General features: G+C 40.0%; 2 protein-coding genes across 2 annotated transcripts; both read left to right on the top strand.

Annotated features, from left to right (window-relative positions):
* The first annotated feature begins 11254 nt into the window (after positions 1-11254).
* On the top strand, positions 11255-12049 carry LOC129719819 (cuticle protein 8-like). Its single transcript, XM_055671229.1, has 2 exons — positions 11255-11737; positions 11829-12049. The coding sequence occupies exons 1-2, from the start codon at positions 11446-11448 to the stop codon at positions 12047-12049; spliced, it is 513 nt and encodes a 170-aa protein (XP_055527204.1). The 5' UTR covers positions 11255-11445.
* A 2703-nt stretch (positions 12050-14752) lies between these two features.
* On the top strand, positions 14753-59551 carry LOC129721123 (cuticle protein 7). Its single transcript, XM_055673302.1, has 4 exons — positions 14753-15171; positions 56124-56225; positions 58821-59013; positions 59080-59551. Exons 2-4 carry the CDS (start codon positions 56124-56126, stop codon positions 59184-59186), a joined length of 402 nt encoding a protein of 133 aa, XP_055529277.1. The 5' UTR covers positions 14753-15171; the 3' UTR covers positions 59187-59551.
* The last annotated feature ends 11272 nt before the right edge of the window (positions 59552-70823 follow it).

The following is a 70823-nucleotide window of genomic DNA, read 5'->3' as shown; positions in this document are numbered from 1 at the left end:
TTTTTGGTAGTCTAATTTTGTTTCAAAAACAGATTTTACTAGCGTAGTACAACCGAAAACCTTCTCTCAGTCAAACTTGTCCAGTTGGTACAACACAACGCAAAAAAAAAACCTTTTCACCACATCACACAAGAAGAGCCTATAATTGATCTGGACTGCCCTAATTATTTTTGTTCGTAACGTTATTTTTCCTGGTAACCCTTTAGATAGGATTAACGGTTGAGCATAGGGTTTGAAAATTTGAAACATATCGAGATTTCGCTCAATATTTCTCTATTTTACGCTTCATCTTCGAACACTTTCGAGAGTGTATTTTAAGATCACGTAGACGGCCACACGTCTCTAGAATGTGTTTATGTTTACATAATAATGCTATATCTACATTGGATGTTTTCTCAAAAAATTGGGTTACTCAAAAGGGTTTATCTGCAGTGTCAATTTTCAGCAAAGTAGCAAAAAAACTGGAAACTGAAAACGCACTGATCAAATTGGAAGTAAAAGACTCAGTTTTGTTTAAACCTTATTTCTTATTTTTTCCTGTATCAACTTGGTCACTGCGACCAGTATCGTTGAACTATTGTGAGATATGTCCGGGTGTCTACTGTATCCTGCACTTCTATTATTAGGAATACCGCTATTGACAAATGAGCCGTTGAGAGCAAACCTGGTACATGTGCCATTTTTCACTTTTTGGATTTTTTGTATAAATTAATGCAGAACGCAATAATATAGCTTAATATCAGAGAGAAGCCGAGAGCTGATAACTTATACTAGAGTTATAGCCAAAACAATTTTTAGTTTTTCTCCTCTACGGTATTTCAGGATCCGGAAGGCAACCGGTAGTCTACCGAAAATTGAACCTGGGTCCATCGTGTAGTTATTATTATGGTATTAAAGATACCAGGGTGTTTTCCTTTGAATTGGCCCCAGTCAATCTAGATTATGTAAAACTTCTTCTGTTACCAAACACATATACACTAGCGCCACGAAGTTCTATGTGCTAAGATTAGCGAACTATAATTCGACACAGAAAAATTAAAAAGATACAACTTCAGTTTCACTCTCACTCTCTTCAAACTGATATTGAGTGTCACCCGAGTCAATTATCAGCTTAATCATCATGAGCCAATGCATTGCATGAATTCAAGGAAGTAGGTAGACACCTTCATCCTACACCGCATAAACATCACTAGAGCAACATAGCGTGTGCGAAATCACAGTAATGCTGCCAGCCAATGTTTGGAGCTGAAAGCAATTATCACTTTCAGCTCGTTCGTGTTGATACTGATATTCGAAGTTTTCAGTTTCAACCGAGAATCTATCACTGACAATGAAAATTTGCAACCCTGGACTAGACATTGTACTGGGACACGATTATATGGGAACATAGCGATGGTGTTATTTTTTCGCTCCCATGCACTTTTCGTATTCCTTATGGGCCCTATAACAACTGTGTAACTTTTCAGATCGATCGGTGAAACGCCCGATTTGCGCCCGATTTTTAAAGCTTCCATACGATTTTATATGGGAAAAAAACACTTTTTCTATAGAGATGTCCAGTTGGCTTCTAAAAATATATGAATAAATGATATTTATAGGAAATTTTCCTGGGAGAAACTCTTCTGAAGACCGCAAGGCGCTACCTTGCTTGTGAAAAAAGATATTCACCCCAGACTGATTGAATATCTGACGAACGGCTCACCATTGAATTTTACTAGCAATACTGCTGCACAATGGTTTAAAATAGGAATGTCGCGAACTTAATTATATAGTGCCTAAGTGCTTTACTTTAGGACTATAATGTCTTCGAAGCAACTGTTTGTATTGAAATTGCCCACAGGATGGTGCTATGCAACAATAGCCATAGCCTACTATGCAAAAAATAAATTTTTTAACTTTTTTGTTTCCACATGAAACTAAAAGTTTTCTTCGGCAAAGTTGTAGATAATTTTATTACTAACAACTTTACTTACGAGACTTTTGCTCTATATATTGTAGATTTTGAAAGAACTTAAGTTCCGTATGTCTATGTCAGTAAAATCAGTTTTTTGCTTCTAACATTTTTGTTTGATTTTTTCTTATGAACACACTGTTCTAGAGAATTTCGGGCCTTATCATGTTTTAAAAATTCCGTGAAGACACTATGCTGAAATTCCTTCTGGTTCAAAAGATAAAAGCAGTATTAATAATAATTTACCCTATTTTCAACTGTGAAAATAACACAGTGCAACATTTTTTTTACCTTGGCTTCTATGTATGATTTTTTGATGAAGTTTGATGCAAAACCAAATTTCCCCGAGTTTGAACATATTTCAACTCAAGGGGCAACAATGGCGCCATTTTGAATTTTTGTGAAATCAGAAATTTTTGATGTTTTTTCGACGCCATTTTGTTTTAAAACCAAATATCAAAATTCTAAGAATTTGTCCACCTATTGGCATCTTCTTATCCATCTTGAAAAAAAAAAATCAGATCTTAAATCGGACAAAAACTGAGCTCAAAACGGTGATTCTACGAAAACGGTTTTGGCATGGTTTCAGTATATTCAACAAAGCAAAATAATATCGAGTAGGTCTGAGCATTGATGGTAATGCGCTAATATCTGAAAGTGGTAGTCAAATTAAATCTTATAATGAGTGAAAATGCTCGGAAATCGATTGGTAGGTGTCTGATCTACGTAAAATGTCAGCGACATGACGTTTTTGCCCCAATTTCCCTACAATACTAAAATAGGTTTATTTCGGCGTTAAATTACCTTATGTATTTGAAATCTGTTTAATGTTATATCAAGAGTGTAAGTGATACTCAAAGATACAATAACAATTTGTCTTCACATAATCCTTTCCTTTTTGCGGGGAGGGGGTCACATTTGACTTTATCGAAGAGGCGATGATTCTGTCTCATAGCTGTAGCGAAATTTTTATGTTTTAATCAGTCCTGGCCAAATATGCAACCCCCTTCCCGCAAAAAAAGGAGGATCATGTAAACACAAATTGTTATTGTATCTCTGAGTATCGCTTACACTCTTGATATTACATTAAACAGATTTCAAATAAGCTAATCTATCGTTGAGATAAACCTATTTTAGTATTGTAGGGGAATTGGGGCAAAATCGACATGTTGCTGACATTTTACGTGGATCAGACACCTACCAATCGATTCCTGAGACTTTTTTAGTCAATATAAGACATAATTTGTTTACCACTCTTAGATATTATCCCATTACCATTAATGCTCAGACATATTCGATATTATTTTGCTTTGTGAAATATACTAAAACCATGCCAAAACCGTTTTCGTAGAATCACCGTTATGAGCTCAGTTTTTGTCCGATTTGGGAGAATTTTGATATTTGGCATTAAAAAAATGGCGTCGAAAAACCATCAAAAATTTCCGGTTTCTCAAAAATTCAAAATAACGCCATTGTTGCCCCTTAACTTGAAATATGGTCACACTACCAACAGCTCAAATGGCATGCTTATTATTTATCTGTTATAGTGTGTATTGATTGTTACCCTTCTTTTTACACACTTACTGGAAGGGCCGTCATTCGCACACTCATTGCGCTCAGTGTGTTAATTCACGTCAAGGCACAACGAGAACGGTACCTACACATTTTGACAACCAATAGGCACAAAGAGAAAGAGTGAAAACGAAATGAATATGAAAGATATCACCAAGAGAGAAATATTTTAAGAAAGGGAGAAAGGAACTACACTTTGTGCTGCTTTTTGTGACACATTGCGTGAGAACAAAGAGCTTCAGTTTGAGCAGTTTGCGTTGCGTTGCGGGTAGAAAAAATAGCAGAGAAAAGGAACCAAGAAAGGACCATATACATTTTTGAGAATTCAGTTAAACAAAAAGTAAAAGTAAAGTAAGGCATCAGAATTTTTTGATTTTCACAATTATGAACTACCTGTCCTTTGTTTTCATTAGACACAAAATAATGCTTCCGAGTTCCCGAAGGCAGATTAAGCAGAAGTTTAGTATGGGAACTGTTTTAGAAGACGAAACTATTGAGCTCTACTTCTAAACGAAATTCGAAAAGTCAATTTCTATTGCCACTCTACTGTTCATGTACGAGAAATATTGCGGCTATCTCCGGGAAAAAACCATTTTCAGTTTTGAAACAAAACCCATTGAGCAGCACTGAAAATTAGCTCCTAAATTATTTCAATAGGAGTCGAATGAAGTGCAAAAAAAAAAAAAAAAATAATACTATAATCGTTCGTTTGTCAAATCCGATAATCATTGCCCCAAGCAACACACAAAGAAAGTCACAATGTGTGGTGTCGCACATTTTGGCAAATGCACAAAGTGTAGGCTCAGTCGCATTTTTTCGGTGCAAAAGAAATATAAAAGCGCGAATGGGGAGAAGAGAAAACAAACGAAATATCGGGAGTGGCACGCACGGTTTGATGACAAATGTGTTGTGTACAAATTTGTGTGGTTCTGTCTGCACTGAGGTGTATTCCAGCCCTGCTCACTGCTCTACTATACCGCGGTACATTCCTCCAGCTAAGTATCGCCACTGTTGAATTGGGAAGCCTGATAATAAGCCCATGCTTAAGTTTTTTGTTTTTTTTTTTTGACATCGACTGGCGTGATTCATCTAAGATTCGAACCCACGACCATCCGCTTGGCTAAACGGACTTACTACACATATGAACAGAACCCAAGTACGAAATTTAAATTTATTCAGGATATTTAGTCCAAATTTATTTAGGGCGGTCTAAATAGGGTATCAGCTCTATTATCGTCAGGTTTTACCTATTATCGTCAGGAATGTAAATGATGTCCAAGATTGTTAGTTTTTTGCATGATGGTTTCTTAGATGCAGAGTCCCTCTCTGCAAAATATTAGTTCTCTATGACACAGTGTAGCACACAAAAATATGTACACATGCAGTAAGTACAGTTTATAGAGGAAAGTTACAGATCTGTTTCAAGCGAACAATATCTTTTTACATATAACCAAAGTGGGACGCCATTTGTAATACACACCAGACAACCGATGTTGGCAGGGCCGGATTTACGATTGTGGGGGCCCGGGGCCCAGTTATAGTGGGGGCCCCGAAATAAAACAAAACCTTTTTTTTATCGTACGAGTTAAAAACATTTATTTGCTATTGAAAAGTTATCAAAAATTTGTTAAATTTTTTTCTTACGTGTTGTTTTGCAGAAAACCTATTAATTAAATAATCAACATTCAACTCCTTCAGTATACTCGTACTCGAAACTTAATAATGCTAAGACTGCCTTTCATTCTCCACAGTCGTACGCAACCTATTTTTAATTAGTTTCATCTTCGATTTTTTTTTTCTTGACGCCTGTAAAAAAAACCTGATTTGAAAAAATTGCGATCCACAGGCAAAAATTTGCACACAATTTGAGAAAGACTGCGCAAATATAAGACGACTCTGACAATAATCTACAGAAACTAGGAAAAAACTACACACATCTGCAGGTCAATAAAATCTGCACACGAACTCAGAAAATCTGCATTTTGCAAAGCACATCTGGTGTTCCTGATTCGGACAAGTTAGCAAAAGCAATGCATTAAAAAAACTTGTGGGTTATTTTCTTTCTCTGCTTTATCTCCCATGCGCGCTGGTTCGATTCAAATTGTGTGTTAATGTGTGTCATTACAGGAGAATCCAAGGCAGGGATGCCACATATACAGATTTTTCTGTATTTTACAGATTTTTGAACTAAAAAAGCAATACAGAATCTGTATTACAGAATTACAGAATATTTTCAAAAATACAGATTTTACAGAATCTTTTGCTATTCGAAATGAAATCAATTTTTTGGAAGGTTAAATTCAATTCAACGACTTTCAAACTTTTGTGAAAAAACCTGATGCTGTTTATGTTAGTATCATTGCAGAAGAAGAGGAATGAGGCTTGGACGAAGGCGGAAAATAACGTTTCGAAACATTTGACGGGATTTCTATTTAAAATTTGTGAAACAAATTGCAAAGCTGTTCGATTTTATCGATTCTGTTGTAAAAACGGTAGCTTTATTCAATTCTAAACATTCGTGAAATTGGAAAATTTAAATGATTTGATTTCCAAAATTCGTAACAGTAACTGATCGACAAGACATGAATAACGAGTTTTACTCGCTAAGAATAAACTTTTTGACCGGAAGATTTGATGAAACAGATGACTTAACTTGGTCTGAGTAGTTGGACGCCACAATGCCAATGTTAAATTCATGTTTCCGTTACTGAGATCATTTGTGCGAATTTTTTCAATAATTCCACATTCTTCGGCCTTTTTAGAACGCATATTTTCAATATATAACTGCAGCAAGTCTAAAGCCAGAAATCTCATGGCCCCTAAGCTTATGAGCCCAATTTTAAAAGCTAAAAGCTACGTTGCTAACCAAGCAGGAGCTACTAAAATTAAATCAACAAAAACATGCATGAACATCACGTAAAGATAAATAAGCAATATCGTGTTCAGTTACTACATTTGATTAACTCGCCTAATTATAAGTTTGGGACCAATAAAAAATTAGGCCAAAGCAAAAAATGGTGATTAGTTTCAATATATTCTTTAAGGAAGAAGATTTTCATGCAACATTTTTAGTTTGCTAGATACAGATTTTTTATATAGATTTTTTAGCCCGTGAAACAGATAATACAGACATTTTCGAGCAAAAATACAGAAATAAATGTGGCAACCCTGATCCAAGGTGAGCTCTTATGGATGTAGTTGTGATATTGGCGCTAGCGAAAAAATAACACTGAAAGAAAGTGTCAGATTCAAATGGTCTGATCAAATTTTCTTACTGTAAATCGAACTTTTGATTGAATCTCATTTTTTAAAGAGAAAAAATCTTTTTCTCAATTTGTAGGGGCCCCAAAAATGAGGGGGCCCGGGGCCCGGGCCCCCTGGGCCCCCCCATAAATCCGGCTCTGGATGTTGGACACCAACACACTTAACAATAGAACGATTATCCTTTCTGTAAGTAAGCAAACACAAACATAAAACATAAACCAGTAACGAAAGAGGAAAACTACACACAATGTATATTTTCAGACTCCTTGAAAAAGGTGAAATAAAGTCACCGAAACTGTCGGAATAAGAAAAAACAAATCGTTTTTGCTAGTATACACGGACTGATTAAGCCGATAAACCCATTAAACTAACCGTTTCAGTCGTCATATAAACAAATTCAGAACCATGGCCACCGTTTAAAAAGTCCCTTTCTATCAGAACGTTGAACAAAAGTGCGGCATACACGCGAAAAACATGCTAAAAGAATACGCGAATACAGTATACAAAATGGGCAGCATGTTAAGCCGAAAGTCTTTCCTCATACGATGTCGAAAAACAGGCGTAATCCCGGCACACATTACAACGAATTTCCGTTTCGTTTTCCCGTTACTGGAAGAAAACAGCCCATTCACGAAAGATCTGGAAAAATGCATCAACAGGTTCAAGAAATCAGTTTTAAATATCGAAATCAAACACACGTTTCACAAATTGAAAATACTAAAACAAATACAACATACACTCACGGAAAGGATAAAAAACTCAAACGTACCAAATGAAGTAGTCGAATCCTTTTTCAACAGTCAGACCTCCTTCGAAAACAAATTAATGCAAGAAAAATCAAAAAACACTAAGAACAAATTTGACCGCATCCTTGATCGTACTCGGTCATCGAACGCAACACCTGTATGCAAAAGCAATGCTATACATAACAGCACTCAAAAATCCTTACCAATAGAAGCAGAAATATTACTCAGCCTAGGCCAAAAATTTGCACTTCCAACCATCATCGCCCAGGTACCGTTTTATCATCTCCTAGCCGACGTTGAAAGTATACTAAAAACTAATCCAGACACTTCTTCCAAGAAACTCCGCTACATGGGGGTCTAAATTAAATATCTAGATACGAAACAGGGGAAAAACGGGTCCAATTTAAATTTTCATAAGTCAGTTAGTTTTCAATGGATTTCCTTCGTTCTTGCAACAGTCGCTTGGAACCTTGTTGAAACGCAAATTTCGACCTCTGGTTTGTCGCTTAGTGCTTGTTTTCCCTAACATGGTCGACAGAATATTATACCTTATCAACCGGGAGTGCACTCTTCGGGCTATATAAATCAAAAATTTCATTAGTGGATAGTGGGAAGGGCTATCCCAACTTAGTAGCAGTTGGTAGCAGCAACAAGAAGCAACAGCAGTAACGATAACACTAGTGGGCTTGAATAGATTTTTTCCTCACCGTAATATTTGATGCAAATGTGTTCTTTGATTTAACGTATCTAACAATCATTCTCACTCGCATGCAAGTCTTTCACATTCATAGTCTTTGTTGCTGATTTTTTTTCACTTCTGATTGTTCCAAAAACTATAGAAGCAGACTGAAAGATTTAAACACGATAATATCTTTTATATCCATAGCATGTGATAGTTCCGTCATCATGGTGAAAGCACGATTTGGAGTAGACAAATCCTGAATGCCTATAATTTTGAATCGTTAAGTTTTTGGCGTCTAACTTTCTACATCCTTCCGTTTTTGAGATATTTCAAAATTACCTTTGAAAAATCTCAGTTTTTTATGAGTGTTTCTCCAGCAACAACTATAGTTTCATTGAAATATTCGATCGATATCAAACAATTCGTTCTTTAAAATCAACGAGATAGGAATAATAATTTATAAAATATGGTTATGTTCACATTAACGAAGCTTTTATTCCATGGGTTGAATAATACAAAAGACTATTGGAATTTAATTATTCTCAAAAATATTGAAACTGAAAAAGAAATCAGCTTAACTTCTAAGCAAAAATTATTATTATACTTCTCCATTCTGAACATGTTATTAAAAAAATTGGAATAATGAGCAGTTCCACAAAAAATGTACAAGCTTTAATATTTTTAAAATTGTCTTTTTTGATTTGACTGAAACATTGCGTAAAAGTTTCTATAGGCAAATGATACCATTTTGTGCTATTGGTTTAATTTTTTAGAACACGACTTATTTTTGAGAAGCAATTCTCAACGTGAAATTTAACTAATTTATGCTGTTTCAGGTCGTTTCTGTTTCGCTCAACCTGTTAATCATCGGATCACGGCGCTCCGATTCTTCCAGTTTTTGCCGATAATTTTCGTGGTTGTGGTAGATGCGTTAATGTGTGGATGATCTGTTTAGATGACCTTATGCGATGAGTAGTCGTAGAAAAGAGCGACATGTCTGTGCAATGTTTTCGTAATAACCTATCTCAATTCATGTTTTCAGCCGCTGAAAGGAGCACAACAACAACAATTGATATGTCATGAATTAGTCTCAAAAAAGTTTATAACTTTTTTGGCAAAACCCCAGGGTCTCTACGAAAGGCGGAAAATGAAAAGGCGGAATCACGAAAGGCAGAAACACGAAAAGCAGAATTACGAAAGGCAGAATATTTCGTAAGGCAGAATGCCAGAATCACAAAATGGCAGATTCAATTCTGGTTTTGTAATTTACTAACATTGTGTCATCTATTTTCCCTTTTCGAACACACACTCGCGGCGTCCAAGTGTATGTTGTCCTTACTCACTACGTTCGTTCGGACTTAACTAAGGGAAAGAAAACTTATTTGAATAATCCTAGAAAAACAGTGGATCAGTCGTTTGTATGCGAGGGGCCGCCGCTTCCGACGGCGACGGGTCGGCGGCCGGCTTAGGCTGCGGAAACCACGGCGGCTTTGTGCCGCCTCGGTTCCTTGCCCTCGATTATGCGTCTTCGCCGCATGAATTGTTTTGAGTCAGCTATACCCAACAAGCCGTTAACACTAAGTGTAAGCTATACCTGACATTGGAAAATTACTCTCCGCGACGCCGTGAGAGTCTTGAGGATCTAAGCCAAACCAGTTTGCGCATTTCGGATCTAATGATATGGCTTGATTTGCACCTCCCGCCAAAACTGTGATACTGCCTTTCGTGCCCTTCGAAATTCGGCCTTTCATATTTCCGCCTTTTGAAATATTCTGCTGTGTGTTCATGATTCTGCCTTTCGTGCTTCTGCCTTTTGTGATTCTGCCTTCTGTGGCGAACCCGCACCCCAGTATAGAAAACAAGGACGTAGTCCCACGTCAAAACTGAGCGTTTCGTGAGGTAAGTACACTAAGGTCGCCTTTTACGCGGATTCCGGAATTTACGTGCTTTTTTTACGTGGATTCCGGAATTTACGCGGTATATTTTTTTTGCTCGGATTGCAGAACTAACGCAGTTTTTTTTATGCGGATTCCGGAATTTACGCGGTTTTTTTACGCGGATTCCGGAATTTACGCGGTTTTTTTACTTACAAATGCAAATGATTTTGAACCAACCGAATTGAATTATTAAAACTCACTTCAAATTTAGCATAGGTATTCTAATATCGTTAGTAGTGATCCATACGCGATTTGCAACCAGCGATGCCAATAATGCGGTTTTTTAAATAAAATTTTTACCTTTACTAGTTGAATGTACGCAACAATACTAATCATAAATGTTCAAAATTAAGAATCATGATTTATATTTCTTTACTATCTTGTCTACATGTCGATAGTATATACTCGGGTGAATTCGTTAAGCTTGCAAGATTATTTTCAAAATGCAACAAATCGAGTTGAAAACTAAATAACAGTTTTGTTAGTATATGATGCTCTGTTTAACATGATAAGCTTTTTAAACCATTTGGCGACACTTTGTATCATATTATTTTTCAGATGGGTTAAGAATATGTGCAACCGAATATGTGGAACCTCTCCATTATCCATCTCAACAGCTAGGTGCACCTATATTCATCTTATTTCTCTCATTTGTCCAATTTACCGTCAAACTGCTACATATGTTTGAAAGTAAATCTATTTGCTTCTCGATTTTGTCAAATGGTTGAAAATTTTACGATGAAAATATGGTAAAATTTGACGATAAATTGATCAAAAAAGCGTGATGAGATGAATATAGGTACTGTGATGAATATAGGAGCGATTACCCTATTGATACTAAATTTCGGAGCCAGAATTTCCATTCTAGGTTTGCCGCTATTGTACATGAGATCCTGCTAACGTGATTTTCTATTGGCATCAGTTTCCTCCGATTTTGTTGCCAACTTATTGAACTGCCCATTTTCTACTGAGCAGTCAATCAAACATCGTAGAGTGCATATTCACATCCGATTCGGAAAATCGATTTCACATTCAGTAGGCCAAGAGTACAGCGTTTTCATAATCATTAATGGGTTCTAGTTCACGCCTCGGTTTGAGCAGATGTAAACTGGCAGTTCAAGCACGAATCATCAGAGCGTGGTTTTACTAACAAGCAGAGCGCTACTGGTGCTACTATCTTCAAACATGAATCATTCCGAAGAACTTACACGATAAATAGATATATAAACTGTTCTTATCATTATACCTTACCAGTTATCTTCTGCCGTGGTTCTCAGCTATACTACCAACGAAATGTACCGATCAATGTTGCTTCTTTTCGCGCTAGTGGCAGGTGCCGTAGAGTCTTCGCCTGTAGAATGGATTTACCAAAGTGATGTTGACCACTTTCCTGTGAGGCAGCAGAAAATCGTTCAACCTAAAGAACAACCACCACACAATCTAGGTGAAATTGAGAGTGAACTAGAGGTTGATCAGAAAGACTTTCATACGTACCCAAAGTACAAGTACGAATATGGCGTCAAAGACCCGCTGACTGGTGATCATAAAAGTCAGTGGGAGATGCGCGATGGAGATATCGTGAAAGGTGTGTTTTTGTGCTATAAGTGTATAAAAATGATAACGAAAGAATATTTAAAAAGACGAAACTGATTGTGATGTGATATATTTTCCACTAGGATCGTATACACTTGACGAACCTGATGGTTCCCAGCGGATCGTGGAATATCGAGCAGATGATCGTAATGGATTCGAGGCTGTTGTTAAAACCATCAAACGTCCCCACCTGAATACCCAGATTTTGCTGGATGCATCCGACAAGCAGACGCAATCGAATAGCAAGAGTGACAAACTGAGTAGCGTAGGCCGAAGTTATACCAAACTCACTAGATACGACTAATTCAGATCGCACGAACAGCTTCTGGAGCCCAGTGGATTTGTATGTGCGTGAAAATGTGCATTGTGATGGAATTGTGCCTTAACACTATCGTTAGCTAACGAATAAATGTTCATAACCTTCGAATATTGCTCTTATTTTGGTATTGAAAATCCTATAGCTGGGTTGCATTCACCTAGTGGTCGCACATCTTCTTGCCTTTCTCCTAGATAATTAATTAAAATGAAAATCTGCGTTCAAAATGGGGTTTGTATATATTTACCATTCTACTTGGACAGGAACAAAGGTATTTCTACTATCTTTGACACGGTCAGAGCCGGATTAATGATTATGGGGACCTGGGAGTCAAGTACCATGTGGGGTCTTTTTCGAGCAGTCAAATTCAAATTTCAATAAACGAATATGTCATACAAAAATATGAGTTAAAGGAAAGTTATAGAAAGAATGTGTTATTTCATTTATATTTCAGCTATTTTTTGATTTGATTTTGATTTGATTTTGATTTGATTTTGGGAAGCAAACATTTGTGAGGACCCCCAAAGTGTGGACCACCCCCCGTATTCGGCTATGGAAACAGTCAGCATTTTTGCATAGCATATATTGAATAGAACAGCAATTTAATAATCACCTAAATAGAATTTTAACTGTACAAGCAACAGTTGAATAATTAACACACGAAAGATTGAAATTCAGATGTTATCTTTATTAAAACTTTTTGGAAGGGGTAGCATCAGAAATCGGATGCACGATGTGGAGTTGTTTATTTGTTATGTGCTCGAAAAACAAAAACAATCTAGCGTGCTTGATGAGGGTACCCAAGTGCAGTGTAGCACATCATTTTATGGTACTGGAACAACACACAAAGATTATCTTGCTTGTGTTTTTGCTTGATATATTCACTTAATGTGTTCAAGTGTGATATTACTAGCTAATTGATTCAGATTTCCAACAAGTAATTTGGGATTTTTTATGAGTCGTCTTCAAATAGCAATTTAAAAGTGTAAATTTTTTACAAATAATTTTAAACTTGATAAAGTACGTCATCTGAAGATGTTTAATTATTTGTCGTAAAACTTACAACTCAATGCGTAGGAATATATTTTATAACCGCAGCTCGCTATTTTACACGGTGTAAACCAAACTCAATTTAAGGAGATGAAGCATGTTATTGAATGTTCGCTGACTTAAGTACCCCTATTATATTTAATGGATTAACCCCACTGCCGCGCACAGTCTCGCTCTAATAGAAGGGATGCAAAATTCGGCTTCAAAGCCGTGTCCGTGAACGTTTGATTTAAACAAAATAGCCGCCTTTTCAACGATAGGAAGGTAGCTTCTACCTATCTGTTTCGTAGACTCATCCAATACTGGAATGTTCCGCAAGGTCTAGTAATTGAACAACTCTTTTGGTCCATTATAGCAACCGATACGGTACCGAGAGCGAACATCTTCGAACAGGACGTGCAGCCTCTTCAGCCGAACGCATTTAAATTGGTTAAATGATAGAAAGGAAGCCCGCACACGACCCGCTGCGGTTAGTTCGGTCAGCTTGACATCGTATGTTCTGAGCAACTCGGTCCAACTCTGGTACGGCCTTCAAGAATGCAGCCTTGCGTCTGGCAGGTATGGCAGCAGCCAGGCGGCCGTTCTCCCATTAAAAGGTAGTGAATCAATTTTCCTTTCATTGAAGCTAAAATCCCTCTCCGCCACGCTAGTGAATGTGACCTCCGGCCGCTAAAGGAACTCCGTTGCTCATCTCCTCAGCCCCATGTGTGTATGTGTGCATGCTAGAACTGATAGGTATCTCATATTTTAACAAACGAGACTTTACATGGCGTGCTAGTTAGTGCAGTACGATTACAAATAAAGGTGGCGTCATTGGGATGACAAACGGGGGTGCTTCTGGATAATTTGTTGTAATCGTTAATCATAAACTGTTATTATTCAATTGCAATTGAACATTACAATCGATCATCGAGACATTAATATGAATACGGCTGTGAGTAAAGGTGAAAAAATAATTGAAAGCAAATTAAACAACATAAAACTTGAAAACACAAAAATATATCTAGCATGAGCAACGTCGTGCTCGAGCTATAATAATAACACTCATAAAGAGCCATAAAATAGAGATTCGCTGAATAAACCACGATAAATTGCGGGATTTAGGTTTGAAAAGAAATAGAAACCAATTCACATTTGAAAACTCAAAAAGAAGCAAGAAATTCTTAAGCAGTTGCAATGCAGCCTTGTTTTAGGTCGCCATCTTGAACTTCATCATAGCTTTCTGATTATGTTCGCAACAACTGATTTTTAATCTATTGGAATACTAGAAACAAATATGATAAGCACTAAAGTTACCACCAACACACAAAAACCACACCAAAAACGAATAAATAGATGAATATTCTGTATCGGTGCTTCCTGTTTTGCAAGCAACCTCCCCTTACCGACGTCACCGATAGCCAATACAAGTCTGAAAGCGAACTAGCAAGAATCTGCCGCCCGCACTCTTGTAGGATCTGCACCCTGTTGCGGCATCTCGGTACTCGTGGCACTCGGCACCCATCGAGGTCACCCTGTGCGCCCCCTCATGTTTCCCGCCGCAACTGAAGCTGCACCCTAATCCTAATTTCTGTCTCGATCACCAAGTCATGTTTCAACATCTATCGTTTGGTAATTCCGCACCAGACATCGGCATCGGATGCCACCGTTGTTGCAGGCTGTCTTGTCAGCCGATCCATCTATTGGATTCTATCAGAGCTCCAGCCCAGTTCTTTACTAGTGCCCCGGAGAGAAAGAACCCCGAACAGCTTTCGAAGAGTGCGCCAATTCAGTTTTGCGGATCACTATCGGAATATCGGAGTTCAGCATGAAATTCGTCTTCTCGAGAAAACCCCCAGATGCCGTTTGGTTATCAACGTAGTCGAAGCAGATTAAAGTGAAATTCAAAAACAATTTGTGTGTGAAGTGCAGTGCATTAGACATGGTATCGCTGCTGTTAATAATTTAAATTTCTAACAGCCTCAAATCTGACTATATCGTCGTTTTCAAAGGCCTAGTTTCTCAAACCGTGCCAAGTTTCTAGTTTGCTTCAAATTATATACCGATTTGCCGCATTCAAGGTAAGCATACCCCGTTAGAATTTTATCCTCCAAAGGTGATGATTTATGCTACGTACCCAAGCCCGCGTCATGCACCGACGATGTACATCATTAGTTGATTATAAACTCGCCTTGATTTATGAACAGTTTCAAAAGCATCTAATTTAAAGCGATGATCGATCAACAATTTTCACCCGGTTGAATCCCTTTGTTCATTGTCCGTCTGGGCTGGAGAGCGAGTGTATCCGTAATGGTGGCTGAGGAGTGCAATTTACGCGAATTCTGAATAACAGTGTTTACGATCAAAATGTAAACGTAAACCAATAGCCAGCCGACCGCTTGCCGAATCATAATTAGCGTTTAGAAGAGTTTCATTTCATTGCAAAAAAATGAGCTATCCGTGCAGATATTATTATTTTATTTTCAACTGAATGCTACCGTGCGCTTTGAAGAGAATTAGGTGTTCTTGCAGTGTAATAACGATGTTTTTATACTCTTACGAAACCCGGTTCCAATTCTTGTTGAATTATAAGTAACTCACTTTCCGTTATTAAAACGTTAACGTTTTAATATCGAAGTGGAAGCACGAATTAAAATCCGACTGCTCCCATACTATGTTCAAATTGTTATACAGTGTAACCATAATTTATATTGGCATCTGAGTACACTAGCTCCAACTTTTACAAGTCTCACTAAAAACTACAGGCTGAATCACGTAAACAAGCAACGAATCAAAGGGTTATCACCAACATGAGGGTCATATTAAACTTCATGACGGTTTACTTTATCCGCCGGACAGCACTCTCTCTCCCTCCTTCTCAGATACTGGCTAACGATTCTCTTTGTCCGCAGAAATTCTCTGCAGTAGAATAAAGTGAAACGTTCGGTCGCTTGAATGCATCGAAGCCTAAACGAAGAGAACAAATATCAGTGTTTGTATGTCATCTCTTGCCGACGGCGGCATGCCAATTGATTTGACTAATTTGTTGCAATTTGCGCAGTGAGCTTGCGAAAATAATCTATTAACTGTGTTGCTTTAAAACATGAAATTATTACCTTAGTGTTTCTCTGATCATTTACGAATTCGTTTGTTTTGTGGAATTATGTTTATGAAACGCTAAAGCATTTTATTTACTCTATCTGAGGGATGGCTCAGAGGTTGAGAATTTTAAAGCAAATCACTGCATATTTTTTCCTAATTTTACTCCTTTTTCATCAGTCTTCCTTATGCAATTAATAGATTTGTCAATGCATTAAACCAGGACTGTCCAACCTTTTTGCTGCGCGGGCCAGATTTTTATTTGTTATTTGTTATTTGTTATTTATTGTTAAATCATCTGACACATTGGTGGTCTTAATGATAATATATATTACTAACTAAATGCTAATTAATATTAACAAACGATAAGAAACACTTTAAAAACAATTGAAACACGCTTCAAAAACAATTAAACCTGTCGTCTACGAAGAATTTGTTTGAATGTGGTTACTGAGATGTTAAAATCGAATGAATCTGCTACGACGTTGAAGCTAGCTGACATGAAACGAACGGGGTCGTGTTGCCCATATGATGCAGTGCGATGCGGTAGCGATAGAAAGTTTCTCCGCCTTAAAGACCTTTCCGGAGCATACAAATTTAACTGCTGCAGAATTTTCGGGGCGTCGATTTCACCGGTTAAAATTTTGAAGACAAACACAGCCTGTGTATCGAAACGTCTTTGCTGCAGTGTTTCCATGCCCAAAAGCTGGCAGCGATCCGAGTACGCCGGTAGCTGCTGCGGGTCTCGCCACGGAAGAAAACGTAAAGCGTACCGTACAAATTTCCTTTGCACGGATTCAATTCTTGCAATCCAGTTTGCGTTGAATGGACACCACACTACGGAGTTTGTTTCAAGGACAGATCGCACCAGAGAGTAGAATAATGATCGGAGGCACAGTGGATCATGAAAATCCGAGGCTACCTTGAAAATAAAACCGAGTTGTCGGTTCGCCTTTGCTATGATCTCATTATAGTGTGGCCTGAAGGACAGGGCTGAATCCAACGTAACACCCAAATCTCGGACCTGGTTAACCCTTGTCAGAGTTTGACCAAGCATAGTATAGCTGAACATTTCCGGAACATTTTTCCTATGGAACGAAATCACACAGCATTTCAGGATACTAACTGTCAACAGGTTAATGGAGCACCACTTTAAAAAAACGTCGACTAGTCGCTGAAGTTCGAGACAGTCTGAAGTATTTCTTATTGTCTTGAACAACTTTACATCGTCTGCAAAAAACATTCGGCAATTTTCTGGCAACACTAACGATACATCGTTTATGTACAAGGCAAAGAGCAGTGGTCCTAAATTACTGCCCTGCGGAACGCCTGATACATTTGAAAAATGAGCAGAATGTTGCGATCCAATCTTCACGTAGAGTGTACGATTTACCAAATAGGACCTCAGCCATTGTACCAGAGCGGGGGCCATTCCAAGTTTCTCCATCTTAGCGAGCAGGATACCATGGTCGACGCAGTCAAATGCAGCTTTCAAATCAGTATAAACCGCATCAATTTGGGCTCCTTCGGTCATATTCTGCAGGCACGTTGCAGTGAATTGAACGAGGTTAGTAGCGGTAGAGCGTTTTGGATAAAAACCATGCTGATCGATCGAGATATAGTGTTTACAACTAGCGAAAAGTGCATCATAAAAAACGATTTCAAAAACTTTTGAACAAGCGCAAAGAGAGGTTATGCCTCTGTAATTCTGCACGTTGCGTTTGTCACCTTTTTTGTGCACCGGAAACATGGTCGATATTTTCCAACTGGTTTGTGTAATATATGTAAATATCATGCTGGTTAGCTTTGTTTTTGTTATAGAAGCAGTCCGTTTTAAATTTAATAACCAAGGGTGATATCAGTTGAAGCTTACCATAATAAAAGTAAGCTTACAGTCCACAGTTATAACAAATGAGGACAACAAACAATGACTTCTTGAAATTTTTTCTTTGGGAAAACAGGATTTATATTTATTGTTGTCAGGGTTTAAAATAACATGAGTTTGGAGAGTTGATCAGAAACTTAAAACTTTTGATTTTTTTCCGAACATGTGCTATATTGATATCTTAATTTGATACCGAAATCCGCAATGATTCTAAATTCTCGTCTGATAAAGATGAACGACGACTATTTTTTACTGCCTTTATTCTTTTGAAATCGTTCTTCATTTTTGAAATGTCGAAACGGATTAATAGTATCAAAACACTAAAAATAGGATGGCATTACTCGTGTAATTCAATATTATGCAAAGATATTTTTTATCACAACAAATTCCAAACCGAATACATCAACACATGGGCCAGATGTGAAACTTTTTTTTTTTAATATTTTAGCTTTGTAAAAAAAAATACGTTTTGCGAGATCGAACATTTTGTAATTTTTTTACCTTCATATATAAAGCAAGAATAAATAACAGGGGATACTCTTGTCAGAGCAGTAATTTTTTATCCAAAGCAACATTTCTTCCAAGCGCAACATTTTTCTAAAGAATCATACTTTGTTCGTCCAGCTGATCAACTGTACAGCGTTTACCGCAGAGATCCGGGTGTAAAATGACGTATGGTAACCGCAAGTCAGTCTCATCTGTAAAAAATGTTAAATTGAGAAAACAGCTTCGAAAGATATTTCATTCACGCTCAGTTATAACTTATTTAAAATGAATTATTTTGACAACATTCATGCTAAAATATAGTTTGCATACTAGCCTGCACTAATTACGTTGTAAAAACCACTGGAATCATTGATTTTATTATAAAAACCTTGAGTGTGACTGACTTGCCGTTACATTCTACACCGAAGAGAAAGTAACCGCAAGTCAGTCACATTGCCATGTTGAAACTATAGTGCGTGTTGACGAATGTTATTCGTTGCCGTGGAAAACTGTCAATCCTTCGCTGTTAGGAAGTGTATGTCCATGAGAACCATTTAAAACATATCAACGTTGGAAAATCTCATGATGTACGGAACCGATGAAGCTTATCCGGTGAGGACTCGGATAAAGAAACTGAAGCCTGGTTTGCAGTTGGTTCATCCGACAACAAATGTGATACAAATCCATATGAGGTTCGAGCATCACCTTTGGAGATTTCTTGGAACGATTCCCTGGATTCTGATGGAAGTTTTTTCGATAGTCAAGATCTCCCGGATAGATCTACGAAGAAGTGAACCAAAAAAAAAAATTGATTTGAATTCGTATTAGCAGAAAATTCATCACCAATTCAAACTAAAAAATAATCCCAATTGATAATTGTTACTAGATAACTTATTTTCATCTAAACGGTCATATCGAACTTCTCTTCTTCACTCCCCATCCATTTTACTGTTGTATTATGCATGTTTTTTTGTAAAACGGGAATGACTTTCGGTTATTTTTCTTCTGGGACTGACTTGCGGTTACTTTGCATAATGGGACATTTCGACTTGGTATTGATTTCCACTTTTGTTGAACAAACCACTATTTTTTATCGGTACATCTGAAAATATACTCAAAGCTAGGCCAAAATCCGATGCTAACTCAAAATTGACAAAATTACAGATGGGACTGACTTGCGGTTACCGGCAGTATACAACAATACAACAATATCGCACGCTAGCCTGGGGGGCTAATGCGGTCTCGATCAACTAGATTAGTTGAGAGAATTCGTTATCGATATGCTTTTAGGCACATTTTAAATATTGTAGGAAAAGTACAACGATACACCGTGCCCCAGTACTGAGTCGAGAGAAATTCCAGTTTGAAAAGATCCTCTACCTAAGTGGGAATCAAACCCGATATCACAACCGTGTGGGAGAGCTAGCCGACCGACATCGCTAACCACAGAACCACGGGGACCATGTATAACTATGGCAATCTTTAATTGGTAATTGGTTTTGCAGTGAGTACCATCAGTACCCATCCAAGATCGAGAGGCTGATTTAGGAAACGTGTTGTCTGGAGCACAATCACGCGGCTCAGTAGTGTGGCCCCAGTAAGACAACTAAGCTCAACAATCACACTACGAACGAGCAAGAAAATATCCTATGGCGTAGCTGAAGCACCGCTAAACTTTGTAAGCGAAGACAGGGTATTACTCGAACAGCCATAATACCGCGAATTTGGCATCGTGACGGTTCAGGAGATCTGTTGCAGATGACGAAAGTGTGGAAAGTCCGTGGCAGCAAGATTTTGCCGGCAAAAATCTGCCGGACATCCAATTCGTGAGCGACAGCAGTCGAAACGGGCTTTAGCACGAGGCAAGGGTTACGAATGAAGAGCTCATCGATATATTTTAAGATGCGCAAAGCACCAGGGCTGGATGGAATCCCGAACCTGGCCATCTAGGCGGTCATAAAAGTGCCCCCGGGCTGTTCCGGGTACCGATGCAGAAGTGCCTGGATGACTGCCACCTCCCGGGGAGGGGGAAGCGACAGAAACTGGTATTATTGCCGAAGGCTGGGAAACCGTCTGGAGGCCCATCGATATATAAACTCATCTGTCTGCTAAACACTGCCGGCAAGGTGCTTGAGAGGATTATTCTCAACAGACTGGGGAAGTGCACAAAGGATATAAACGGCCTGTCAAGTTACTAGTTCTGCTTCCGGAAAGAATGCTATTCTCCCCGTTATCAAGACGGCGATGTCCAGCGCAAAAGAAGAGGCATTTGCTGTTGCATAATCATCACGCTTGACGTGAAAAATGCGTTCAATAGCGCCAGTTGGAACTTCATAGCGCTCGCGCTCAGGAGCATCCATGTTCCGGTGTCGTACATGATTTTGGAATAGTACTCCCGGAATCGACTGCTGGTTTACAACACGGAGGAGAGTAAGAAGTGCGTCCCAATCACCACAGGAGTATCGCATTTCATCCTGGGCCCGGTATTGTGGAATGTCATGTACGACGGAGTGCTGAAACTGGAGTTCTCTACGGCGAGTCGATCGGAGAGATCAAGTTGACGGCCGCGCACTGCATACGCAAGGTTAGTGCACCAGAAGATCGTGAGTCATGGTTGCGAATAACCGTGAATCACAGTAATAGGCGCTGGACAGAGTCGGGGACTTCATCATTACCTCAAAGCGATATTTGGAATTCTTGAGGGTTATGGTTGACGAAAAGCTTACGTTCAAGGACCACGTCTACTATGTCTGTAACAGGGCCTCAACGGCACTATCTCGAATGATGCCGAATAGCTCAGTGGTGTACGGTAGCAAGCGAAGACTTCTTGCCAATGAATCCATACTTATTAGGGTGGGGAATCGTTATATGGAAAAAACGGAACTTGATAGCAGAAAGCCAGAACCAAGTTTTTTTTGTTCTGTTTGGGGCCCCAAACAATCCTGAATTTATTGCAAGTCGATTGGTTTTGTCTCCGCTTGGCACATTGCATTTTAAATTTATATGGAGATTTGTATGGCAAAACCAACTTTTTTGCATTTTCCATTCTAAAGAGCTCAAAATGGCTCAAACCATAGGTTTCAAACGGTAGGTTTTTTGATACCTAACAACTTGGCCGAAGACACTAAAGAGCTAGGGTGAGCCAAAAAAATACTAGAGCTGTTCAAAGTTGAGTATGTCGAAATTTATGTTGTAAACCATTTTTTCTGCTAACACTGTCAGCTTTCCATCAGTAGTTACCTCTGAAACACGTTGTAGATTCTATCTACGCCTAGAATATTGACCTAAATTAGTTTACTTGATCCCGATGAGTGTATAAACTCTTTACGACAGGTTACTTTTGATGGGAATCCTACTGACGCCGGTACATTGGTAATGTTGGCAGAAAAGAAGATTTTCTGCATTTGAATCGACATACTCAACTTTGAACAGCTATAGCTCTTCTTAGGAATATCCTAGCTCTTTTGTGTCTTCTACAAAGTTGTTAAGCATCTGAAATACTATACTTTAACATAATGTAATGCATTATTAGAGCATTATTGAGCTCTCTAGAAAGGTAAATGCAAAAAAGTAGGTTTTCCCATATAAATTTTCATACAAATTTGAAATGCAATGGCCAAGCGGAGACAAGACCAATCGACTTCTGGTAAGTTTAGGGTTGTTTGGGACCCCAAAAGGAACCAAAAAACTTGGTTCTGGAAAATCGATCATTTTTCCCCACCCTAATACTTATGTATGGTGGGCCAGTGTGATCCGAAGCGCTAAGTATTAATAATTATCGTGGTAAACTGGAAAGTATCATGTGTCTGAGGGTAGCCAGTACGTATCGCACAGCGTCATACGGCGCAATCTACGCCATGTCCGGCGTGATGCCTATCAGCACCGCTTTTAAGAAGGATGTTGAGTGCTTCGATCAACGTGACACAAGGGGTATACGAACATCGATCGTATCAGATGGCAGCGGAAATGATCCAATTTCGCAAAGGATAGATGGATGCACCGACTTATTCCAGTGTTATTTGGTTGGGTTAGGAGGTGCCATGGAGACGTGAACTTGCACCTGATCCAGATCCTGTCAAGCCATGGTTGCTTCAGGCAGTATCAACGCCAGTTCGGGCAGGCTGGGACCCCTATGTGTCCATAATGCGTGGATGTGGAGAGACGTTTTGTGCATGCGAGAAGCGGCACGATGGCAGAGATCGAGTCAGACACTACTCCGGGTAGCTTAGTCCGAAGTGCGGTTTGTGCAGCCACCTCTCAGATAGTCCTGGTGCTACACCGTGTGGCGTGTCAACACCGGAGGTAGCTAACTGAAAAGTTTCATGTTGTTGGCTATGAGGTAAAGGAGGATGGTGCATGAAGCACGCAAAGCCACTCCGCGACGTGGTACCCCCAGAAGATACTGGAGGGATTTCAATAGGTTCGATTAAACTTAACCTTACTCCCTGAGCCTTCTTCTCAGGTGTTGTAACCTTTAGAAAAGTTACAACCCAAATTTCAAAGTTTTGGTTGGAGATTTGCTGAAAATAGATCTAAGGAGAGATCAACTCTGCGGTTAAAAATAATTATTCACGCAAATAACAATGCAGCATACCAGATTTGGTACGACGCAGCAGGGTGTAATTGGTTGCCACGCCAGATTTGAAAAAAAGTGTAAGTCACAATATAGGCAGCGTAGCAAAAAACCCGATGTGCTACCAATTGGAGACCTATTACATCTCCGTTCGTCAAACAGGATTTAGGTAGGGTTGAATCTGGTATGCGTAGAGAGGTGTGAGAGGACTCCGCTGTTTGAACGGAAATGCCCTCAGTCAAGACGCACAGCAATCAACTATAAGTTCGAGAGGGAAGCATGCATCGAGGAGTGACGACGTGCTGTCTTACGATTAATCCGGCTGCGAATCGGGAGACTAACGCCAGCTGACATGCGTTCTGAAGCGTATATAAAAGGCACTGTTGAACCACCATGCAGGATTAGTTCCTGGGACAAGCTACCACTATAGGCAGTGATTGCCTTTCGCGCGATACTAAAAGTACGGTAGTTGTCAGCATTTTATAAGTGACGCCGTTGTTATCTGGTGCCGATCGGTATTCCAACCCGGTTCACCCCATGCCAAGACGAGTCCGAAGGTGTTATGTGTGACTGTCAGACGTGAACGACCAAACTACCCTCGTCCCCAGTGCGCGAGTGTCCCAGTGGCTTCAGCCGTTCGTAAACATACAGTTAATGAAGTATCAGGCCACAGTAAAACGGCCCCGATCAGACCACGCGACTTCTACAATTCCGCGGTGGACAGTGCGCGAGTCCTCTGTTCCTGGCCGTTCGTCACCATACGGCTTAGTAACAAGTGCCGGGTCATATGAGACCGGCCCCGGTTGAAACCCCACTTCGAAGCCTGACGGTCGTTTACCTACGGTTTTGGGGCGAAATTCTCGAGCCAAGTGTGGCCTAGTACGTTCCAGCGACAGCTACACCACCGGTGAATATCGACCAGCAGCAGAGGCCGGCGTGATTCTACAGAAAGCGGTGCGAGCAGAAAATTCGACGGTGGCAGCTTAAGGCGACGGTGTTATCGGACAGCAGTGAGTCATAGAAATTTACGAATCCATTTTAATAAATTAAGCCAGAGGGCCATGATCTAACTTGTGTAAGTGTACAAAATTTGCCTTTTTTTGGATAAATTACCTTATTGAGGTTATTTGCGTGAGCCGGGAATTTGGTTTTCAGGTAGTGACGGATCTAAAGCTACATTGGAAGGTAAGTCTCCTTGAGCGCATTTTGCAGACCCTGTAGAAGAGAGTGACGCTGGGAAATCAAATAGTAACATCTGTAAGCAGGTTTCCCCTCCACCTTGCCTAAAAAACACACAGGCTATAATGACAACGGCTAACGATGCATCACATCCGTAGCCTCCTGAGACCTGGTGATTGGAAGCTCCCCAGCAAAGATATCTTAAGGCCACCTGGAGATCATCTGACTACCAAAAAATATATCAAATTAACCATGTTCTCAACGATGGCTGGTTTTTCTCAAACATCACAAACATACATTTCCTTCGGGGTTCGGATATCGACTCTAACCACAACCTAGTAGCAGTATATGTGCGCTCAAAATCATCCACGGTTTCATACACGACAAAGTCGTTCTCCTCTGTCAAACATCCGGACCACTCGAAAACTGCCGAGAACTCTGTGCACTAACCCAACATTCTCGTTTGGCCATCGAAGAGGCCGCAACCGCGGTACAAAATGAGGTAACCTTGAGCCAACAAAAGTTTGACTGGGAATGTCGGCAAGCGATGAAGAGACAAAAATAGGGATTGGAAAAGTTATCTGAGTATCGCCACAAGGGAAACGCGGCTAGACGAGCTCGAAATGAGTTGACCACGATCCTGAGGAGAAAGAGGATAGTGTTCGTGAAGAACTGGAGCAACTGTTTCGGTCTTGGAAGGTGAACCAATCCCCTAGAGGCTACACACCGTGGCCAGATATCTGGAAGGACGTGAAGAAGAACCTTATCACAAGCGAACTGGTGTTGGTCGACAGATGGAAATAGTTAATTGATAAGTACCTCAATAGCGGTGCAACGGAAGAAGATGGAAAAGAAATTAATCTTTCAGTGCATATCCCAGTTCCCGATGTCCTAGAGATCAAACGAGAAATTGGGTCACTAAAGAACCATAGAGTTGCAGGAGAGGACGCACTCAGTGTTCAGAGCTCTATAATTATCTAAAAATCTCTCTTTAAAGAGGCACTAGCCTCGGTACTCCAGTGACAACTGAAGAAATTAATAGAAACACTTGAATACCCCATCTAGAAAAAAGCGATTAATTATAATTCAGTAACATTCGTGGCTTAACTTTGATAAACGCCACCAACCATATCCTGCCCTGCCGTTTATCTTTTTTAGCAGGGCAGTATTAAGCGGGCTTCACGCAAGCACGTGCTACTACTGATCTAATGTTCACTCTTCAGCAAATCCTTCAGAAATGTCGGGAGCTCACCTATCACGACCTCGTAGATTTCAATGCAGCGTATGACACAGTCGATCGAGACCAGCTATAGCAAATACTGCATGTTGTTCAAGCGAGTATCGAAACGAGAGCCACGATCTCCAGAAAAGGTGGTCTAGCTGGTCAAAGGCTTCTCAGGCCACTTCAACATTGCGAGAAACTTTGCGACGGCGGAGATAATCTACGCCAAACTAGCAGTGATGACTAGGAGAGTTGAACTGGAAATCAATTCGTCGAAAATCTAGTATAACAAAGGGCGAGGCTCAAGAGAAACCACCACTCGTCTCCCAGGGGACAGTGAACTCGATGTGCTAGATGAGTTCGTATACTTGGGATCCCGGTTTACTGCCAACAACAACACAAGTAAGGAGATCCAACGACGCATTCCAACTGGAAATCGGGTCTAGTTTCCCCTTCCAGGAACACTAAACTGACTGATGTACAAGACCCCAATTAGATCAGTATTTCTCTAAGGAAAACCTATCTATTGAAACCGTGACGCTACTCACGACGCATATACGCGCTCGAACCTAGAGTGTTGCGGACAATACTTGGTGGAGTAAAAATCTAAAGCGCAGAGTGGCGCATACGTACGAACCACGTGCTGCAAGCACTACTTGGAGAAATTTTAATTTTGAACCTGATGATGATCGGGATGCAGCGATAGGCTGGACATGTCGAGTGAATGCCTCGCCGAGATCAAAAACAGTGGCGTTCAATGTGGCGCATTTTTTGGCCAGTTTGAACCTGCGGACCTGTGAGTGTCGAAACGCCTAATGAATTACCAAGAACCGAGTGGAGTGGAGGAAAATTTTTGATACGGAAAAAGACGCCATGGTTCTAGGTTGCTAAACTAAATAAATAAAATTAATAAGTTTGTATTTGTTAAAACTGTTTTTAATGACAAATCTCAATAAGAACCTAATATATTCTACATATCTGTAGATTACATGCAAAAAATATTAAATCAATCAGGCCAACTGTTCTATATTTACAGCAAAGATGAGGGGCGAAATCAGCCATAATCACACATAGCATGATAATTTTTTCATTTCGGAACCTGCGGAAGAAGAAAAACTGGATAACCAGTACTATCCACTACTCTTAAATTACAATTTCAATGTTGGTGCACTCTTTCAGTTTCCTTTGTCAACTTTACAAATCTTTGAATTCTACAGAATCCATGGCTATGGGAATCTTTATTAGTGTCTCCTGATAACCGCACAATGCGCAACTCCCATCCGAAAAACCAGAAATAAAATAATCAAAATAATAATAAATTCAATTCTGTGTAATTTCCGGTTAACAAAAACATCAAACAAGAGCATGAAATTTTAAAATACAGGTATTTACCAGTTATAACCTTTGAGCAATCATCAAATGCTGCCCACATAGAAGAGAAACTGCAAAAAAAATATTAAGTGCCTGATACCACTTAGACGCCTCTTTAACATTTTCCACCCGAACTGCTACAAAATTGTATCCACTAGCCACTAGTTTTATGGAGTGAAAAACGATCAACGTACTCGAACAGTGTGAAATGAGAAATTGCTTCGTCGTCGCTGTTGTGCTGTTTTGTTCCATCAAAGGATAGTTTGTGTTAGTGTAAACTAGTTTTTTAGATAGTGATTAATCAGACAAACTTTTTACACCTTTGTTGCTATTATGTCGACGAAAGGAACACAATAACGCTGACTTTAATCATTAATAAATCATAACTTTAAAGTCAAGAAGACAGCCACTAAATAGTGGTGGAGCATATGAAGCGGTGGACGGAAACATTAGCAACAGAGTGTTAAATTGAAAATGATGATTGATGAGTATGAATGCCGCAGTTCATGTTTTGAAAGTGAAAAATTTGACGATCTTGTTTATTTGAAGATCTAAAAACTGTACAGGTTGCAAATACCTTAAAGGTCAAATGAAAATGATCTCTAATCATTCTTGTACTTTTATTGCAAAAGTAGTAGGGGATTATTGGATTAAGAGGGTTCTCGGTTTTATCCCATACTAAAGTAATAGTTTTTTTTTATAATAAACTTGAGAAAACGTCGAGTCTGAACTGGTAAAAATTAATTGGATATTTGCTCACTCAATCTTAGACTATTTCGTATGTTTACGCAGTCAGGAGTTGAAAAATATATGGTTGTCTTTCTAAGAGACTGCCATGACAAATTCCCAACTCCAATACATTTTGACTATAAAACCATCTTCGGCATAGACGCTTACCCGAGTTCACTGCCCATAAATTCCAATTTATTACTTACACGAACGTTGTGTACCAACCAATAAATGAAAGACTACATCTTTTTCTGTTTTTCCATATAAGGTAGAACCCAAATCAAGAACTGCTACATGTTCTACATTTTTAATCGCTTCAGTTTGTAGTTAGGCGTCGTACACAAATTACGTAACGCTAAAAACCTAGATTTCAGACCCCCTCCCCCCCCTATGTAACGATAAGTAACGTTCGATATGACTCCCCCCCCCTAAAATTACGTTACGCTGGACAACCTGTCCCCCCCACCAAATTTCCAGTTTTGGGCAAACATCACAGTTACGTAACAATCTCAATTACCCCCCCTCCCCCCTATGTAAGAATAAGTAACGCAGACTTAACCCCCCTCCCCCCTTCATGCGTTACATAATTTGTGAACGACGCCTTACCGCCATCCTGGCCTAAACAGTCCAACATAATTTCCCTCAAGCTTGCATATAAATTATTGCAACATACAATTAAAAATTGTTTATTATACGACTCAACTCATTTGCCTGCTTGCGATGCAAGATAGCGGCGCACACATTCTTATATCTGAGTCTGATTTAACGCTCTTCTGCCGAGCGAAGCTGTTGATGCAAATCCGGTGAACCAATGGTGAGCAACCATCAGCACCTTTAACGTGGCGTTTCGCTAGCTTTGTGATCCAGAGATTAGATCAAAGTGCTATGTCAGTTGCTAGCACAATGGGGGCTGTGCGTGATCAACATCAAAATTTACACTAAAAATCGTATTTCGAGCGTGGCACAACCCTAACCTATGGCGCCACTGTTTTTTTTTCTCTGCACCCTCACTGAACGATCTGCGTGCCGATATGACCAATCACTAAAGGGTACGGCGCTATGTCGTCGATTGATTGAATGATCTTCGGTGTAACTTAGCAACGATCTAAGGTTGATGAAAAGGTGGGCCGTTTCGCACCTACCGCTGGCCACGCTAGTACGTAACGCACGTCAATCTACTGGGCTCGCAGCATGACACAATTTATTGCCATCGTTAGGCTCGTTCCGACGTTAATCGTCTGGGTACTAAACGGTAATTTATTAACTTTTAGAAGCTACTTTACGGGGACGAGATTTGGAGCAGTTGATAAAGTACTTGCGGTTGTTGCTGCTATTAGTCAGGAACTCTGCCCTGCTGTTGCTGGTGGTTCTCCTATTATGAAAGGATAATTTAGCAGCCATGTTAGACCATGGCATTGAGAATAATGCTTCCAAGGGAAAGGAGCTGCGGCATAGAGTCAACTTGCAGCAAACGGTATTACACGTGTGACATTGGCCTATGGTGTTTATGGACTGTTTATGTGATTGATGGAAAAGTGTAAGTTTTTTACAACAACGTCGTAGTGGCAGTGAGCAGTAGAATAGAGATGAACTATGATGACAATTCGCTTGGTTTCGTGAATATTTCTCGAAGATGAGAAAGAAGACTCCAGACGGGGTACATACAAGCCCCAAATAAAGACTTTTAAATTTATTAGAGTAAAACATAGTTTAAAGTACACTTTTTTTCCTTTATTTACCGTTTATTTACAAACTTTTCATTATCTCGTACATTCATTCAAACTTAACCTAAGGATGCATACATAACGTTGCATTATATAATACAAGAAGATGGATAGGTTTAGTTGATTTACTCGTACTCATGGGCGCAGCTACGGGGGGCTAGGGGGGCTTCAGCCCCCCCTAGAAAGTGTTAAGCCCCCCCTAGAATTTCCCAGAGAATGATTGTATTCAATATAAATACATTACATACTACTTACCAGAGCATCAAAATCAACACAACTTGAGATGTCGTCAGTCATTGGCTAAGAACTAATTCTGCACCCAGGATCGATTCTTAAACCTAGCTCTCTTACTCATCTTACCAGTCAGACAAGAGCTGTAGTAACTCGTGCTGTATCAAGAGGTTGTCGCCATTTTACTCGGTTTTGGGCTGTGTTTCACCAGTTCCCAAGACGTTTCATCACTTGCAAGTCTCTTTCGATCTGGTCGAGCCATCATGCACGCTGCGCCCCTTACTTTCTGGTGCCGGTAGGGTTTGCTGAAGAGAAGTCCGGCATCCTTACGACGTGACCGGTCCACCGCAACCTATTGTCTTTCGCCAGGTGCGCAATGGGGTTCTCTCCAAACAGCGCTTGTAGCTAACGGTTCATGCGCTGTCGCGCCGTTATCCGTCGTCCGTTTGTACTCCACCGTAGATAGTCCACAGCACCTTCCGTTCGAAAACACCAAGAGGACTTCCGTAGAGGACTACCGGTTATATCAGAGTTTGGTAGTTTTTTGTATCGAAGTGGTCATGTCCGATCAGCACTGTGATTGGTGCGTACGTATGTAATGTCTGAGAAGAACGAGCCGTTGATGAGAACGTGGTCAATTGTTTTGCTGTACATTGGTCGAGGAAAGAAGGGACTTTGGACTGCCAGCCCGCGGGAAGCTGCGAAGTTGGTACATAGCTGGCCGTTGTCGTTCGCCACGGTGTGCAGGCTGTGCGGGCCGATCACCGGCTTATATAAGTCTTTCCTTCCGTTCATGTCCCCAATGACGCTCTTGATGTCTCTACGCGAGCAGCTATCGTAAAGTTTCTCCAGCTATGCGTAGAACGTTTCTTTCTCTACATCAGGTCTTCCTTCGTGAGGGCAGTGCACATTGGGAATAGTGTAGTTGTAGAACCAGCCTTTTATTCTCAACAAACACAACCTGTCGCTGATTGCCTGCCACTTCATAACACGACTCTGCATCCTGCCCAGCACTATGAAACCGCTACCAAGCTCATTGGTTGTGCCACCGCTTTGGTGGTACTGTGCCTTGCGGTCACAAATCCACCGTACCTTCTCTCCTTTCAAGCAAAGCTCCTGGAGCGCAACAATGTCGAAGTGGCGGAATTCTAGCTGATCCAGCAGAATCCAGTCGACATCCTGTGCGTTGAACGATCTACTGTTACATGTACCGAGCTTCTAATCGTCGTCCTTATTTCGTCGGCTGGGTTGCCTATTGTTTCCGGTTCGTTTTGTATTCTTGATTCTTCGTAGTATGTTTATTTTAGTACGCTGCCTTACTAGGGCTGCGATGCTTAGTCTCGCGACGGGGCTGCCGCCATAGGTGTAGCTGGCGAGACACCGCATTTCATAGTTCAGCCGTTCGGTTCGGATCAGTCGCTGTTTGAGCCGCCCCTAGCCTGTTGGGCTCAGACAAGCTGCTCTCTAAGGAGAACAACTACCCCTTTCCTGTCAGCATACGACCAGGTTTCCACCGGTTCACCGGTTTTCCCCTGGTTGCTCGTATCCCAGTCGGTAACACGTGGAGGTAGGAATAAGGCATTATGCCTTGAACCACACTGGGGTCTATTTTATTCCCGTACTGGACGGGTGTGCTGTTAAAAAGCACTGCGCAGCCATTTACCAAACCTGGCTCTCCTCAATATCAAATCAGTGTTGCTGAAAGAGGTTGGCGTTGACACTGTGTTCAAGATATTCAGTACATCTTCGGAGATTCTATCTTGAAGTGATTTTTGCTGCTGTTACGACACTTTTTTAAGCATTATTAAATAAGCTTATTAAAACTACTTATTCTGTTTTTTAAAATTACATGCATGAAAACTAGCCCCCCCTAAAAATTTTCCTTAGTTGCGCTCATGCTCGTACTTAACACATATTTCTTAACATATGTTAAGAAATTTGTTGAAATGTTTATAAATTAAATTTCTATTGTTCCAACGACAATCTCTTATAATCTTTTCGAACATAAGAAGATTAGCGTTTTTATAATTGACCATATTATAAGCAACTGCTTCTGAAACTAACCATAAGCTCTTGGCTTTTAAGCTTTTCACATTAATACCTGTATATAAAATTTCATCTGGAGACGAAACTTTCAACTTTAATCTATCCTTAATTACTTCTGATACCCAGTTCCAAACATTCTTGTTTTATTACAGTTTTTAATTCTTTGACTATTCGTATCTGGTTTTCCGCAAACTCCACACAAATGAATGAAGATACCCGCTATATTATGATTACTCATTTTTATTCTATTTGGAAATGCATCAATCAATACTTCAAACAATATCGATTTGGCTTTTGTTGTAATAAAATTCTTGCTCATATTTTCCCATATATTATGCCAACTAAGTGTCGGAAGCTTTTGCTCAATCTTAACTTCAATATTTTATCTCGACAAAAGATTTTGGTAAATCATTCTGTTTGTTATTAGTTTATCATCTGATCTTATTTCTCTGGCTAATTCTAACATTTTTTTTCGTATTTGGCGTAACGTTAGCAAGATTCACATTCCCTACCAGGGGATGGTCTACTCTTTTCCCATTTTCAAATAACAAATTTCTAATGAAGAGTGCCTGACATTGTGTCTCTGGGTCCAATAATTTAAGACCTTTTTTTTCAGCATCTAAGTGAAGTTGTTTTCTGTGAACCCTGAACATCTTGTGGTGTTTCCCCAAGAACTGTCCTGCTATCATTTTTATTTCAGAATTATGGCTATTGTTTGGTGGAACAACCTGACCTATATACCACAATTTCGAGAGTTAAAACGTATTTAAAGTTATCACTTTTTCGATAAGATTCATTCGTCGTGAATGGAATAGAAAAACCGAGGATGTAAATTTCGCTATAATTGTTTTAAAATTAAACAATGTCTCTCCATTTTGTATATACTGTTAATCCCAATATCTTTAACTCTTGTTTTTCTGTTATTACTTGTGGGCCAACCGGGCAATTATTGAACCTTAGAAATCCAGATTTCCTTAAGTTTATTTTTATTTTTGTACTCAGAGAATATTGATTAACACATTCTAGAATAAAATCAAACTCTTCGTCATTTCTAATTAATATTGTTATATCATTAGCATTATATCATTATCATTAAACTTATTTTTTATCAGTATTCCTCTCAAATTTGCATAAATTTGCCTGATCAGTGGTTCTATGTACAAAATAAATAGAGTCATGGACATTGGGCATCCTTGCCGCGCTGATCTACTGATTCTGAAAGAATTTGTTAGGCTTCCGTTCACCAGCACTTGTGAAGTCGCTACCGAGTACAAATTTTTAAGAGTTGAAATTAGCTGTATGGTTATTCCGAATCTTTCCAGAATCTCCCACAAACGTTTATGGTCGACAACATCGAATGCCTTCTCAAGGTCCAAACTCAAAAGAGCAAATTTTATGTGTTTTGACTGTTGTGCTTCAATCACCAAAGTTCTCAAATGTTAAATTATCGAGGCACGACTTACCAGGAATTACTGCTGATTGACCCTCGCCAACCACTTTTTCGATGTGTTCCGAGATTCTACTCTTTACAAGTTTCATGAATAACCTGTAGTCAGAGTTCAACAGACTAATTGGTCTGAAATTACTAAGGTCTTTTGAGGAGCCACTTTTTGGAATGAGTGTTCGCTGGAGAAACACTCCATAGGTAACAAAGAATTGTCCATAAATCCGTGAAACAGTTTCAGAAGCTCAACTTTCACCAAGTCAAAACCAAGTATAAGATAAAACTCGTACGTTATTCCGTCCGGCCCGGGAGCCTTTTTCTTGGATGATGCACTTGTTGCCTTTTGCAATTCAGCTTCACTGATTTTTTCTGTAAGCTGAATGCCAGTTTCGCGATCAAACGAGTTGATAACGTAATCTAGAGCTGAACAGGAAGAAGCAACTGCAGAATCTTTTGTAAATAGCTTTGCATAGTAATCAAAGACCATTGATTTTAGTTCCACTGGATTTGAAACTAAACCGTTTTGTCCTCTAGGTGTTAACCTCACTGGTTGCGCTGGTTGCGATTTTCTTTTAATCATCTTCGAGACATGATACAGCCCAAATTTCTCTCCTTCTAATAGTGTCGAGGGTTGAAAACGATTAGCATAACTTTCTAGTCTTGACATTTCAATTTCTCACAACTTTGATTTTGCAATGCTTATTTCATTTGAAAGGTTATCTCCATTTTTTTGCTTTTCGCAAAATCACTTAACTTCTTGTTCCACACATCCTTTTTCCTTCTGATTCCATCGTTGAATTCGTAAGCTTTCCTTTTATAGAATTGTTTTATCTTATTTTTCAGATCATAAGACCACCATTCGCTATAACTATTTGTATACTTCTTCCTTTTTTTCAAATCACTGCATTCTTCTTGCACTTGAGGATCGTTCAACAGATTCCCATTGATATTCCAGTACCCACGACCGAACACTGACTTCCTATTATTTCATAATCAATCACTACTGCATAATGATCAGAAAATGATACTGGAACAACTACACACTTCGTTATTCTCGAGGCAAAGTCCTTTGAAACATATGCTCTGTCCAACCTCGAGGCAGAGTCGCCTCTGAAAAAAGTGAAGTCACGCTTAGCACCTTTCACCGAAACCGCCACATCTCGAAGGCTCATCAAAGACACTATTGACTTCAGACCATTGGAGAAGTTGTAAGCCTTCCCTCTGCAATCCTTAGCATCCACTACACAATTGAAATCACCCGCCATAAAAATATTTTCAGTTCCAGCTTTATCAAAATGAACAACAACAGCATCTGCGAACAATTCTTCCCTCTCGTTCCGGTACTGAGTTCCTGAGTGACCATATACGTTAACGAAATTGATTCCATCAGCTGCTAGAGATATTAAACGTCCTCCGGGATCCATTAACAAACCATCACAATCCATCGATTTTTTAGTCAGAATCGCAGTTCCCTTATTAGTTTCACCAATATTTACAAAAGCCTTGTGGCTTGATATGAAAGAGAAGTCATCGAAATGAACCTCCTGAAGGAAGGCGATGTCAATATCATTCGATATTAGGAACTGTTTTAGTAAACTCTTTTTCGCAGCAATACTTATAGCATTGATGTTAATTGTAGCAAACTTTCGAATATAATTCATTTCACACTACATCGATCGAACCCGATACATGAGTATGACGACCGAACGGCAAAATGACAACGTAGCAAAACAAAAAAGGTTCATCTTTACCAACTGTCATGAGCAACACGCGAATCGCAACGATACAGCACACAACCTTCAAAATCACCCATTTCACTTGCTCTTGCTACGCTTTCCTTTCTTTTTCCCCGCATCTTTCTTTGGCTTTGGTACTGAATCAATAGCATCTAGGAGACTCTGCGATACTTTCAACCGCCGCGATGAGCTTTTATTCTCGAACTGAACAAATTCCGAGGTCGCACCTACGTTTGCCTCACCTGAATCACCAAGATCAGAGTGTTGACGTTTAACAGCCATTTTTTCGACACTCTTGTCTATATCCATCGAAGCACACTCGAATGTACTCTCCTCTCTCTCTTCATTCTCCTGAACTCCCAGAGACTTGTTCTGCTTATCAGCGGACACCAGCGGAACCATTTTGATCTCAAGCCGTTTTGAGATTCCTCGACTCACTGCATCCGAGTAACTCAGCTGGCTTATGGTAGAAAATTTGCTACCACTTGGACTTGGCCGCTGCGACACGGTTGGTTCGACGTTCTTTTTCTTGTTCTGGCGGCAGTCAGCCTTCAAATGACCTTCCAGTTTGCATATGAAGCATCTCTGCTTCAAACCATCATAAAAGATTCTTCCACGTTGGCCGAAAAAAAATAGCGATGCGGGAATCTCCTTCTTTACTTCAATATATACCCCTCTTACTCCCGTGAACATGTTTTATTCAAGCTCTGCTGGAAATTTTTCCTTTACCAGACGCTTTACAGCACCGTACTTGGCTAGCACAGCAGCAATTTTTGAGTCCGGTACCTCCGGACGAAGATCGAAGATGCGCACATTCTTCGTGTAGTTCCCAGCTATGTCCATTTTAACCTCAACATTGTTACCATTCGAGTAACGAAACGGTAGAATACCAGGGTTTTGTTCTCGAGCTTCTTTCATCGCACCCTCTGACTTGAACTTTAGGTACACAGATCTTTCTTCCAACACTTTGTACATTGTTTCCATCGAGTCCAAATCGGCGTCAAGGCTTTTGGCGAACCTGGCCATTTCCACCAGCGACGGTACTGGTGCTCCTGCGGGGAACATGAACGCTAGGGTGTTTGTCACTGGGCTACTTTCCATGGTAATAACTTCCTGATACCGGAATAGATAAAGAAACTAATAACTCGTCAGCCACGTGGCTGCGAAAATGAAGCACGATTGAGGTTAAGCAAAATTACAAGATCGAAAAACACGTCTACACACAGTGAGAAACGATCGTCAACTGCCACTTGAGTTAAATTTTAGTAAATTGAAATTATTCTACGGAATTTTCCCAAACCTGACTATCCAGAGAAGTACTTTTACATCACCACGTTTTAATAATTGATTTTTAGTTTTGGTACATTGTGTTAGATAAAAAAGTTGATCATTTCAAAAACATACAATAAATAATTGTTTTTAGTTATTTGGAAATCAGAACATAAAAAGATTAGTCAATTAAATGATGCTACAAATGAAAAAATGGCCAAAGTATGATTAAACTAATATCAATCTAAATATAGTTCAACATCAATGATGTTTTTTATTTTTCGCTATTGTAACTAGACCATTTCTTACAAAGACTTCGCGGCCAATTGTTAGTGTACAGAACAGTTGCGGGGCTTGTGCTACGGTCCTAATGATACAATTAATCTATTTCGAGCCAGATTCAAACAAACGACAACTGGCTTGTTAGGGCAGCATCGTACCACGAGACTCGCTGGAAGGTTATGTTGTATACCTATTGTCGATAAATTTAGCTATAGAAGAACAAGCTAGAAGCTTAACTTTATATATATAACAAATCACGAATTTCTTTTTCTTTTTTCGAATTCGGTTCCTGGCCTCGTTTCTTCAATCCTGCGGGAATTTTTCACCGTCATACTCCGGCATCCCGCACGCCCCCAAAAGCGGTTCTTAACATTCGTCGATTGAAAATTCCGAGTGCTCGCAGATCCTTTGCTATGCATGCATTTGGAGCCACAGGCACATTTTCTATTGATAATACGCCACCTGGTCTCACGGCTGGTATCGTTGTCCGAAGTTACCAGGCATCCAAGAAAGTCAAATCTATAGAATGCCTTGAGATCATCGTCGGTTTGGATGTATTAATCTTCAACCCAACCTTCTCTAGCTCGCGTTTCAGTCTGGTGCACTGCTCTGCCATCGTCGTTGTCGGACATCGCCATCATATCGGACCCCTACCGCATGCCTCCCGGAAACGGTAACTGGTTTGCGGATAGGTCCAGTATGGCGGCCATGTGGACGAGGAGCAAGCTCCCGGTTCAGGAGATTGTTTCAACCTCAGAGGAAGGGTACGTCGTTGCCAAGGAGTACGGAGTGTTCTGCTGGAGTTGCTATGCTCCGCCACGTTGGTCTACCGAAAGGTTCACCCAGATGGTTGATCCATGGAACTGACGGACCTAACGCAGTTGGTGATGGCGAGCGACATCAACGCTTGGGCTGCTGCGTGGGAAAGCTTTACGAACTAGAGAGGCCAGATCTTGCTAAAGGCTTTGGCAAAGCTCAACCTAGATCTGGCCAACGTTGGCAACATATGTACATACAGCAGAAATGGTGCGGAGTCGATCATCGACGTGACGTTCTCCAGCCCAGGACAGATCAAGAACTGGAGGGTAGATGATGGCTACACTAATAGCGACCATCAGCCGGTTTGCTATAATGAAAACAACAAGGAACGGGTAGAGCCAACACTCCGACCGTCCACGGGTGGAAGACATCGCATTTCGATGTCGAAAAGATGAGAGCGCGACCAACTAGTTGCCTTGCTCTTACGGGCGTGCAACACACCATCATGCGTAGGATTCGCCAACCTAGGAATGGGAAGCCTCCGGTTTACTGGTGGATTGATGCGGACCTCCGCAGTGCGTGCCTCCAGGCGCAGCACCGCGCAGCAATCGGTTATGCAATATCGGCGCTTAAGAGTGAGATCAAGGCAAGCAAGAGAGCCTGCTTCGATAGACTATGCGTGAGTGCCAATACGAAGCCGTGGGGTAACGCCTATATGATCGTAATGGCCAAGACCAAAGGCGCGCTGGCGCCTGCAGAGCGATCACCAGCGATGCTGGAGCGCATCATCGTGGGACTCTTTCCTCGCCACGAGCCTAGTCCTTGGCTTCCGGCAGTCGAGTCTCAGACCGAGGATGGTAGGCCAACCGGCCGAATATTTAATCCATGGGCGACGACATCCTTGTCGAGATTGAAGAAGAGTTTAGGGTTACGAATGAGGAACTCATCGTGGTCAGTTGGGGATCACCTGAAGGTGATGATATCTTCCCTGTCACCAAGATGGCAAAGGTAGCACTCTAGCGCAAGAGAAAGGGCATACGCTATGGCGCAATTGTCACGGATTCCATAGCGCTCACGCTCAGGAGCATCCATGTACCGGTGTCGCTGCACAAGATTCTGGAAAATTACATCCAGAATCGAGTACTAGTTTACAACACGGTGGAGGATCAGAAGTGCGACCCAATTACCGCAGAAGTTCCGGAAGGTTCCAGCCTGGGACCGGGGTTGTGGTATGTGATGTTTGACAGGGTGTTGAAACTGAAGTTTCCTGTAGGTGCTGTGATCGTCGGCTTTGCAGACGACATAACGCTGGAGGTCTACGTGAATCGCTTGAGGAGGTCGAGTTGACGGCCGCGCACTGAATACGCAAAATCGAAGATTGGATACCCACCAGAAAACTGGAGTTAGCGCACCTTAAGACGGAGGTCACGGTTGTGATCAAAGCATCAGACGGTGGTCAGATTCGGAGACTGCACGATTACCCGGAAGCGATCTTTGTAGCTTTTGTGGGTTATGGTTGACGATAAACTCACACTTAAGAGTCACGTTCACAATGCTTGCAAGAGGGCTTCAACGGCTATTGCAGCACTATCTCGAATGATGTCGAATAGCTCAGCGGTGAATGGCAGCAAGCGTAAACTTCTTGCTTGTGGTTTCGTCCATACTTAGGTATGGAGGACCAGTGTGGTTCAAAGCGCTAGGTACTAACAGTTATCGTGGTAAACTAGACAATACATGTAGGCTCATGTGTCTGAGGGTAGCCAGTGCGTATCGTACACTGTCACAGGACGCAATCTGTATCTTGTCCGTCATGATGCCTATTAGAGTAGCCATTAAGAAGGATGTATAGTGCTTCGATCAACGTGACGCAAGGGGCATACGAGGTACAAGATTTATTCTCGATTATCAGATGGCAGCAGGAATGGTTCAATTCTGCGAAGGGTAGATGGACGCACTGACTTATTCCGGTAGTATCCGTATGGGTCGGGAGGCGCCATGGGGATGTCAACATCCACCTGACACAGATCCTGTCAGGTCATGGCTGCTTCAGGCAGTATCTACACAGGTTCGGGCATGCGAGGTTCCCCATGTGCCCCGAGTGCGTGGATGCAGAAGAGACTACTGAGAATGTCTTCTACGTCTGACCTTGTTTTGCGCGTGCGCGGAGTGACATGATGGTAGTAAGCGGGCCAGACACTACTCCGGACAACCTAGCTCAGTGTATGTGTAAAGACCCGAACATCTGGGGGGCGGTTTGTTCAGCCGCCTCTCAAATAGTCCTAAAGTTGCAAAGCAGGCGATAGGTTGACTACCGCCACGCCAGTGTTAGCTAACTGCCAGTCTCCAGGTTAGTTAGCTAATTAGCTAGGAGACTTGATAGAGCCAGGAGGTTGCACAAATCATAAAAGCCGCTCCCCGAAGTATTACTCAGCGGTCGTCCCGGGGAGTATTATGTAGCCACTTTTTCTTTGGTCTTCCTCTTTAGCGTCCTTCAGAGCTTCTTGTCACTCAGGGTCATCAGTCGTCCGGAACTAAGCTTTCTCTCGATGCTCTGATCGTTGTCCAATAGTATCAAGTTGTTGTAGATGCCGGAACAGGCGTATCCGGCGTCCAATAAATGCCGCACGATGTTCGGTTTCGACACGGTGGGGTATCGTTCTTTGAGTGCACACATGGTTAGAGTTCGACTGATAGAACTGGCAGTTTTTTCTGCTGACTCATGGGTTACTATGATTGATGCTGCAGTTTCATCAAAGCGTTTAAGCGTTCGAAAACAAATGTTAGATGGTTTCGAGGTGAAAGCTGGATACACTCAGGATTCTGACGTGGAGAAACCGAGTTTCGATCCTCAACAAACACATTCGAGAGTGATTCATCACCACTCAATTATCACCCCTGCAGCTCGCCCATCACGACAAAATTTGAAACACTGCTGCTCTGGTAGATGGCATGATAATCTCGGTACGTGCGTGCCACAGAATTATTCCAACACAACTCCTACAGCGCCCCGATGTCGAACTTGAAACTCTTCAATTCATCAGCAAGAACTCGGGTGCTTCCTATGAAATTGAAGGATTGGCAGTTCTATGTTTCGAGTTTTCAATCGTTACTCCGTTTTCGTCGCCTAAGTCCATGCTGATTGACAGGTCCAAATTTCTTTGCTAGATTGTGTTACCTGCAAGCTCGCTAGGCCCAGAAGGTCCGCCACCAACCCTACTCTCTCGCAGAAGGACCAACGAGGTACTGTTGTTTTAAGTCTCGAGTACCACCGAAACTTTCGGTTTTTGTGTTTAGAGTCCTGAGCACACAAACAAGATGACAATTCATCTGCTCCTAGTATGGAAGTCAAACACTCCTTCAGGAGGGAGCCAATCCGGCCCTATAAGGAAATGACCAGAGGTCCCGTCGGTGATAGTTAACGAATTTTCCTAAGATTACTCTTACACCAGTCGACATCATGTTGTGGCAGGGATATGAGTAAGGGAGCATACTTAAATGACGTAGCATTCATGGGGGAGGGGGAGTATAATCGTTTTGCGAAAAGCTGTGATAATTTTTTTTGAAAAACCTTTTTTTGCACACACTACAAATACACTAAAAGATCGCGCACAGCTTTGCAGCGGGAGTTGTCAAAATCTTTTCATCTGTGGTATTCAGCAATCTTCTGAGGGCTCTTCTAGCACATAAATAATCGCTTACATTCTCAGCACGTGCCTTTTAGTAGTAAAAATAACAAAATACTCGTTTGTTTTCATTCATGATTAACAGTGTGATGAATAGGGGGGTGTCGTGAGATGAATAATTGAGCAGTGATTTAAGTGTTGAGATTAATATGGGAGCGTTGCACAGTGGTTCGAATTGTATGGCAAGGGCGGTCATAAATCATTTTTGTGCAATATTGCTCTTGAAAACTTCAGAAATCGACAGAATCAGGTGTGTTTAGACTATAACAACCTTTTTTGGGACAGTCATCATCCAATTTGTTTCAATTTTCTGGTATTCCCATTATCATGCATGCATAACAGGGAGCCAATATAATATAGGGAAAAGTTTGACCATTGAATTTTAAAACGAGGCAGTTTTCAAAAGTTTTGCCTTCTCGAAAAAAGTCCCTATGCAAAATTTAAGCTCAATCGGGTTGTGTTAAGTGAACCCTCGAATCGATCAAAGTTTTCTATCATTGGAAAAACCTCAAACAAATTTGATATTGTCTCAGAAACCTCCCGTATTTCAACACCAAATATCAAAATTCGAATATAGACAAATGTTTGAGAACAAATTAGTAAATTTGAGCTGAATGTACCACAACCCTTCTAAGAAACTATGCAGAAAACATAAAATTCAAGCGAAAAAGTAAGCATCTTTAGCCGCTTGTCATCGACTTTCCGGCAAATATATGCAAATGGAACCTTTACCAAATCATTCCTGAGTCCTGAGCCTTTCGTTTGGTGGTAATTTGATAATAGTATCTCGTGCGGAACACATTTAAAAGTTTACATGAATTTTAATATGAGTGGTGCTCTTTGACTTTATTACTACGTTCCCTCTCACGACTAATTTTGATAACAGTTTAGCACATACCTATCCAAACAATATCGCAATAGAAAAACATACCTGTTTTCTGAAGGTTCATAATAGAAATAAACAGATGAAGCGACTGAATTTGTTCCTAAGCGGATATATACACAATGTATAAAACACGTACTGTTTAGGCTGATTTTGCAAGTGTCAAAATCTCGTGCTCAAAAGTTAACTGTTCATAAAATAGGCCAACAAAAACAGTTTTTTGCATTCTCAGGTACATAACCGATCCATTAAATCGATAATAAGCAGAACACAAAAAAAAAATTTCTATTTTTGACCTATGGGCGAGTCACTGTGCGTTGTGAAAAATGGTTTGTTTTACAAAATTCAGGATAAATCTAGCTAAGTTTACTAAATTTCCAATGCTGGGCGATTCCATAAAAGCATGTAAGCGTATTTTGTCTATGTGTTCAATTATTTCGTGAACAATTGCTATATAATCCGTGCATTTTTCGTGAATTTCGTCTTAATGAGATGAATAATGGATATTTTGTCAAATGTTTGGGATTATTCGATTTGTAATATTTTATATGGCCGTTTTTGAAACTATCGATCTTAACCCTTTCACGCTCATGGTGACTCTGAAGCACCAAGAATTATAATCATCATATCTTGACATAAAATAGTTTGTTGTGCTTACGATTGTTCCACAAACTTTTATATGCTGCCTCAGAGCATCACTGGGCATTTTCTTCAAAATACTACAGTTGACAGTAAATTTTGTAAGTCTACAAAGTGTTCAGCTTGAATTTTCTCGTGAAGCGTTTTCACAGGGAATGCATTATCTATTTCCGAGTCTTGTACTCCTAAAAATTCGAAGTGGTGATTCAAAATTGGCTGTTTGTGGTTTCAATACCGTTTCACCTTGGACCATTCGCTTCTAATCACCTGATCATTTTTTGTTCAATTTCAAACGGGACATCAGGCCAATCCAACTTATTCTGGGCTAAAATTCCACAAGCGATTCTTCATCTTTTCAGTTACAGCATCTGAGACGACTAGTGGTCCCCATGGTTCCATACTAAAAATAATATTGAATCCATACAAAAAGCTACCACGTGAACAAATTTTTAACGTTTATTTATCTATTCTATTGTTTTTAATCATATGATACCTTATAATATAATTCTTAAGTTAGCACTAAATCGAAAAACTAGGCACATACTATTAAGCAGAAATTCTGTTTTCATCTTCTTCGTCTTTAAAATTTTTTTTTCGCTATCAGTAATGTTTCATATGAAAATGTGTGACCAGAAATGCGTAAATTATAGCATTGGGAGCATTATCATAAAAATTGACAACAGAATCCCCACCGAGGTTGTCCAGTCTCCTACATTTCGTTTCGTTAAATTTCATTTGGTGCCCAAATATGCTCCTTTGTTCTCGCTCGAGTTAAGTAGCCAGGCTGTACTTCCCCTGATAGTAAAAACATTGTTCACCGTGAACGGCACGTTCAACTCGCATTTTAGAATGAAGCAACCGGAGATTCTTCTACTGAAGCTACTTCTACTTCAGCATCAGCCACCAGAAAAGGCTCCAAACAGGTTCTGGCTTGAGTTAACTCTGCTATGATCGGAAGATTGCACACGTACTCAGAAACAAATTTACCTTCCAATACACGACACGGCTAGGTTAATCAAGCAAAAGTGCAAAAAATGCACTGGTAATCCTTGAGGATGACGATTCCAAGCTGAGGAGTATAGAGTACGTTTCAGTTAAATATACAACCTTCCTACACACTCGCTCACTGGCAGAAGATGAACTTTTGTTTCAGTGGTAAGGTAACAAAATAAGCAAAAAATAAAGCGTCAGGAATGTTTTGCAAATTATTTGTATCTCCACTTTACAGAGAGCGATATAACTTGGATATTGTCTTTATGCTGCTCACTTCCCTCAGAGATGTTATTTACACCGATTGCAATGTCAAGTTCAATAAGTAGAGGAAGCTATTGAAAGTATTTTTCCCATAAAAGAACCTACATACATACACACACCTGTTCGAATATAAACAGGAAACTGTCTTCGACCAAGCCTTCCAACTTGTGTCGCTAGTAGTCTTGGATGGGCTAATTGACCCTCCGCACCGTGAGCCCAAATCACCACTCGGCTCAGTCGCATTGGGCTACAGCGTAGAGAAGTGCATTCAGAGGAATTCCCCATAGGAAGCCGTCAATCTGTAAACTTTGTATAGGTACATCTCATGCGATCACAATTGCCATTAAGTCGTGACGATCGAATTAATCCTACTGCGCTGTGCCGCCGTTTTCATCTACTGCCGTCGTGTCAACAAATGGCCCGATGCGCGGCCATAAAGATTCAATCTGTGCCGCGTTACCGCTTTCAGTAGGTACCGCATGCAATCATTCAATCCGATACAGATATTTTGGACGTCGTCTAGACGGAGTTTGTTTTGAATGCTTGACGTCTTGTCGCTTCCAACATTTTGATTTGTCGAGCAAAAAAAAACCAGTCAAAATGTCAGCTATCATTCAATATGTCATATTTAGATTCCACGTAAACCAAAATTTATAAGCCTCTACAAGCCCAAAAACAAAACAAAGCAATCCTATAGGGTAAATATGTATAAAACGCCCCCCCCCGGGGCATAACGCCCGAGTCTATTTATTTGGAAACACACAAAAAATAAGACACGAGACTATTGAGAATCCGTAGTGGGTCATAGGACCATCTTTTCATGCAAGTTTGATAATTGTCACTAGCAGCGGAAAATGAACAAAAATCAATTTTGATTTGAGCTGCTTCAGATCTAATTTCTTGCAGCGTTTCCGTATCGTTTTTTCACTAGCGTATAAAGTTTATTACCTGGTATTTGCACTTATATATCGAAAAGTTCATCGTACAGCAGATAATATCATCAACATTTCCGAATCAAAGCAACTCAGAAACACGCGCGGGGAGGAAAAAACTGGTATTATTGGACCCGGTGGAAGTCGTTGATCGAAATATCAAGGTCAATGTAATAATTTTGCGCAGGATGCCAACGCTGGTTTCATACGGTGGGCGGTCATAAAAAATTAACAACAATCCTGCTTATGGAGCACATAAACCGGGTGTTATTCACGCATGTTGTGAGCAGTATGGTGATACAGTTTTTTGCAAACAATTAATAGCTGTCTATGAGATGGGTTTTCGGAATAATAAGATATAACCGGAAACTTTTCCTTTATTCTGTCGTGATTTCAATTAAATAAGTAAAAAAAACACTCAAAAAACGAGAAAATGCATGTACCTGCATACATAACAATAGTTCATTAAATAATTTCAAGTTTAATTCGGAAAATGGGCCAATCTTATCTCTTCCGTATCCGCTATTTAGCAAGTTTCATAAATTACTACCACCGCCTTACATCCACCAATGTCATCTGTGTCTGGACTGGATGTGGATTTCCTGCGTTTTAGTTTCTTGGGTTTGAAACCAGGTTTATTTTTTTTATAATTCTAATATTTATTTAGGCCCAACCGCGAAACATAACGGGCCAGCTTGAGTAGAGCCTGTATCCCGACTGCTCCTCCTCAAACAGGCATAAAAACCCTCTAATATTTTCTCTTTTAAAATTACAATTTAAAAATACATTTCGACAGGTATATTGCATCTGCCCTTATTATATCGACAGCGGCGTATTTCATCCTTTCACATTCCCTGGGATCCCGTGATTGTATTTTTGTTAAAACTTGGCGCCATTGCGAAACCTTCAAAAAAATTTTGGGGAGGGAGGAATATACGGCTAATTTTTATTGAAAAGTAATATTTTTAAAGATTTTTTTTACAATATACTTCATAATACAACATGATTTCAATCGTCGTTCCAAAACATAGAGCTGTTGACGAGCTTCTTCCTAAATGCATCTGTTTTTGAGATATTTAAAAAAAAAGCTTCGAAAATTCGAGTTCTTTTATGAAAACACGACGTTTTTGTAAGTCGGCGTAGTAATTCTGTAGCAACGAGCATAGATTCGTAAAAAAATATTCAGAAGTTATCGTTATATTTACATTCCCGGAAATTTATTTCCATGGTTTTAATTACCAGAAGGACGTAGATATCTTTCAAATTATTCAACCAAACTCTGGAAGAATGATTTGTGTTATGTTGATCATACATTACTATGAGTCTATAATTGTTGCTCAAGAGCCTCGAATTACTTACGAAAAAGACATACATATTTTCATACAAACTTAAACTTTCCATGTTCAATTTTAAGATATCTAAAAGCGAAAAGCTACTACTAATATCACATTGCATCACTGGAATTCGATTATTCTTAAAATCGCAATTATGAAAAAAATCCAAACTTTATTATAAAGTAAAACTTTATCTGTATTTCTCTATTATAGAAAACCAAAAGCTTTGGAATTATGTCTGGTTTTATTGAAAAATAAGAAGAAAATATAACGATTTTTTGTTTTAATATAAAGTTTTGTGGTATTTTGCTAATTTTTAAACAAAAGTTCAAAGCAACTTTTAAATAACTGCTGAAATCTTTTAAAATCGTTGGGATAACTGGGATAGGCTCAAAATTTAACTTTAAAAAAATCTCTTTTCATTTCGACATCTTGCACTTCTATCAAAAGTTTTGTTATCACTTAGAGTAATTCTTTTAATCATGCTGATTCTGGTAAAACAAGGGAATGTCGTTTATATTTTTAGGCAGCATTCCAGATAACGTTATGCAAAGTTTCTCGTATTATTTTATGTTCGATACGATATTCAATGCATGTAAATTTTTATGCTCTGAAATAAGGTGCAGCAAATTTTGACGACTGATGAAATTGCTTTCTTTTGAATGGTACATGAATAGTTGTTATTTGTTACGCTATTAAGCCAGTTTACCACCCCATTAACCTTAATCCTTAATCGTCTTAATTAAAACCGCAGATTACCATTACTACACTTACATCATATTGGTTTGAAGCAAGCAGAAAAGTGAATGTTTCGTTAGTGCTTCGGCATTTTGATAAACCAAACTGATTTATATCCGCTTGTTCATTCAGTTATGAACCAAAGGTTACATTTACAGGTTGTGAGAAATGAAATCAGAGGTATTTTCGATACTTTCTGCTTGATGGGACGAGTTTTTGAGAGAAAAGGAAAATTTCGCATCGAGTGTACTGATAGGTTGCTCTACAAATAGAACTTTCAACTATATCATTGCACCTAGTATTACAAGTTTGTCGCAGGAAGCAATGCTCTAACTCTTATGCCTTAAGTGTAAGAGTCAATATCCGATTACAATTAGTTTCGTGAGAACAGACGTATTTTCATGGAAGTGACCCATAATTGTGAAGGGACTGGTACTTGTGTAGCGAACAATCGGCAAGCGGCAGAAAAACACGCTAAAATTGAGTATGAAACCGTGGTGGGGCAAAAAACCATAGCTGAAACTTCAGCATGAAATGGAATATAATAAAGTCATCTCAAAAAAATTTTTAATTTCTTGATATTGGTTTTGAGTTAGCCTCGCTATATTCATGTAGGTATTCCAATACTGGCTTTGATGTTTTTCTTTTATGATGAGTAGTTAGCGCTCAACTTTCGAAGAGAGCAGACGTGCTTTTCTCTGAAAGTCATCCGCAAGCTATTTACAACGTCATTTCGCTATAATTTCGTTTCGAGTTATTTTTCGCCGCGTTTATTTGCGCGATGAGTGTTCGACGCGAAAACACGTTTCGCATCGACTACGCGAACGTGCCGAAGAAACCGTCCTTCGAGGAGCTTCACGACTTCGTCGGTACCGTTTTGGGTCTGCAGTACGAGCAGGTGCTACGTCTTCAGCCAAGTAAGGCACTTGGATGTGCTTTTGTTAAGGTCGTTGACCTCGAACTGGCGCAGAAAATTGTAGCAGAACATGACAGGAAGCACGAGACCGAAATAGACGGCAAAATCTACAAACTTCGCATCACACTAGAGGACGGAGCGGTAGAGGTGAAGCTATCGGATTTGTCCGAAGATATTACGAATGAGCAAATTGCCGAATTTTTAGGGGACTACGGAGAGGTTCTGTCGGTCTCCGACCACGTTTGGGACAGTAAATATCGCTTCGGTGGTCTTTCGACGGGAGGTAAGATAGTGCGCATGATGGTGAAGCGCAATATCGAAAGCTACATTACGATTGATGGCCAAACGACGAGTGTGACGTACGTTGGCCAATTGCAAACTTGTCGCCACTGCAGCGAATTCATACACAATGGTATCTCTTGTGTGCAAAATAAAAAGTTGTTGGTGCAAAAGACCTACGCAAATGTAGCGAAACAAGCGGGACAAAAATCTACCGTAACGAAACCTTCTGCTACCATGCAGAAGACGCCATCCATCAGACCTTTCGGCCCTAAGTCCGGGGAGGGAAGAAAAAACGATAAACAACCAAAACAAACTAATCCACTGCTCCAAAAACCAAGCACAAGTAAACCTGCACCAGTAGCTCCGAAGCTACCCGTATCTAACACGAAGCTGTTAGCTCCGAATCCTATCGAGCTGAATTTCGCGAAAACGAGCCTTCCCCTTCGCTCATGGCTCCTCCGACTATGACGAATACTATCAACCGAATTATTACCCGATAAACTACCTCAACCGATGGAAACGAAACAGACTGCTCATCAGCTTCAGGAAGCAGCAAGCGCCGAATTGGTCGGCCGGCAGGAAAAAAATCGCGACAGAACAACATGGACGAAGAAGAGGTTGAGGAGATTGATATTAATCTAATATAATGGATCTCGCTAGCGACAACATCGCATCGTTAAACATCAATACCATCACAAATCCAACAAAACTTAACGCGCTTCGAACGTTTCTCCAAACACACAACGTTGACATCGCACTACTGCAGGAAGTAGAAAATGACCAAATCAGCTTGCCTGGGTATAAGGTCATATTCAATATTGATCACTCACGCAGAGGAACAGCAATAGCACTGAAAGACCACTTGCGCTTCTCGAACGTCGAGAGGAGCCTCGACGAACGACTGATCGCGCTTCGGCTGCAGAACACAACCATCTGTAATGTTTACGCTCCATCTGGTACGGTCTAACGAGCGGAGAGAGAGCGTTTCCTAAAAAGTACTCTCGCATACTATATCCGTCATCCTACAGAACACACATTAATAGGAGGTGACTTTAACTGTGTTGTGCGGCGATGCGATGCGACGGGAAACAATCACAGCCCCGCTCTTTCTGCAACCGTGCAGCAACTTAACCTTCTCGATGTTTGGGAACAACTCCGTCCAGCTAATCCTGGCTACACCTACATCACACATAACTCGTCATCTCGGCTAGACCGCATCTATGTCAGCCAAAGTCTACGAGGCATGCTCAGGTCAGTAGATTCGCACGTGTGTTGTTTCACGGACCATAAGGCGTTAACAGCACGCATTTGTCTCCCCCAATCTGGACATGAGCCTGGACGTGGTTTTTGGTCCCTACGTCCTCATGTGTTGACAGTAGAAAACATACAAGCGTTCCAATTAAAATGGCAATGCTGGACTCGCCAAAAACGCAACTATCCCTCATGGATGCAGTTGTGGCTATCGTACGCTAAACCTAAAATAAAAACTTTTTTCCATTGGAAATCGAAAGCTGCCTTCAATGATTTCCATCAGCAACACCAACGCTTATACAGAGAATTACGGCAAGCGTACGATGGCTACTTCCAGAACCCAGATATGTTGTCCACAATAAACCGTGTGAAGGCGAAAATGTTGACTCTACAGCGTAATTTCACGCAGGCTTTTATGCGCATCAATGAGGCATTTATAGCGGGCGAACCAATTTCAATGTTCCAACTAGCTGACAGACGCAGGAAAAAACAACTATTACCCAGCTACGCGACGAAGGAAACCAACTCATCGACGACTCTACCGAAATTGAACGGCTCATGCTTCGCTTCTATCAATCACTTTATGCTGCGGGTGTGACGGAAGAAGATGCGGAGAATACGTTCGAATGCGAGAGAGTAATTCCAGAAAACGATCCAGTAAGTGAGTCCTGCATGCACGAGATAACAGCGGCACAAATTTACGCTGCCATCAAGTTCAGCAGCCCGAATAAATCCCCTGGCGGAGACTCCCTGCCACGAGAGTTTTATCTCAAAACATACGATGTGATATGAAGAGAGCTCACCCTTGTTATAAACGAGGCACTGTCAGGGAACTTCCCGGCAGAATTTGTTGATGGTGTGATTGTACTTGTCAAAAAAAGAGTAATAATCAAACAGCGAGCTCGTACAGGCCGATTTCACTATTGAACTTCGATTATAAAATTTTATCTCGTATTCTCAAGCACCGTCTAGAGAGCGTCATGAGCCCCCACCACGTGCTAACCGAAAGCCAGTAATGCGCGAATACTGGCCGAAACATTTTCCAGGCCACTCTTGCAATGAAGGATCGCATCGCACGACTAACGAAATATAAACAACGTGGTTTACTCGCATCCTTCGATCTTCGTCACGCTTTCGACGTCGTTGACCGAACCTTCCTCTTTCGCAACATGTGCTCACTCGGCTTCGACCCAAATCTCGTGCGCCTTCTCCAAAAGATCGGAGATCTATCGTCCTCTCGCCTGTTAGTAAATGGACATTTATCAGCAGCCTTTCCAATCCAAAGATCGGTCCGTCAAGGAGATCCTCTCTCAATGCACCTATTTGTGCTCTACTTACATCCACTGCTCAAGCGGCTCGAAGAGATTTGTGGGTCAGATCTCGTTGTCGCGTATGCCGACGATGTGACGGTGATCTGCACATGCTTAACTAGAATGGATCAGATAAGAGATATATTACAGCGCTTCGAGCGCGTCTCGGGAGCAAGATTGAGCTTGGAGAAGTCCACGTCGTTATCAGTGGGATCACCGTCAGTTCAGTTATCACCGATGTCATGCCACTCACTGTACCGTGGCTGCGAAACGAGAACACTGTTCGAGTATTGGGAGTGACCTTCGCTAACTCTATTCGGCTGATGAATAAGTTAAATTGGGATGCAATCGTGTTGAGTTTCTCTAGGCAAATTTATTTGCACTCACTCTGTACACTCAACTTGAATAAAAAGTGATACTCCTTAATACATTCATCACATCCAAGATTTGGTATCTTGCTTTGGTTCTCACTCCGACTGCCGCGCATACGGCAAAACTGACTGCAACGATGAGAATCTTTCTGTGGCGAGGTGTTGTGGCAAATGTACCCAGGCAACAGTTGGCGCGAAGCAAGGAGACTGGCGGTTTGAAACTACATTTGCCGGCCCTCAGAAGCGCTGCTACTCAATCGACATATGAGAGACTTGATTTCCCTTCCTTTTTATATGTCTTTTCTTTCCCAAGCAAATCCCACCCCTCCCACAGATTGTCCCTGCCTGAAATTAATTCTTTAATTCCGACAACTTCCTCCGTATATCCAACAGAATATATCCGTCGAAATAATCCACAATTACTACATTGAGCAAACGGAGGCACCTAAGGTGCATGAAGCATGAATTCCAGCGAGCGGAGTGTCCTATTTTTGATAATAAACAGGAAACTTGAACACCGGAAATTGATGTTTCGGATGAACAGAGCCGACGGTGAAAACTGTACATACTGCAATTTCGCTGTTGAGAGACTGGAACACAAACTCAGTGAATGCACGAGAGTAGAACTAGCTTGGAGAATGCTACAACGGAAGCTGAATATTCTACTGAATGGATGGCGCAGGCTGCAGATAGGAGAGCTTTTGAGACCACATTTAAGATGCATACCGAAGACAACGAAGACAAAAATTTTAAAATTGTTTACCAAATACTCAATATTCATCACGCGATGCAATAATGTTATTGATTTAGATTCATTGAATTTTGAACTAGATACCGAAATGTAAATATAATTTAAAAATAAGTTTTAACTAGTCACAAATAAACAAGTTCTTATAAAATAAAAAAATGAGTCAGGCCTTAAAGACACATTTTACCACATGGTTCAAACCGACAAAGACGTTTGATGCATCAACCGTACCTTACCTTACCAATCAGACAAGAACCGTTGTGGCTCGTGCTGTGCCAAGAAATTGTCGTCATGTTGTTCGGTTCTGGGTAGACTTCGTTTTGCTCATCTTGATCTTAATAAGAAAACAATTTTCTCTCCTCTTAACAACTGTGAGCTCCCATTCAATGTGCATCATACCATCTGCTGATGAGAGAGCGCAGAGTTATAGTTTCTCTGGCGAATAAACGCGGCGCAACCAGGGCCGGGTTTAGATGTTGGAGAGCCCGGGGTAAATACTGTCGTGGGGCCCTTTATCCTTAAAACATTTAGAATAAAGATTATTGCAAATTGTGCAACGACTTCACGCTCCGCTGGGAGGTGGCGACCAAAACAAAGGTCTTCGTTTCGTCTTTCCGTCTGTTATGCTCTCGAATGGTAGCTGCATGTCCAGGGCCTAGAACTTGGGGGGAGTGGTGAGACCCGGGGCATTTGTCCCCTTTGACCCCTTTAAATCCGGGTATCCCCGAGACATGTACGTAGCACATCGATTGCGCCATAGTGGCCATGATCAATCTCGTCAGTTTATCCGGGAATCAGTTGTCATGCATGACTGCAATAGCTGTTCTTAATCAACTGTATCATAGGCCACCATGAAGTCAATGAAAATGTATTCGCGACATATCTGTCGATCTGTCAGATTGTAAAGATCTGCTGCGGGGTGACGCGGGCTCCCATAAAACCCGCCACGAACCTCCTAGTTAAAGATGATAGACGTAGAAAAAGGATCTGCAAGAGTATTTTGTAGACGACATTTTTAAGCCAGATGCCGTGCTAGTTGCGGCACTGTTGCTTGTCGCTTTTTTTCGAAAATGGGGCAGACGACTCCCTCCATCCATACGTCTGGTAGACTTTACTTCTCCCGAATCTTGTAAATGAGCCAATGCAAAATGTTAGCCAGCGCCGCTCCATCATGCTCAAAGAGCTCGCACGGCAGTTCGAGTTTACCGGTGGCTTCGTTGTTCAGCTAGCTAGCACTCGGTCATCTGCTGCTGATGCTCCTTGGTCAATTCCTGCTCCGCTTTTGCTCGCTTTATCGCCATTTAGGTGTCCATCGAAGTACTCCTTCTACCTGTCGACCACCTAGCATTAGTGAGACGGTCGTTGCATTTATCGGCTTGCGGCACATAGCCTCTGCGAGACTTGTTAACCTTCTCATAAAAAGTTCACGTATCGCTACTACAGGACAGTTGCTCGAACTCCTCAGTTTCACGATCCTCTTGCTGGCGCTTTCTTCGTCAGAAAATCGTGGTCATGGCGTTCCAAGCCCGTTAGTATTCTGTTGTCCTGTTATTCTTCCTCGTTTAACTTGCCCAGATATATCGCCCAAGCCCGGTTCTTCCCATTCACCGACACCTTACCTTTCCCGTCATACCAGTCGTTTCTACTGATCAATGCCTTTATTCCTGATGTCGTCGTTGCGTTCTTCCTGATAGCTTGTGAATCCTGCACAAGCCGTTCACGAGAGGCAATGCGTAAACCTCTTCGCCGTAGGTAGCACCGCTTCGAGCTGTTGCGCGTATTACTCCGCAACCTGGGAGTCTCGGAGCTGCTTGATGTCAAGCTGTGGGGTTCGGCTTTGTCGTACGCGATAAACAGTCGACAGTTTTAATCGCAAGCATACCGCTACTAGGTAGTGGTCCGAATCAATACCCGCACCGCGACTAGTGCGCACGTTGGTAATGTCTGAAAAGAATCGGACATCGATGAAAACATGATGAATTTGGTTTGCTATAGGCGTCGGTTGGGTAATCTCTAAGTGGTTTTGTGGATGTCTTTGCGTAGATAAAGGTACTTCAGACTACCAGACCTTGTAAAACTGCAAAGTTTCGGTGAGCTCTGTGTATAATCTAAATGTTCATGCTTCCGACGGCGATCTCGATCTCTCGACGCAAGCAGCTATCGTTGAGTTTTTCCGGCTGCGCGCATAACGCTTCTTTCTGTAAATCGGGTCTTTTTTCGTGAGAGCAGCGCACGTTGAGGATGGTGTAGTTGTAAAACCGACCTTTTATTTTCAACAGTCACAACCTGTCGCTGATCGCCTGCCGCTTGATTACACAACTGTGTATCCTGCCTAGCTGTAGCCACAAATCCTCCGTACCTTCTCTCCAAAGCGTAACGATGTTGAGGTGACGGGGTTCTAGCTAATCCATCAGGACTCGGTCGTCACCCGGGACGTGAAGTGATCTACAAATCTAAGTACCGAGCTTCCAATCGACATCTTTATCTCGTAGCCTAGGTCATTACCAATCTTTTTGTGCTCGCTGTCGACTACGAGCTAAAATTTAGTCTAATTTAAAATTAGCATGGTTTTTTTTATTCACCACTTTGTTGTAGAATGGGCACCTTGATGTTCTTCAAATAGCCATAATTAAGTGGCATATGTGGTATGTTCCGCTGATTCCGGATTTCAGAGAACGCTTGTAGTCCTCGGGCACTGAACGTATCGTGCGGGGTCTAGTTGTTGGTTCCGAATCCCGGAAGCTGGTTGTCTACATCGGTCTGAAGTGAAGCGCCGTTGCCGTTTGTTCCGGTTCGTGTTTAATTCTTGAGTGTTCGTAGGGGTAAGCGGGGTATGACCGCCCCCTTAAGCAATTCTATTTATAGAAAAAAAAGTTGCGGCTGCAATTTAATTTTTTCTTCGCTAAGAGGTTTTTCTATTCAATACCCGCACTTAAAAAATAAGAACTAAAATATTTTTGTTTATTTTCCAGCTTTTTTTTAATTTTTAAAAATTCATTGAAAATGTGCAGATCTTTTCCATGCGGGGTAAGCCCGCCCACCAGCGAGGTAAGATCGCCCACCATTTTTTGAGGATAAACAATATTTTTAGGGCCGAAACGGTTGATTTTATCGGTGTAGTGTCTCTGACAAAGTTGTAGATGGTATTTTTTTTTCTTTTTAAATAAAATATACACTGTGAAAAATCGGAAAAAAAAAATTTTTCTAAGTTTCAACTTATTTTGTTTTCTGATTATTCAAGTTCAGATCAATGTTTAGGTAACTTTTTTGGTTTTCAAAATAAATAGATTTTTCAGAATTGGGGGTTTTCAAGATATTGAATACATAATATACCTATCTTTAAGCTAAAAATTAAAACTCATTAAACCTGCCTGTATGATTCTTTTGAAGACTTATTATGTATAGAAAAATACTAATTATTATAATTTCTTTTATTTATGTTTTCAATTTTCTATGTTTTTTTTTTTTTGAAGAACAAAATTATCAACGACTCTATACACCAAACAAATCGTCAAGAAAAAAATTCTTCACAAAAATTGAGCTATTAATATTTAATTATTATATTATTAATATTACTCCATGATCCAACTACCATAAAATTTTAGCTTACCTTTTGTAGATTTTACTGGCAGAAACATGTTATTTTAAATAAATTTGAAAAAAAATATATTTTTAATTCTATTTTTATATCTTTTCTTTAAATTTTTTTAGAGTGTGTACTTTTTTCGGAAGTAAGAAAACAACTATTTTCCATTCTGCCGGAGACGTCATACCAATCAAACAAACCGTCCTGGCTCAAAATTATTTTGGTTCATTTACACCATTTTCACACAGGTTTACTTTTTTCAAAAATAAGTCTTGTTAAAATATATTACTAGAAAAGCTTCAACCAAATCGAAAATGGTCGATTAACATCGATGTCTTATGTGGCTTGAGGTTGCTTTACTGATCCTGTAAATATTCCCTTTGTAGTGTCGAGGCGTTTGGGTCTTGAAGTAAAACAACAAGCAGTTGGAAACGTGGCGGTTTTACCCCTCGTATAGTGGGCGACTCTACCCCCAGTGGAACATTTTCATATTTGACCGAAAAAGTAGTCAAAATTACAAGGTTACTCACGGCCTTCGATATTTCCGAAAGAAGATAGATTCAGGCAAGCGATTAAACGTATATTCACGAACAAAACAATAGATTTTTAGACTGAAAAACCTTAAGTCCCGTTGCTGCAAAACGATAGCGCATTGACTGGTTGCCAGCTGAAAGGTTGTTTTTGATTATTTCTGCGACCGTTCGCGCACTATCAAAACAGAAAAACGTGCAAAATGTTATGTAGTTATACTGTAATAGACACGTTAAAGAAATTTTTCAATTATTTTATAACTTGGTAGTAAAACTACAGTGGGCGGTCTTACCCCGCAGGGCGGTCTTACCCTGTTTACCCTAAGTGTTTTATTTTTTCGGCATGCTGCTGGATGTTCACGACTCACGACACGGCTGCCGTCTTGGGTATAGCTAACGGGACACAACGTTTCATGGTTCAGCCATCCGTTCTTCCCAGACTCTGAGAGTCTTACGGTGCAACAGTTATAAACAGTTTTCCAACCAAGGTGCTTAGTATTAGAAAATAATTATCTCTACTTTGTATCTGTCTTATTTTCAGATGAATATACTTCGAAGCCTTCTTGCTGTCTTGTTCCTCATAATGAACGTTTTATGTGAACATCTAGTGGAGTTCGTCTCAAATTACCAAACCAACATGCAGGTAAAATATGTTTAGGATTCAAAACCAGACTTCATTACTAAATAAAATCAAAACAAAAAGGGATGAAATATTTTACTATATTTATATTCATACACTACTGTAAACTGTATAGGATAAGAACACAGATTTTTTTTTTCAACTGTAAACCAAAATAAGTGTTTTACTTTATCTTTAATATCTCGCCATGTCTTACCCATCAAATGCAGGGCAACACTTTCGCTACCCAAGTAACCAAAAGTTCGGATAAAAGTAGAATTCCTAGACTAATCAGCCAATCTAAAGATCATGAATAGAATTCTATTCAGCTCATTTTTTAAGTAATTAACCGTATTTTCAAGTTCGCATTTGTTGAATAAACTACGAGTAGTATGCAGAGCAGCTTCTAAACCGAACTAGCAAGTTCACATCAAGTTCATCTAGGTCGCTGAACAGAGCGCTATTCAGCTTGGTAAGAAAACTTCTAAAAGCTTAAAATAAAAATCAATTTGCAATTTTTCAATTCCCTTTACTCATTATTTGTGTTGGTATAATCCCATGATAACCATTAACTGAAGAAATCTAGATCAGAAGAATAATACCTGGCTCCATTTATTGTTAAATTTCATTTTTTTTTTGCAACTTACTACACAAGCTTCGAACTCGAGTCCTCCCTCTTTGAAGCCTAGATTCATACCACTGCTCCGTTCCCGCTATATGAGATCAGCATCGATTTTACTCGATGTGCTGATTTCTCTTCGTTACCTACACGTTCATGGCTAGGAACATACCGAGTCTCTCTTTCAGCTTGAAAGTTCAGATAAAGTACAGGCGGAACCTCAAGCGAACTAGGAAGTTCAGAAAAGGCTGACGCGGAACTTTTCTGAACTTTCAAGTTCAGAAAAAGTACGCGCGGAACGCAATGTGAACTTAAGTCTGACAGTTCTCTAGTTTGTTTCGATTTTACTGTAGTTCGTTAATAATGTAATTGAAAAAGGTTGTGTACGCATTATTTTCTTTTCAAAAGTTTATTGAAAATTTATTCTGGTAAGCAGTATATACAAAATATGATAAATGATCAAAATCGATAAAAGCTTTTTAGAATAATAGATATGCTGTTTGCCGTAGTCGAAACGAGCCGTTGGTGGCATAGAAAACTCTCGGTGGTGTCCGAGAAATGGATTCGGACCTCCAGAACCGGCAACATCATGCTGTGGCCGAACGTAAAAAACACCCAAGATTTGGACAAAATGCTCAGGGATGAAAGCATCACGCGCAAACAAGTCTCTAACGGGAATTCACAGCTACATCCGGTTTATGTTCTGTCGATCTGCACATTCCTGGGAATCTGAATTCATAATTGATTTCTTGTAAGGTAACAAAAGAAAGTGTTTAGATAGAGAAAGCCTTTAAACATCCTAATATTACCTATTGGAATTATAGCTTTGTTTTCCTTTTGCCGTTTATTTAGATAAAAAAATCCGATGATAATAAAATAAACCACATTTCTTTATTGTTTTTCAAAAACTCATTTTTCATCACTAGTCCTGGAGCAAACTTCACTTTCGCTAAAGCCGAGTCGGAACTTAACATGAACTATAAAGTGGAGATGAAGTACGACATAGACTTCTCCTGAACTTTCGTGCTGATTAAAAGTACTGATAAAATGCTAACCGAACTTTAATTTCCAGCGGCTTTGAGGTTCACGTGTGAACTTTATGTGAACTTCAAGGTTCCAATGAAGAGGAACAAGCAGCTTATCCTGCACTTTCATGCTGATTAGAAGTATGGATAAAATGCTAACCGAATTTTATCTTCCGATGGTTTGTGAAGTTCACGTGTGAACTTTATGTGAACTTTAAGATTCAATTGAAGAGTAATAAGCAGCTTCTACTGAACTTTCGTGCTGATTAAAAGTACGGATAAGATGCTAACCGAACTTTATTTTCCGGGGGTTTTGAAGTTCACGTGTGAACTTTATGTGAACTTTAAGGTTCCAATAAAGGGGAACAAGCAGCTTCTTATGAACTTTCAAGTTGCTTTCAGGTGTTGACGGTACTTTATTTAGAATGAAGTTCGGTTTGTGAGAGATGTGTCCTATTGTTCAGCAAGAATATTCCACGGAACCAAATCTGAACCTTATGTGAACTTCTAAGTTCATGTGTTAAGTGAATTTCGAACTTCTGGTTGCTTGGTTATCTTCTTTTACATTTTCATCCGTTCTTTCTTCAAATCTTGGTCATTTTTGAAGACCTTCCCGTTTTTATGTTTTGAGTAGTCGAGAGTTATCACCAGTAACTATTGAAAACGTGACTGCCCTATTCAACAGTTTGAAACATAAAGATTGTTAAGTTTATGAATGTTAACCCTTGAGAAACTAAATTCTTGTAGCGAAGATCTCATCTTTTAGTATAACTTTTACGTTGTTACTTCTTTCAAGATTTAATGCAGCAATAACTAAACTACGTTATTGCTCGATACACCATGGATATTTCATCTAACCACAGTCTCTACCTAATCATACATTTAACTGGTTTGTGCTTCATCATTTGAAATGAAGTCATTAAATAAGGTACCGTTTTAAATACTTGTGCAATGAAAAACTACCAACTATTCCAGATAAACTACTCATTCCGATACTACATAGATCACCCACAGTCTGGTGTTTCTCTAGACCACTGGGAAAATCGACAAGGGGACTACGTACACGGTGGCTATGGAGTACTGGATCCGGGAGGATACGTCCGAACCGTGCATTACGAAGTAGACGGAGACAGCGGCTTTCGAACGGTTATAAAAACCACTGCTCCGGGTAACGCTGAACATAACCTGACCCCTTCCTACTCGTGCTTTTGTTTAAGTTTTTTTTATTTTACAGGAAGCACCTCACAGTACAACATCCATAGTGCCAAAAAGTCGCAACCTTCGCAACCGTTGTGGTATGCTCAACCGGTAGCGTTCGTGCAAGGTGGCAATAAATCCTAGCACCATCTTTAAGTGTGATAACAAGCCTAACTATTGCAACGTACGACCTAGGGTGTAGCCTACTGCCACTAGAAAACATGCAACAGCAGCAATAGCAAGGTTCACCGTGTTTAGGACTTTCCTTCGAGCTGTACCTCATTTCATCACTCTTGCACCTACCGCCCAGGAGCAGTTGCGCAACGCATTGCACTTTCTTCGAAACTCTCGGAACGCATGACCCACTAATGTGGTTGTAACTTTTTATACTATTTCATTGAATGGAATGAATAAATTTTGAAAAAATAAGCAGAATAAAGCACAGACGAGGCGTTAATCGCTAAAGCTGTCATGCAATAACCGTTTATTTGTGTAGATTTATTGTGAATAAATAAAGTAATTTTACTGTCACAGGACAAGAAAAAGCAGTCTGTTGTATTGAGAATTTACCCTCTGGTGAGCATTATCGTGGGTCAGACAGGAGAATTTATGGTATTGTATCAGCGGCTCGCACGATTCTCACAGTATGATCTTTGGACCCGTGCTAAGCTTGATTTGTGCGTAAACGTGCACTTTCAAATGCTGCACTTTGCAAGCCTACACCATTGAAAAACCTGAACTAATATGGTTATAAAATGCAATTTAAAACAAATTAGCATTTGAGAATTATTTTTAGGTTTTTTTCCCACACGTTGTCATAATTATAAATAGCCAACCAAATAACCAAATCACAAAAGGCTAAAATTGCATTGTAATCTAGAAACCGTTGGTGTTAAATTTACGACCGTTTCGTGATCGCCACTGCGAATTCATACCGTACAGATCAAATCTCAATACCGAAAACGGCTACAAATTGCATTACCATTACCAGTAGCAGGCATGCCTTAACGGAAATGCCATCACACAGCACGCACCGCTAGCCTGATTATAAATTTCACCCCGGGGGGACTCATAAAGCAAAAAAGTTTCATCTGAGCAGTAGGCAAACGACTTGGAAAAGTTCAAGGTCACTCGGCAAAAGTATAACCAGCTACCACCGCTGGCGCTCCGGCCGGTGCACAATCCGGCCCAGTTTTAATGCAACCGTAAAGCATACATTATAGGTGTAGATGCTAGCAATCTTTCACAGAGCGAAACAAAACAGAGCTTCGTAGGTTTGAGAAGCCACCGAATATGAAAAATAAAATGTTAACCGGTATGGGGAATACTGAGCTTCGTCACTGATTGCTCAAATAATATAAACAATTTGAGTGCAGCTCAATCTCGATGCAAGTTCATCGCTTCAACCGGCAGCGTTAAAGTCTTTCGTTTGGAGTTTGAAAACGATTCACAATGGCTGGATTGCGCCTGGTAGGTTGAAACCACTACAGGCTAACCGTTTCTGCTGAGCCTAAGTTGAGGCGTTATTCCTACTGATCAGTTAGACATTTGTGTGAAAAAGGTTAATGGTGGATGAAATAAAGCAAATGGTATGGTAGTTATTATAAGTACAATCATATTTATTCTAATTTGTCAACTATACTGAACACACCAATCCATTGCGCTAAGTTTTTTAATTGATGTAACTGCTGAACAATTACTTTAATTAAACAAATAGGTTGGCTTTCCTGGCCACTCTGCTTTCAGCTGTTATCCAGCCAGAAAGCATTACGTTAATATTTAACCCCCCCCCCTCTTTTCAGTGGCGTAGCTACGGTATGGTGGGCCTGGTGCGGTAACAAAAACGTGGGCCCCAGTGATTTCACGTTCGATTGATAAAATGGCAAGGTTTGTTAATCTCAAGTTACTCATCGTTGACCTCAAATAGTTCTTGTTCAACTTTAACTTAAAGAAACTTGATCAACTTTAACTTAGAGCCAACTGTTTTCAGGTGCATATAGTCTCGCGTGAACGCAGATTATTTCCCTCGCTCTGTTTCATGTTTTCAAGTTAGCCACACAGAAACACAGATAGACAGCGTTTTCCAGACTTGGCAAAAGCACCGCTCCGAGCCGCTCGGTGACATCGCCAAATTATAGACACCAAGCACCACGAGCGTATTATCGTCTTATGTGACATTCGTAGCAAGCACCAGCTCGGCGCAAGAGCTAAAAAAGCTACGAATGCTACGAATCCGTGAAGAGATATTTGCTGTGTGATGCTCTTCTTAATTTGTTGCGCCCCAAGCTGAAGACCAAAGCACCTAGCCGAGTGCGTGTGAGTTATGAAGCTAGAGCTACAATCAAGCTCTGCTTGAGATGCTGTGCGTACTTTAACAAGTTTGATTAGGAATTTTGTAATATTTTTTTTAAATATAAACTCGTTTTTTGAATAAAGATTGATGATTATGCTTCCTGACACGACGGAAAGTATCAAAATAGTGTCTTGATTATATTCCACTGTATTTTCTGGCTGAAGGCTCAAACATATAAAGCAATTTAAACCTCATATTACAGGGAATATTTACCGAAACGCATGCTTTCTTTAAACGAAACAAACGAACTCAAGCAATTGCAACTGTTGCAAAAAGTTGTAAAAAATTTTCACTGTTCAATGTTCTTTTGATACTTTTACACAGAGCATTATTTTACTGCTTCATTACATTAAATTTCATTTCATTAAATTCATGACATTTAATTTCAAAAACAGCACAAATGTATAGTCACTCACTCACCCGCATGCGTCGTCAGCGTTCACCCTCTGCACTAGCTGTAAGGTGTAGTATACATAGCAAAGATAAGCAGAGTATAAGGAGACGGAGATGCCACGAAGCAAAAAAGCAAGCAAAATGATTCGAGGCTGCACCGTGCGCTCTATGTAACTTTAAAAAAACACCAACGAAGAGATATCCGCTATGTGGTGGTTTTCTTCATTCTTCGTGGGTCGAATCATCGACCGAAGTACCCAGCTCAAGTGCGTAATACCTAGCAAGCAAGACCTCAAGTTTTGTTCCGCCTCTAGTGCGGTGCGTGCTTTACCAAGTCTGGTTTTCAGCATTGCAAAAAATTGCTCCTTCGTTGCGTGTTTCAACATTGCATCGAATGTTTTTTGCGATCGCAAAACATTCAACTTCGGCATCAGTCGAATCACGAATCATGGTAAAAATGAACATCGGTATCACGTGGGCCTGGTGCGGACCGCACCAACCGCACCCCCCTAGCTACGCTACTGCCTCTTCTACGGGTTCCGTTATTCGATGAAAATTTATTAGTTTTTTGTTTGTTTGCTTATACCATGGACCACATACTAAGGGCTTCTATTTCATTGAAAACGCTCACGCTCACACAACTAGACTTGTCATGCATGTACCTGCGGTCAACACACAGCAATAACACATCGTTGTTTATTTAATATATTTGCGTTTTCGCTCAATTAAAATGTAATAGGCGACACATGGGAACATAATGAGTACGCGATGCCAAGCTTGTCCACAAGCATCATAGCAAATAACGCCTGTTAGTGGGAAGGTACTGATTACAGACGGTGTTATAAACAGATAGGTAAAGAGTGAGGTCGAAAACTCCAAGTGAACCGTCAAAATCGAGGCTCCAAGTGTGCAAAGTAAACAAACTCATGCGTGTTATTTTTCGTACAGAATGTGTGCATCAGTATGAATTTTGTGAATCCTGTGCAATTATGGTTCCAACGGAAAATGTGTTCGTCAGGCTCGTATTATGAGTGATGCATTGAAAATTAAATAATTGAATGAACAAGCTTTGAAACTAAGTAATATATTCTTACAAAGTTTCGAAATTTCATCACACTTTCTAGTGCGTATCAAGAGCCCTGCGAAATTAAATGTGGTTGCCAGAATTGTTTAAAATAGAATATTAGCAACATGCCCGGATTTGAGGGGGGCAAAGGTGGCAAATGCCCCGGGCCTCCCGACTCGAGGGGCCCCCCTAGCCCTAAGCCACAAACACTCAAAAGCATATCAGACGGGAAGACGAAGTGACGACCTTTTGACGTGGGACTACGTCTTTGTTTACTATACTGGGATGCATTCTGTAAAATAGGAATCGCAACTAGCTAATGTTACGTCAGATTTCAAACGATAATAACAGCCTAACCACATGATGGATAACAATTAACAATATATTGTTGGATAGATAAAATGTGTAACAATTTTATAATATGCTAGTCATCATTATTATTTCACCGATCTACGGTGAAAATTGATAAAAAGTTACAAGGAGATTTACGCGAACAATGAACCAATCACACGCGAGCATTCCTAGCACAGACGATGTGAATAGACACCAACCATTCCCTGTGATATTCTCTGTATCAATATAAAAAAAAATGGACAGAGTTCCCCCGTCCCAACTTAGGCTAATTTGAAGTCTCGAAGGTGAAGATCTTTCGGAAAGTTTTGAAACAAGCCTTTTACTTGAACAATTTCTAAACCTGCTGTCAAAGCATAATTAAAACTGATGTCTTGAAAGAAAACATGCTGGTAAAAGCAACAATACCGTACAGTTAATATACATATTATGTGGAGCAGAGCGCCGCTGGTCTCTCGTCGTCTATCATTGTAGTGGTACACGGCTTTTATTTCCGTGAAATCAAGGAAAAACTGCAATGCTGCTGCCTTGATAGTGATTAAAAGTTTATCTCATTATTATGGTTACCTTAAAATAACATAAACTACTCAACAAGAATTGAGCATGTTTGCAACGGCCATAAGATTTCTTTGCATTTTATTTTCAATTTTCACTAAATGATCGTGATCGAAAGAGTAGATTTCTGAAAATACAAATTTGTATAAGCTTAAGAGCCAGCGAATGCTTCTGAATATTTTGTCGATTCACTAGGATCTATTCAGAATCTTCATTCACATTTCAACATTGTTAGATAATCCATTTTTGTTTTCAACTTAACAAATAATATTTTTCGGTATATTAGCTGTCTTCGTGATACAGTGAATGCTGGCAAATGAAAAAAAACTTGTCAAACAAAAAACAGACACTAATCATTTCGAACTTTAACTTCCTTGTAATTGTTGATTGTTATGATTTTTTGCTGGAACTTGTTGATAATATTGTTCAACTTATCTTCTTATGTTTCCCTATGAGTGAATTTTCATAATGAGATTATTATAATAAATTTAATTTGATCAGAATTTAATAAGACAAAATCATGTATTATGATAACGTAAATATTGTTGGATCTGGTTTATGAGGAAATAGAGTGAATTCTGATTCAGATGATTGCGAGAAATTCTTGGTGCTTCTTCAATAACAACGAAACGCTTGTGCCTTGTGAAAGAAATGTTGTTCGCACAAAGAAACACTACACAATATCGTAAAGTGTAATCGAAGTTTTTTCGAGTATTGTGTGTATTTTATGGGGAGTCTGCATATAAAAAATAATAAATCACAGAACAAACGAACTGTTGCTGTCTGCAGATTCGGTACCATTTGTAACTAAAAATCCATTTAATTACAGTGTTTAGTCTCACGTTACCATTTCATACAACCCTAGGGCTGTATACCTTGTAGTATTTTTTGCTCGTCACCTTCCAGCGGAGTGTGAAAGCGTTGTACAATTTGCAAAAATTTTTCGTCGAAATTTTGTGAACAAGAAAAGACCTTACGAAAAATTCAGCCCCGGGCTCCCAACACCCAAATCCGACCCTGATTAGCAAAGGGTTGCCATATTTACTGCATTTCTCTTTGCGTATCTCTTCACAGTCACACAGTCACAATCTCTAGTACTGATATGTTTCCCTCGAGGGTGGTGGTGAGATTCTTAATATACGAACTCGCACATGATCGTACAAAATTAAAATAGCTAATTAACTGCAGCTACTCATCTATCGCGAAATCATTGATTGTTAAAGCTAACTTATTTTTACTTACTTTTATGCCGACCGATCATATAGATCTTATGTCGAATCCTAAATACGTCTCCATGAAACTCGGTCTTAGCTGCTTCACTATTGTCGCTCCGTACATCCTCGTCGACAACACACATCCAATGCGAATTCGTTGGCCTCTATCCGGACCGGGTCTTTGCTGGGTCTTCTCTTTGATGGTCCCTCATTCGCCATTCGTCTCTTCACCTCGCGGCTCACCTTGTTATCACAAGTTACGTGTGTAACAAGATAAAAAGAAAAACAAAAACCACTTCGAAAGTATCCCCATCAATTACCAGCGCAGCACCAACGGCGGTAGCACTACAACGCTCTCTGCCAGCCACCAAGTACTTTGTTTTGGCAGTGTTTGTGGTGAGTCCAATTCTAGCAGCTTTCCTCCTGCGAACCGTAAAGGCCTGTTCCATAGCTCTATGATTAACACTGATGATATCAATAGCGTTCGCGAAGCCATAAATCTGATGAGACTTCTTATTCATGGTGCCGCTCCTTTGCACGCCAACTTACCGTATTACACCCTCCAAGGTAATTCCAAATAACAAGTTCAAGGGCACGTCATCTTTCTTTAGACCATCCAACGTCTAGAACGAGTCTGAAATTTTACGCGCTGTTCTAACGCTTGTTATGGCACCGTCAAGAGCCGAACGAATCAGTTAAATCAATTTTGATATGAAATCATGTAAATCTGCTACTGCTCGTTGCGTTTTACCGAAGCGTACGTCGCCTGGAAGTCTATAAACAGATTATGTGTCTGCAGGTTGTGCTCTGGAAACTTGTTGAGAATCTGTGAGACCTGGTCCGTTGTAGATCGATTGCATGGTGAATTACACTAAACAGCGACTTTGAAAAGTTCGGCCGGTAAACCGTCTTTCCCAACGGCTTTGTGGTTCTTCAGTTTTCTGCAAACTTTTTTCCACCTCGTCGTGCCGTGCCTGGTTTTTCGTCGCCGCGAGGACGCGATCGTAGTGTTCACGTTTCTCACGTCGACGGCGTCTGTTTTCGGTACTCCTCTCGCATCTGATGCGTCACACGACTTGCTTCTACTAACGTGTTAATGTAGGCTAGATTCTTTTCTTCCGTCACCTCAAGACCAGCGTTGCCAGGTAATTTTTTTAAAAATCTGGAAAAGGCAAAAAAAAAAATCTGGAAAATATCTGGAAGTCATTTCGTGGGGTGAAAGGTAAATTCTTCGGATAAAAGTCTTGGGGTACGTAAAATTTGAGGTGACAGAATTGCAAAATTTCGCGCCAAATTTGAAGTGATGACCTTTTTGCGGAACAGAGAAAATAATATCTGGATAAAATCTGGATCATTCATGGAAAATCTGGATAATTGGACATCAAATCTGTCTACCTGGATACATGTTCAAAAATCTGGATAATCCAGCTAAATCTGGATACCTGGCAACGCTGCTCAAGACACTCAGCATCGAACTGTCCTCTACTAGTGGCTCCCACTGCACAGTGGTCCAATAAGGCAAAAAGTGGAACCTAATTCCATTGCGCCTTTTACCTTCATCCTAGCTTAATAGTGTCTTCCGAACAATTGTTTGTATGAATGATCCGCATAATCTCAAATTAACAAAAAATATGAAAAGTTCACTATGCTATAAATAAAAAATTCAACTATTTTGTGTTAAGAGATAGAAGAATAGTTTATTCAGCAAAGTTGTAGAAAATTCAAAAATATGAAATATAAATATTATAAATATATTATAAATATAAATATTATAAATATAGCACATTTCAGCTTATTTTTTCGATAACTTTAACAGCGTATAGAATGAAGATTAGGTGGATTGGGACGGATAAAACACAGTTTTGAGCACTCGAGCTAAACTTCAAGAAAAAGTGTTAACATCATGATTCTACTTGCCCCTTTTTACTTTATACGTTCTCAAAGTTATAGAAAAAATAAGCTAAAACATGCTATAACTTTGTAAGGAAAAGTCCTGGAGATGTGTGGCCTTCAGCAAAAACGTGTGTTTTGTATGCCCAAATGCTTCTTAAGAGCAACTTTTTCTCGTAAAATGTTACTAACAAAAGTTAAAAAACTAACTTTTCAGTAACTTTCATAGAATATACGCTGTAACTCTGTACCCAATGAAGATAGGAATTTTGTTTGTTCGGCAAAGTTTCATATTTTTACATGTTCTAAAACTTTGCCGAATAATAACTCCTAATACAAAAAAGTTAGTATATTTGATTTATGAAAACCTACTGTTACATATGCTTGCCGTACTCTAATATGGGTGGATTGGGACAAATGAGACCTTAAGGAGTTTATAGTCCTTCAGCTTAGCTTCAAGGCACAGTATTGACATCATGATTCCACTTGCCCCTTTTTAACCTATACGTTCTTGAAGTTATCGAAAAAATAAGCTAAAAAATTATATTACTTTGGAAGAAAAAGTCCTGAAGATATATGACATTCGGCAAAAATGTGTGTTTTGTGTGCCCCAACAATTCCTCCGAACAATACTTTCATGTAAAATGCAACTAACAAAAGTTATGTACAAACTTAAACTAACTTTTAAGTAAGTTCCATGTAATATACTTTATAACTTTGTACCGAAAGAAGATAGAATTTCATTTGTTCAACAAAGTTTCATATTTTTGAATTTTCTACAACTTTGCTGAATAAACTATTCTTCTATCTCTTAACGCAAAAAAGTTGAATTTTTTATTTTTAGTATAGTAAACTTTTCATACTTTTTGACAATTTGTGATTATGTGGATCATTCATACAAACAATTGTTCGGAAGACACTATTAAGCTAGGTTGAAGGTGAAAGGCGCTATGGAATTAAGTTTCACTTTTTGCCTTATTGGACCACTGCACAGTGGTCTGAAATTGCATAAAGTCGGAAAAAAGTCAATTTTTCAACTTGATGCATCGAGCAAGCCCTTTTTGGGAATCATTTTCGCAGGGTTTAGGCTAGTGAAAAATCATCAGTATTTTCGGATAATTAATGTTGTCATACATTTAACTAAATTGAGAAAGTAGGCTTCTTCTGCACTCACGACTACTCCATTTTCAAATTGTTTACCCAGGTGATTTATTACAGAATGCAGAAGTAGTAATGAATGTTACAGTAGTGTCGAAATGATTATATGGCCTTACTCTAGTATTCTAACAACTTCAGATATCTTTTTTATAGTTGTTTCATGGAAATAATCTCTCCACAAAATAAGTATAATAAAATACTTGTCACTCCAACTTTATGTAGATTTTTAAATGGTATCCCCGCCTTTACCCGCGCTCATTCAAAATCTAAAATGTTCCCTCGTGTTCATAGAGACAGGAACAACAAAGTTTTCTGGGCAATTTTCGCAGAAACGTTCACAATATCAAAAGCAAAAACGACCGTGCGACGCGCAAGCAGCCATTTTTTAGCAAGCAAAGTTAGCTTGGGGCGCCACTCATAAAATTAAAACTTAAACCACCTACACATTAATAGCCGTTACGCATACCTAAACTTTTTTTGATAAATCTGGCTCGTGAAATTCGAGATTTTTCGGAGTTTTCTTCTTCGACATGCTATAGGTAGCCGTAAATCATGTTTTTTAAGATTAATTGCTAAATTACTCAAAAAAATACATCATGTACTAATTTCATATCCAAGGAGGAGTTTTTCAAAATACTATTCTCTACAAACTTTCTTTAGACATTATCCTTTTTTTTTGCTTCCTTGAGAAATTAGCGACAGCGCCGCCCTAGCGGTGAAATTTTGAACTACCTAGCCATTATCAAAAGTTGGCCAATAGTTTCAGGATCAATATTCGAGAAGACATCGTTCATCTAGGAGGCAACCCTAAGTAGTTATTAATTTCGCCCTGATTTCAGTCCTTTCCGACCACTGTGCACTGTGCACTGCCATGCCTATCAACTCATGCTTTCACTGAGCGTTCGGGGCCTTTTCACCTGCTTTATCGATTTGTCCAGCAACTTTCTCAGTGTACTCTGCAACTGCTCAGCAACTGCTTCCGATGGAGGCCTCGGGATGTTAAAAATAGGCAAAATATGTACTACAGATAGTAATTCTTCTGGCCGCAGCGAATTCTATTAGCCTCAAGCCATTGTCGTTGATAATAGAGCGAAGGCAGCGTTTTTATATGGAGTGCCCGCGGTCGGGTCCTACCTTACCTTACCAAACAGTTCAACATGCCCTGCCCACCGCAACCTGCCAATCTTAGCGGTGTGGACGATAGATGGCTCCCAAAGCAGTTCCTGCAGTTCGTGGTTCATTCGCCTTCTCCACACTTCGTTATCCATCTGCAGTCCACCGAAGATGGTACGCAACACCTTCCGTTCGAAGACGGCAAGGGCGCGTTGGTCATTCACAAGCATAAACTACCGGTCTACAGACTCACTGTCAGCGGCGAGCCCAAATGGTGAATCCCCATAGGGTGGTCAGTTGCCCCAACAGTTTGGCTTCGGCCTTTAGTCCGATGTACGTATACGCCATCTTCACAAAGGTCCGAGCCACAATGTCGATATCGTCGGCGAAACCAAACAGTTGAATCGACTTTTGGAATATCGTGCCACTCGTGTTAATCCCGGCTCTTCTAGGCACGAGAACTCACACATTACTCGATCCATCGTCGCTTTGACCAACCACGTTAGTTTGTCCGGAAATCCGTAGTCGTGCATAATTTGCCATAGCTGGTCTCGATCGATTATGTCGTACGCCGATTTAGAATCGCTGAACAAATGATAAACAAATGACGCAACACTAAAGCTTGTCGTCTTTTTTATAGATGGGACACACAATACCCTCCATCCACTCCTCCGGTACTCATTCTTCCTCCCAACCCTTGACAATGACCCAGTGCACGGATCTAGCCAGTGTTTCTCCACCGTATTTCAATGGCTCGCTGGGAAGTTGGTCTACTTCAGCAGCTTTGTTGTTTTTCTGCCGGCCAATCTCGGGGGCTGGAACATTTCATGTTTCTGTGTTCTCTCTTATTCTCTCTCCAATATTTTTTTTCCGCAAGAGTGAGTAACGTTAGCGCACCAAACCTTATCGCTGCAAAAACTACGAATGAGTAAACCATTAAAAAATAGAGTCAAATAATATTAATATTACCTGTCACTTTCTTTGAATCTAAAATGATATTTTGTAAATAACACGACGACAAAAGTGAAACAAATATCGCCCTAAAAATCAAAATAGTTGCTCTAAAGAGTTTATAGATATTTAACCATTTATGTGAATTTTGATGCAGAAGTGCGTCAAAGTGCGGCAGAGTTGCTCGCCGGGTTCGCCGCTTCTTTGTTAGCTTAAGGGGAAAACTCATTTAAGTCTTATCTTCACTAGAGGCACCAAAATTCACAGGAATGGTTAAAAATCTAAAATCATTCATTTTTACAGTTTGAGCTCTTAGGAAAAACCTTTGTTTATCAGTGTAATCAGACAACGATAATATTTACTTCATAGAATATGTGACATTTCGATGAAACAAAATTTTATATTATAATCATACAATTACACTAAACTAGCCTGTTTTAAATGTTCTAATTGAATCAAAACGGTATAAACCATTGAAATCTTTTCCACTTTGACCGATGATATTAAACACATTTGTATTGTATAGTTTTGTGGTGTAAAAGTAGCTTCGCAGTGCCAGTATTAGAAAAAGTTAAAATTTTGTTTATAATTTATATGATTCGTAGCAAAAACAATTTGGTATACCATCCAAACTTCTACGTAAAGTCTGCCAAACAGAGGTTTTTACTTTTCTTTTTGAGAAGTTGTCGTTTATTCGGTGAAAAAGAGAACCTTTTGAACTTTTGTTCATACAAGTA

Source organism: Wyeomyia smithii, chromosome 2 (assembly GCF_029784165.1).
Source record: "Wyeomyia smithii strain HCP4-BCI-WySm-NY-G18 chromosome 2, ASM2978416v1, whole genome shotgun sequence".
Taxonomy (NCBI): domain Eukaryota; kingdom Metazoa; phylum Arthropoda; class Insecta; order Diptera; family Culicidae; genus Wyeomyia; species Wyeomyia smithii.
Note: the sequence above shows the minus strand (reverse complement) of the source record. Positions and strands in the feature narration are given on the sequence as shown.

Excerpts from the sequence above, each read along its gene's own strand:
- LOC129719819 (XM_055671229.1), top strand. The coding sequence starts at position 11,446 with ATGTACCGATCAATGTTGCTTCTTTTCGCGCTAGTGGCAGGTGCCGTA. Across the intron at positions 11,738-11,828 it reads CGATGGAGATATCGTGAAAG|GATCGTATACACTTGACGAA; the intron begins GTGTGTTTTTGT and ends ATTTTCCACTAG.
- LOC129721123 (XM_055673302.1), top strand. The coding sequence starts at position 56,124 with ATGAATATACTTCGAAGCCTTCTTGCTGTCTTGTTCCTCATAATGAAC. Across the intron at positions 56,226-58,820 it reads ATTACCAAACCAACATGCAG|ATAAACTACTCATTCCGATA; the intron begins GTAAAATATGTT and ends CAACTATTCCAG. Across the intron at positions 59,014-59,079 it reads TATAAAAACCACTGCTCCGG|GAAGCACCTCACAGTACAAC; the intron begins GTAACGCTGAAC and ends TTTATTTTACAG.